At 42.0% G+C, this 71497-nt stretch overlaps 5 protein-coding genes across 5 annotated transcripts in view; 2 read left to right on the top strand and 3 right to left on the bottom strand.

The window, feature by feature from the left end:
* Positions 1–552, bottom strand: part of psmg4 (proteasome (prosome, macropain) assembly chaperone 4) — a 1978-nt gene extending 1426 nt beyond the window's left edge. The window contains exon 1 of the mRNA XM_034530873.1: positions 268–552. Coding sequence (XP_034386764.1) covers positions 268–444 — 177 coding nt within the window. The 5' untranslated portion in view covers positions 445–552. The remainder of the gene's footprint in view (positions 1–267) is intronic.
* A 963-nt stretch (positions 553–1515) lies between these two features.
* bphl (biphenyl hydrolase like) lies at positions 1516–5227 on the bottom strand. The gene is made up of 7 exons (XM_034529935.1): positions 4972–5227; positions 3485–3588; positions 3217–3383; positions 2446–2599; positions 2207–2338; positions 1777–1900; positions 1516–1657 (listed from the first exon to the last, which is right to left on the bottom strand). The coding sequence occupies exons 1-7, from the start codon at positions 5094–5096 to the stop codon at positions 1564–1566; spliced, it is 900 nt and encodes a 299-aa protein (XP_034385826.1). The 5' UTR covers positions 5097–5227; the 3' UTR covers positions 1516–1563.
* A 2408-nt stretch (positions 5228–7635) lies between these two features.
* On the top strand, positions 7636–15045 carry LOC117729155 (dual specificity protein phosphatase 22-B-like). The gene is made up of 7 exons (XM_034529936.1): positions 7636–7755; positions 7884–7917; positions 9646–9728; positions 11995–12044; positions 12442–12516; positions 13082–13253; positions 14515–15045. The coding sequence occupies exons 1-7, from the start codon at positions 7705–7707 to the stop codon at positions 14659–14661; spliced, it is 612 nt and encodes a 203-aa protein (XP_034385827.1). The 5' UTR covers positions 7636–7704; the 3' UTR covers positions 14662–15045.
* Positions 15046–16663: 1618 nt separating this feature from the next.
* LOC117729153 (interferon regulatory factor 4-like) lies at positions 16664–23936 on the top strand. Its single transcript, XM_034529934.1, has 8 exons — positions 16664–17155; positions 17503–17689; positions 18015–18091; positions 18987–19119; positions 19200–19301; positions 20020–20397; positions 21293–21405; positions 22725–23936. The coding sequence occupies exons 1-8, from the start codon at positions 16958–16960 to the stop codon at positions 22884–22886; spliced, it is 1350 nt and encodes a 449-aa protein (XP_034385825.1). The 5' UTR covers positions 16664–16957; the 3' UTR covers positions 22887–23936.
* A 2972-nt stretch (positions 23937–26908) lies between these two features.
* exoc2 (exocyst complex component 2) lies at positions 26909–65195 on the bottom strand. Its single transcript, XM_034529933.1, has 28 exons — positions 65138–65195; positions 55248–55425; positions 53263–53439; positions 51915–52041; positions 49604–49717; positions 48346–48470; positions 42929–43009; positions 41302–41447; positions 40257–40338; positions 40048–40150; positions 39042–39160; positions 35059–35172; positions 34594–34718; positions 34138–34206; positions 33892–34049; positions 33662–33783; positions 33056–33117; positions 32619–32699; positions 32171–32230; positions 31696–31751; positions 31529–31598; positions 30657–30773; positions 29995–30136; positions 28537–28592; positions 28266–28388; positions 27978–28039; positions 27571–27630; positions 26909–27456 (listed from the first exon to the last, which is right to left on the bottom strand). The coding sequence occupies exons 2-28, from the start codon at positions 55363–55365 to the stop codon at positions 27363–27365; spliced, it is 2763 nt and encodes a 920-aa protein (XP_034385824.1). The 5' UTR covers positions 55366–55425; positions 65138–65195; the 3' UTR covers positions 26909–27362.
* Between the last annotated feature and the right edge of the window lie 6302 nt (positions 65196–71497).

Genomic DNA, 71497 nt, shown 5'->3' with positions numbered 1-71497 from the left:
AAAATATTTTATTTTCTAACCTCGTTTTACTGTATAAAACTACTGTACACCTATTGATTACTTTAATTATAGATTAACTGGTTAATCGACTAATGTTGACATTACATCCTGTTTTGTGTGCAAAAATCCTAATTTGTAAACAGTCTATGGTTAAAACCTTTACCTCTGAGATGTAGTTAGTGCAGAAGTATGAAGTAGCAGGAACATTAAATACTGAAGTAAATACCACTTCAAATGTGTACTTAAATACAGTACTTGTGTACTCACATGTCTGCTGCTCATCGAGACCGCCAGGTTGGTCAGAACCGGACTCGAGCCGACCCACAGGAAGAACCCTCCGCTGAACTTCATCACGTGGAAGTTTACGACCTGCTCCAAAATCCTCTCCGAGAAATTGTGCACCGTAATGGCTTCAAAAGCCTCTCCGTTTTGTGTGCTGTTCATTTTTTTTTGTGCGTGTGTAACTTCAGCAAACTGCGACAACGGACGTACACAGAGAAGCCTGCGACGAGCAACCGCTTGAGCTCGTGCTAGCAGCGTCTAACAGAAACAATCAGCTACTTCCTGGTGAAAGAAAAATGGCAGCCCAAAGCAATCGATCGCCAATCCGCAGACGTGAACATGTGCATCCATTGTAAGGCCTGCAACTGATGTTGACCATAAAACCACCAAACTAGTGGAAAAAGCACCCAGAACATTTAACACTTTGTAGAAATACTTTTAAAGTCGTAGGCCTACATTTAAAATGTTACTTAAGTAAAAGTACAAAAGTATTAACATTAACATGTACCAAAAGTGAAAGTACTCGTTAAGCACAATGGCCCATTTCAGAATAGTATATATCATATTATTGGATTATATTTATTTAAAGTTGCATTTGGTAAATGTGGAACACATTTCAACTACTTTATATACTGCTGGGTAGCTTAATCGATAAATATATGGCCTACATCATTAGTTGATTTATATGTTGTATTAATATTCTGAATCTGCAAAGTAATCAGTAACTTAAATCAAATAAATGTAGAGTATAAAGTCACAGAAAATGGAACTGATGGTACAAGATCTACACTTCAGTTTTGCGAGGCGACATCGATTGATACAGCTGTATAGTTTAGATTTGCATTAATCTTTGTTTTCTAACATTATATTAGCCACAATTACAACAAATATAATGAAGTTACACAATAAGAGAAACAACTAATTTACTTGAAAAAAAATCAACTTTGACTCTTAAAGTAACACATAACAATTGATGTCAAGTAGAATTTAGACAGTCTTTTAATATTATTATTTGCAGTCACCCCAGTTATTCTCCACCACAGGATCAGTTAATGAACTGAATGATTCATTTACATTACATGTCATTTAGCTGACGCTTTTATCCAAAGTGACTTACAATCATGTTACATTTATACACTGTAGACACAGCTACAGGGAACAATGCAGGGTTAAGTGTCTTGCTCAATGGACACATCGACTAGGGCGGGGATTGAACCGCAAACCCCCTGCTTGAAAGACGGGCATGCTAACCACTGACCCACAGTCGCCCCACCCAATTTATTAATTGTCTTCCAGAAAGTCTTCCACCAGTTTGTTGAATTCATCAGCGTACCTCAGGTGGATGTTGTGTTTACCCTCCGGCATCAGGTGCAATCTAATTTGGGACAGCAAAAAGAGGATATACACACTTTGTCCTAAATTTGAGGTAATTGTCATATTGTTGAGATTTAAACGTGTGTGTGTGTGTGTGTGTGTGTGTGTGTGTGTTCTCACCTTGATCCCTTGATGTGTTTGAGGAGGCACTGTGGGTGGAAGCTGGGCACCATGGGGTCCTTCTCTCCATGGATGATGAAGGTTGGACAGCTGATTAGAGGCAGAAGCTCCAGGCAGATACTCCCTGACCAGAGGACATTTAGGTTAACAGTTTGGCTTTTATCTTTTCATCTGAAATGTATTGTATATATTCTCCATAGGTTCCTTGTGTATAAAATAAATATCCTCCATCCTAAATTCCACAACCTGTGTGTTTCCTACTACACACCCACAACTGCAAACTCACCGTGATTACACATCATCAATAACAGCTTCCTCTATAATTGCATTATGACCACAAAGAATTCGATCCCTGGACTTGATCGTTTCTGATGGTTTCCAGTTGTGACTTCACTTGTGTAATGAATCGTAAACAACACAGAGTCAGTACCTTCTGGTCTTTTTGCAAACTGAGCGATCCCGTCCCCCCAGGCCTCCCAGGTTTCAGCGAAGGCTTCTGCTCCATACAACTCCTCCATGGGCTTCCTCATCTTCGCACTCCACTTGGAGACGTCTCGGACCGCTACGCAGAGACCCGAGCACGCACGAGGACACGCATCACACACACACAGTTATGAAGGAGCACACTCGGCACAGTTGACCCAGTTTGAGACTACACTGGCAGATTACCATTGTAAAGCGTGAGGTCCTGCTGGGAAACAAAGGCATTGGCTCCCCATACGACCAGCTTGCTAATCACGTGGGGGTGCCTCGCTGCTGCAATCATGGCGGTGATTCCTCCGTCACTCCACCCCAGCAGAGAGAACTTGCCGAAGCCTAATGCCTGTCAATAAAATGAGAGATACGATATTGCCTCATGTGCAACAAATGCACTAAACAAGGGACATACAGACTGGAATTTGCGTTGATTCTTCTCATCACACAATTAGGGGATGTAAGCACATATTCGCTAGACACTGAATTATAGTATATATACGGTAATACAAAATGTGTGTGCAAACCTGATAGCATGGATTAATAAACGGTGTGCTTGTTTTAGCCATTTGGATTATCATCAGTGTCAGGAACAGAGTGGGAGAGCTTCCTGTTTATGGCAGCCACTCAGTGTACAGAGCAGAGGAGGTATTTTAGGCTATCATTTGTGCTTTAACATGTAAAGAGTAATCTTGCTACAGAAACATGCTTTGACTTACTATTAAGTGCATCAAGAAGGACATTATAGTGTGTTCATTGAAACCGTTTTTCATACTACGCTTTCATTTAGCTGGTGTGACAATTTAGAACTTCCTTTCAAACTTTTATTCTGAATGCCAGACATCTATTGCAGCGACAACTGGGCATACACTTCATCAACCCATGCTCTCACATTCACACACCCCTGTGTCTCTTAGTAAACTGGTAATAATGATCACCCATGGCTGATCAACAGACTGACAAGACCTTCATCAGATCCACCGCGTCCTTTGCATCCCTCTCAAAGAAGTCAGGGGGGAAGTCTCTGGCCGGGGGGCGGGATTGTCCGTAACCACGGGGATCCCAACCAACGACAGTATAACGCTCCTTATTCAGAGACTTCAGCTGAGGTCCAAAATCAGTCCGAGAGCACCCTGTGGTAGAAGAGACAACAACAACAAAAAGAAGAGCTATACTGTATGTGCGATAGAAATCGTGCCAGAAGCTCTGAGAAGAGGTGTGTGGTTGTTTTTACCCAGAGCACCAGGAAGCAACAGCACAGCGTGTTTCCCTCTGCCTGTCTGCTCGTAGTACAGATTCACTCCATTAACACGCCGCCTGCCCGAGGCCACCGAAGAGCTGCAGGGGAACAGACAAGCAGGCCGTGGCAGTAACGATCCCCGTGATGGATACGAGTCCTGAACAAGCTCCGTCTGCTGGAAAACGCTCGCTTTTGTTTCCGACAGTCACAGCAAAAACAAATATGACCACAAAAAAGAAAATCTACAGCCATCATAGCATGTCAACCCTGTGTTGTTCTTGTGTTTCATCCGAGTTCAGAAAGGTTTGATCAGTGGCTGCGATTCACGCTCAACATCCATCAATGACAGCTTTAAACATTCTTGTAATTTTGACTGAATCTTGACAACATGGGCGTGTTGTTGTTCTCCGTAGTCGGCTGTGCATCGTTACAGCTACGTCGCCTCCTTGTTTCTCAGTGTGCACCTCCGGGGTCATTGGGACTCGCCGATAAACATGACTCATGCTGTGAGGGAGGACCACTGACCGGAACATGCCAGCAAGGATACTTTAAGAAAACTGCAACGCTGCGGTGAAGTTCACGACTTTTGTTTGATAAAGTCTCACCGAATGAGGGAAAAGTCGCACGGGAAAACCGAGAAGGAGTCTTGTGGCCAATATTAATAATATTGTGTCCAAATGTCCTGATGGATGAGAGATCCTGTCGGGTTTTGGCGGGACATCTTCCACAAATTTGACGCAGAGTTCTGATCGACAGGGTTGTTATTTGGTCAAATTTACTTTTAATCAATATTTTTACAGCAATATTAACATTGAAGAAAAGAGCCATTTATAAGATATACGTATATGACAGGCATGATTTTATTCTAGATCATAGAAAATGTATTTTGTCTTTCTTTTGGAGGGGATATGCATCTCCTCATTTAAGACTATGATCAATCATCACATTTTTAATACAAGAACAAAGCAGTGTTTTTGGATATGTACCCAATTAGAGAGGAGGGTGTTGGCATTTGGTTTCAGTTGTTTCAATGGTCTTCTTCACTTGACTATTTAATAATTAAATTTTTTTTCATGAAAGGATTTTTTTTTCTTCCATTTTGAGAACATACACTCTAACATGGCAGGCTTGTTAAACAAATATACCATATAATAATACTACTAGCACTATAAAGACAGATGAGATCACATCGATGAACAATGGACCCCACAGCGGAATGTGTACTGCGTGTATAGACTCCAACAATTTCCGCAATACTATTTCGTGCACACGGTTTCTGGCGCACTGCCTGGACACACTGCGCCACCTAGTGGCGTTCAATCAAACAACCCTCCAGAGATACTCTGCTAGAAGGACGAACACGTCCACAAAACAGCAGTGCAGGCATTTCCGGTTTTGTTTCCACTGCAGCGCGATGTGGTTAAAGTTCAGGCTTGAACGTGCATATGAACATTCAAAAAAAGCTAAATGAAAACAGTTACCAGTACGGCTGCGTCGCGCTCGTGACTCTCTGGAAGCCGGTTCTGCATTGAAAGAAACGTCCTCGCAGTAAAAACAACGCCATTCCTCCGACGTTCTCCTTTAGGTGGTTAAATATTAAACTCATAAAGAAAGTCTCTTTTTTGTCTGAAGCCCTGCAAGGGGTTTTCAGGGAATACCGGAAGTGGCAGTCGGTTTGGCACAATGATAACGAAAAGTACGGAAAACGAACCGAAAGACAAACATTCACATGCGTCTTATTATATTCGACACACTGAGAGATATTTCAGCAACACATTCTTTTTCAGATCATCATTTCCTGATAATCCTTGACAATGTCAGTAGAGACAGTCAATGGCAGTCATTTAAAGTCATTTATTTTCTTTGAACGAAAGTGTAATGCATCATTTTCGAAAGCAGACTCGTGAAACATATAGTTCAAAGTCATGTTTACAATAGATTATGCAACGATTAGTGAAAGTCATGAAGGTTAGCGTGTTGTCATGCTTGTTGATCAGCACCAGAGAAAAGGCACTAGTGGGAATGTCATTATGTTTACAGATAGGTCATAAAACAAAGTTTTGATTGATACGTTTTTTGGATTATTTTGACTCTTTTCTCTTTCTCTTTTACACATTAAGCTGCCGTAGCCTACCGGTAAAATTGACCACATTATTAATAAAGTTCATTTCATGGCAATCTGCTCAGACATATCACTAAACACACACCTGTGGACCTCAGAGGATCCAAGTCAGAAGGGGTTATCCTCTGAGAACCACGAATGTGTCAACATCTGCGTAGATGTTGAGAAACTCACTGGATAAGTGAAAACTTGAAAAGTCAGGGAACTCAAATCAAGAATATAATCGGCATCAAACTTGGCAGGAATGTTGAAAGTAACTTCTAAGGTAACGCCGAAGCTTCTTCTTTTTAAGAGACTGCTATGAGCATCAACATATCACATCCTTTAGTGTGTATGCAACACACACACACACACACACACACACACACACAGGGAGCTGTTTTCTTTAAAAACAAAGATAATGTTTGATGTGTCTGTATGAATGGGTTTGACCCGCTGCTAGCTATAGATGAGCTGTTGAGACCTAATTCTCTGAGGCAGGCAGGCGTTTTTTGGTAAACGCCTCCACTCTCCTTTGCCTGTCAGTGTGTGTCTGAGCCGTGCCACACACTGAACCGCACACAGGAACACGACACAGAGACGACACAGCCGGGCTAAAAATACCTCGATCGCCGCAGAGCGATGTGTTGAAGATGAAGTAGAATTTACTGGAAATTAAGTGACTGAAGTAGATTCGAGTGGATGTCCACTGAGAGTCAACACAATTCAAATAAATGGGGGATTTCTGGCTTCGAAGACAAAAACAAGCTTATAAGCAATTCGCAGGAATTTAGAAAAAGTCCTGAAGTATCAAGCTGATAACATTAAATGTGGGGATTTGTTGCTTTCCCCTGATTTTTACAAATAGCTAGCATCAATGTTAGCATGGCGGCTGGTCAGTCCACCTCTTTGGTCCGGATTGAAAATAAATCAGAAACTATTTGGATGGATTTCAATTCAATTTGGTTCAGACATTCTTGGTCCCCAGAGGATGAATCATAAACTGACTTGGTTTTCTTTTAGCACCACCAGCTGGTTGACATTTTTCTTTTGGTGCAAAATACAAAACAAATATCAGGTCGATTTGCCACGACATTTGGTTCTTCTGCTGACCGTTTCCACTGGAGACACCAGTCAAAGTCAAAGTGTTCACTTATTTGTGAGCTTATTTGATTTGATCTACAACATTTACAATTTACACTTACAATTTGGTCCAGGAATAAATATACCTGTGTGTCAATGATGTAGCAAGTTCACTTCAACAAGTGTATCTCTGTGAAATAATACGTTTACTGCTAGATATGCAAAAATCTAAGTTAAAGTTTGGAAAGAGCATTGTTTATTAATAATCATTAGTGTAGTAACAAAAAATAAACTCAGTTTGGCCCCGTAAGCAAACATCCCTTCAACTGTCATTGCATTTTGATATAGAAATATTGCTGAATCCTGATTGGTGCGCAACAATGTGTATCTCTTCCCACTCAATTCCAACCAGCAAGAAGAGCACAGACAAAGTGAAAAATATAGGAAAACTTTATGAAAAAGAATATTCATAATACAGTAGTTTTGTGTTCATAGGACCCCATTAAAAAGCATTTAGGCTAAACAGGCACATTTGTAGTTCTAAGACAACTGGCATGTCACATATACCTCAAGAGCGTTATCTAAAATGAGATTTATTGCTTGAGGCATGTATTTTGAGCCTCATTCAGAAGTGCTCCTTTTACGGTAGCTCCTCAGCAGATAGTGATAGCCGGCCTGATCCACTGTTGGATGTGTTCTTCTCTGGCCCTCGATCATCTTTGTCTGGCCGGTATGTGCCTGTCCACAGTCCCATGACCCAACTCCTGGTCTAAATATAAATATCCAAGCAGCACTGCTAAGGTCACATTACGTAATCCCAAGCAGCACATTCTCCATCAGGAAGCACTGGGAGCATGAGCTGTGGACCCGTCAAAGGCTCTATGACACCCTGTGTCATCGGGGGGGGGGGGGGGGGGGGGGGGTTGACAGCTCGTGAAAGGGCTTCACTAGAGGAGGTAAATACTTGGAGCACAATAGGTGACACACAACTTACAAAACCTGGTTAAGAGAAAATTGTTTCCTAAACTTGATGGGATTGTCTCACAACCTATTGGCTGACATGGGTAATGGAATAAATAAGGTACAGTATCAAATCTCCACACGAAAAAGATTAACAACACATCCAATCCTTCATTGACATACTTGCACATGCTTGTACTTTCACAGCCTCTTCTTCCTTCCTTTGACTCAATGTATAACTGTCTTTAGGTGCTGCCTGATCTGTATCTCGGAAATATCAAAGGTAAGATTTGTCGTTTGAGTGAAGAATTAATATATTTTCAGGATTATGTTGTAGAGTGTGTTTCAGTTCCTCATACGGTGGGGCATGTGGTGAGATGCTACGCTGAACTCAGTTTCTATAGAGTGGAGAGGTCACAGTGTAGAGCAGAATGATTTAAGTAGTGTATTTTGGTGTAAAAAAGAGAAGAAAAAGATTACACTGTGTGTGTGTATCTGTGTGTGTGTGTGTGTGTGTGTGTGTGTGTGTGTGTGTGTGTGTGTGTGTGTGTGTGTGTGTGCTTGCGGGGGTTGATGTGTAACAGCCGCTGGAGGAAATAAATTCTTTTTGAGGGCTGCTGAGTGCATGGGGGTTGGTGTGGGAGGGGAGGCCCCGCGGTGTGGGGGTGTCCCTATTGTGGACTGTATTCCACCTTGCCATACAGCAGCAAATGCATCAATAGGTTGCTCTAAAACAACAAAATATCCACGCACACGTTTAATGGTGACTGCACGGAAAAAATATGGATCACTTTCTGTAAAGATGACATGTTGAGATAACCGCTGATGAGAAGGAAATCTGACACCTTTCATGTTATGCAGGCCTTTGATCTACTTTTATCCATTCAGAGCGGCATATTTTAACATTTAATTTAATACATTTTAACTGATAAAATATATTAAACCAGCCGTTTCAAAGATGTAATTGTGTGACATAAAGTTATCTTAAGTCTGGTTAAGATAACTTAAGTTTAGAGTTTTTATTCTATAATTGCTGGATTTAGCTACTGTCTCATCATCTGTAATGACATTGAATGACCAACATGTTAGTTTACCTAAATGGAAATTTACAGATATCAGCTATAGGGAAATATCAATACATGTATTTTTAGCTTTAGCTATCTTACCAGCCAACGTTACCTTGTTGTTGTTGCTCTCTTGCTTTTGCTGATATCTTCTTTTTGTAGTTTCTTCTAATTCGACAGAAAATATAAATTTCTATGGCATGATGGTCAATAAAATGTCGTATAAACATGTAGTGATTGTGTTGTGGCTGTTTTGGGTAGTGTCACTGGTCTGTGCTCAGCAGAGAGACAGTTGTTGGCATCGTGACACCCCATAAACATATTCAGGCTATCTCATGACCAAGCGTACACACTTGTGGACTTGTCTCATTACATGACCTTCAAGTCACTGGCTTACAGTGTAAGTTACACAATCAGATTGTGTTTCTTATGCAACTATCTTAAGCATGTATACTCATATGTATCTATTCTCCGATGTTGCATCAGTTTGCGTTTTGTCTTACAGTTTATACAAACTCTCATGATGTGTGAAATTAATTTGGCTGGCGGGAGGGTTCAGTTAAAACTCCTCTTGGTCTTGTATAAGTGGCGTCGGCATCCTGCAAACATGAGCATGAGAAAAACGTGCTCAAGACACATCTGTCCAAGGTAGAAAACATTTGGCTTCCTTTTAAAGAACAAAATTTGATTAGAACAATTACTGTTTCTTGCTTCTGGGCCAAGCTGTTGGACTGTTTTAGAAACATTGGTTTTCCGGTTTTTCTTTCAGTTCAAAACTAGAGCAACACTTTTAAGGCCACATTTGTTTGGGAGACAGGGGGGGAGGAGGAGGAGGAGGGGGTGGTTGTTGGGTAGAAATGCTTAATTTAGGTTGGGCTTTACGAGGGGTGACTTTTGATTGGACGGGAGGAATAATTGAGATGATTGATTTTCTTTGCCGTCCGCAGATGCACGAGACAGAGAGCTGTTGGCGCAGCGCAACATCACCCACATCCTGTCCATCCATGACACAGCTGCACCCATCCTGGAGGTGAGCGCTCTGTGTCTTGTTAGACCCTGTGACCCTAACATTAATCCAACCATAACATACAAAACCTCCCCGGAACTCAGTGGGGCGGGTTTTCCCCCTCACTGCTCCTGCTACTTGTGTGAAATGTTGGCAGCACACCTGTCTTTTTCTTAATTAATATATTCATTAGGGTGGCAGCCAACATTTTCTTTAATTATCGATTCATTTGTCTATTGATATTTCCAATTAACCGATGCAAGAATAGTGAAAAAACTCAATCAAAGTTCCCCAAAACCTGAGCTGACTTCACTTATTTGAGAAGCAGGAACCAGCTGATTTCCAGCATGTTATGCTTGAAACATGACTTAAACAATTGATCTAATCTCTCTGATCGCAGATATTGATTGACTAATTGATCAATGAACAAATAGTTTCAGCTCTAATCTTCACTGTGCCCATGTTATCATCCAAAGTATCATCTTCAATAATCCTCAGATCGTGGCTGTGTTTTGAAAGGAGAAATAAGAAGAAGAAAATAAGGGGTTCAAAGTAAAGTCAAAGCCTCTAAAATAGACCTTCAATTAGTGTGTAAGGCAGATGTTCTTTTTTTTCTTCAATTTTGCATGGAAAGTCCTTTTGTCTTGTGTCTGTCAGATGACCTGGAATTCACCAGGTTTCACAAAATAAGCAGCAGTCTGCCATCAAGCCATCAAACCAGCGATCTATCAAACTGGGAGTCATTTTTAACACAAGGTGCTTTTAGTTCAGCAGCTTAAAGTCCATACATTTAAAAAAAAAAAAAAAAAAGGGTTCTGGCTTTTCACAGCTGCATTTAGACGTGGCGATTTGTGTAAGAACGGGAGATACATTGTGTTTTTCTTGTGTGCACGTGAGTGTGAGGGAGAGAGAAAAAGGTGATCTACTGTGAGAACCTTGCAGGGTGAACGTAGAAAGTTCCTCTCACTTATTTCCACATGGTAACATGTACAAAGTATCTCAATTACTAAATCTGTGCCTGTAGAAATGAACTTGACTTTAGAGACCATATTCTTTCAGAATAATAGCTGACGAGCCATTTGAATTTGAGTGTGATGTTTTTCTTTGAATGCACTTTTCCTCTCTCTGAATCCTTTTTGAAAATCTTGATCTTCAGTGTCCGCTTTCACAACTTTCATCTTTTCTTGTTGAAAGCGAGCATGAGAAGGGCTCAGAGACGTCTGTACACTTTCTCCATGCTCGTATATATGTTTCATTGAACGCTGAAGAGAAACAGCAACTTGTGTTACAGTATCACTACCCAAACTGGTCAACCACCGGCTTTGGGCCTGAAGTGATGCCTGGCTCGATTGAACTGTGCTGCCCTTCGTTCAGCCGCTCTTTAAAATCACAGCTGCTGCACAAATCTATGATCTCGAATTGTTGGATTGTTGTCGCATTCACACGATGACTCAGGTCTGTTCCACCGGTGCGGCCCAAATGGCCAGATGGGACGGTGTGTTTGCATACCCAACAGTTAAACTGCTGACTGATTGATTTCTTGGAAGACGGCGTGCTGGTTTGTGAGAGAGGAAGGTAGAATTTGCAACCGCCAACTCTCAGAGGTCGAGCGTGCACTTTACTGTACAGTATGTGGCTCTAAACGGACGTGGTCAGTTTTATTGAACTTCTTCTTTTCTTTTTTTTTTTTTACATTTCTGCACTCATCCACAATTTGCATGCACATTGTTTGAGAGTGCACTCGTGCTTTTTTTTTCTTCTTCTCCTGCCCGGGTTGGATGATGGTGCAAAGATACGAGTGGACTTTTCAGCACCTGTTTGCATAACTTGACTTTTTTGTTGTTGTCAACAATTACAGTTTCGGCAATACGATTACATGCTCCTTCAATATGTGCACGTTCGTAAGTTGTTTAAGCATCCGTGTGTGTGAATGATTACTGCGTTAGACTGTGTTTGGTGTGCGTGTGTGCGTGTGTGTGTGTTTGGTGTGCGTGTGTGTGTGTGTTTGGTGTGTGTGTGTGCGAGCTAACCTGTCTAGAGCACATCCAGAGCTCGGTGTGTCCCAGAGGGCTCAGGGGTTTTTGCAGCGGTGCAGTCATAACGGGACGAGGTAGTTTCTGCATGTACCATCAGCTGCCAGGTGCACTGTACAAAAAAAACCACACACACACATACACACACACACACACACACACACACGTATGTCTTGACCTACCACATCAGGGTCAAAGCAGAAAATAGACTGTATTGTGTTGTTTGAGTCTAAACCTCTCCCCCCTTCACCCTCCAGGACATGACGTACCTGTGTATATCAGCTGCTGATCAATCTAGGCAAAACCTGTGAGTATACATGATATACAATACAGCAATATGAGGTTCACTGTTTGAAAGTTGTACAATATTGGATTTGATGCATCTTCCATCGGATGATTTGTTGCAGGTCTAATAAGAATCTAATTTTAATTTGTATTTAAGTGTTGGTATAAAATTAACTTTTTGATGATTTGTTTATATATATGAAAGTATACCTATATGAACGTGTTCTTATTTAAGACATCACTTTGAAAATAATCACACATACAACCATTAATGATTGAGCACTATCAATAAGTCATACAATGTCTTACGGTTGGAGGTTCTTGCAGTCAATATTGCAGTCAATTAATTAATGGATGAAATAGTTCTCAGGGATTTGATTCAATCTTAATTTCATTACCTACCTCCATATTTCTACAAGGATTCAGTACTTCAGAGACAGCATCATGTTCATCCACGAGTCCCGACTGAAAGGAGAGGGCTGCCTTGTCCACTGGTGAGATATTTGTGTATTAATGTACTTGAAAAAACATGCGGAAACAATAATTTGAATCATCAAACAACACTTGAAGGGAATTTCAGTCTTATAAGTGAAAACAATATGTTCCTTTTATGTCTTGTTGTTTTAATTGTACTTAATTACTTACTGCATAGTAGGCCTACTCTCTTTAAATTATGGTCATTTTGTACTTCACATTTCGTTAATGATACAAAACCGGTTTCATTTGCATGTGAGGACGTTGAAAGGAAGAAGCACACATATTCAGATTCAGGACATTTTGGTTAGAATGATGATTATTTGCCTCAAGATGACTATCAACCGCAGGTCTTCATATTGCATTAACCCTATTTTCATTTTGAACCACAACACATGCTGGTTAAAGCTTTCATTGTAAATGTCGTCACCTTTCATCTTTTCTCATATCGATCAAGACAAAATCAAGCATTTAACCAAATCTTTGGGAGGAAAAAAAATAAATGGGTTTCACTTCTTTGTACACAAAAGAAGAGAATCGGCTTAAAAACAACCAGCGTCATGCTGTGAAGCTGTGTGCTCTCAGTGTGGCCGGCGTGTCCCGCAGTGTGACTCTGGTGGTGGCTTACATCATGACGGCCACGGGCCGCGGCTGGGTGGAGTCTCTGGCGGCGGTGAGGGCGGTGAGGCCGTGTGCGGGGCCCAACCTGGGCTTCCTCCGGCAGCTGGAGGAGTTTGAAAACACAGGACTGACCGAAGTGAGTGACGCTGACCTCATCATCGTTAACATTTCATAACCTCAAACACCCATTTTGATCATTCTTATTTTTTTCAGCTTTAGCCATTGAAGGTATTTCTCCAAATACCTCTGTGTATATTAGTTTGAGTTGTTAATGGCAGAGTCCGCCATTCCTACGCGGAATTGAAATTGTGCATCCATGCCGTGTTGGACGACATTGTTGACAGTCGTTTTTTTTTTTTTAATAAAACAATGACATGAAGAATGCTCTTGGCCAATGGTTTGTTTGGTGCTCTTTAAACAGGTATTATTTTGTTGCATTTCCACCAGAAGAGCTGCTAAAAGAGCAACTCGACACCGGCTGACGAGCATTGTTTTCAATGTCCTCTCTGGTTGAGTTTCAAGCCTCTTCCACTTTTTCTTTTTAAAAAAAAAAAAAAAAAAAAAAGATTTGGCCTTTTTGACAGTTATTGAAGGGAAGGCGCAGGCAGGAAGCAGGGGGAGCGAGAGGGGTGTAACATGCAACAAAGCTCCGCGGTCAGAATCAAACTATGTGATACGCGCTGCAACCGTTTGGCTACCAGCGGCGCTTCGGCCTGCCTCCCTTCTGGAAGGTGTAATGCCGCACACTTCCAATGAAACCCAGTTGGTTGTGGTCAGACGTGTACACTATATTTGCACCTGCAACCACACCCGACAGTGATGTCACTGTGTACTGACACGCCCTGTCGTACACTTCTACATCGGTCCCCGGAAACAAGATCGTAAAGTTGCTCTTGAAGGCGTGTCTGCTGCCCCTAGTGGACAATAAATGTGTCCTTTTTGGGCATTTGGCAGTTGTGAGTGTTCACACTCCAAGAAGGGAGCGGGACGAGACGCGACGGTCATTCAAATAAGGGCACACACTTTCGGAGAATATACCTCCAGAGTCATTGATTTGTGTTACACTCTGTTATAGAAAACTAGTCAATCGCTGTGTAAACTCAGATGCTCATCTGCTTGTTGGTTTTGGGAAGGTTACACTAAATGGTCGGGCGCAGACCTCCCCTTTCGGAAAACTGACAAGAGACTATATCTGACAAGCACGCCACTGGCATTCTAACTCCAAATACACACACTTTCCCATACCAACAGCAACCTGGGGGTGTTTCCAAAACAACTAGGGCTAAAGTCCAACTTGAACTAGCCTCCCATTCTGTCCCCCCCCCCTCCAACCCGTCTCAGCTCTGTCATGTATTCATCTGACTCCCTGGTACACTAACTCTGCGCTCCCCCTCCAGTATCGAGCCTGGTGGAAGGACCGGTACGGGAAGAACACGTTCAACGATGATGAGGAGACGGAAAACCTTTTGGCTCTGAAATCTAGCAGCAGCAGCAATACCATAACTCCCAGCATCCCTCCTGCGCTGGGTGCAGGGGGCACCTGAAGAAACGTCTTCTGAGAGTCTTTCCTGAACTCAAGCGGCTGAGGGAGTGACGTACTTCTGCTGGGACCACTAGACCCACTAAGACCAGAGACCAGTTTGCCTTCATCGTCGATCCTGCAGAGAATAGCTCAGCGCTCTGTATCAATATGATGAACGTGAATATCATGTTTGCAGAAAGGAGTCATGTGATTTTTTTATGTCATCATCTCAGTCCCCCTCGTCATGTCGTGTCCTTGCCTCTAACTGTCAAAACAACATGCAAGGGCAGTCAAGCATGAAACCAAGGAAATGTGTACATATACAGTCCAGAGTGTTAACACGCATTGAGCAGCGTTAGTTATGTTATGCTGTATCTTACTTGAAATATGAGTCCATTGCTCAGTGTGCCAGTCATACTGTATCTTCCAGTGAAACAGTACCAGAAGCAATGTGTATTTACTAATCAGTTTTATTCCATAATCCATGTTGTGTTTTGTTTGTATTGTAAAAAAGTGTGTGGTCTAAATAAGACTTCTCAATTATGCCATTAGAAGATGGATCGCAAGTAAAAGCCTCATTTTAAAATCAAGAGTTTGTGGAGTTAATGATTCACAACTACATTTCTGCTCCATATTATACACATGTGAATTTGCTTTTTATTGCATAAAGCCATTCATTCACCATACTTCTTTATCGAGGGGCCTATTTAGAGCATATTCAAATAAAACTATGTCAGTGGTGGATGTTGATGCTTTACTTAAGTAATACAAGACGCGGTCCTAATGCATTAATTAACGTGTAGGCAGAATTGTGTGTAGTTTTGTTGAGGTGGAAACTGCCGGGTAGTTCCATCTAAAAACAACCCGTTACATTTGATGACAAATCTGTGAAATGAATGCAGTGCAGTAAGATGCACAAACCCTCTGAAATGTAATTTCTTAATGTTGGGGTTATTGTTATCAAATATTTAGTCATTTTTGTCCTCTGCTTAGTAACATTTATTAGTTTAATGTATGTCTAACTTTTTTTTCTCGTCATGAACATTTGGGCTGCGTCTCTACATTAAACATGTTTCACAAAGGAAGTTATGAACATACACTTGAGTAAATGTAGAATACTTATAGTTAAATCCCAGTACTGGGGGGGGGGGGGCAAAAGCCAAAAGGCAGTGGAAACTACATATATGTATTGTACTTAAGTAAAAATGTTTAGGTATTTTTCATATTACAATTTTTGGGTATAGCCTATTTTATACTTCACCACTTTTCAGTGGCTTTGTATTTCACTATTCATCTGCAAGATAGTTGATTACTTTACAGATTTTAAATTGATATAAAAAAACAACATTTTAATGCTTAAACTACACTACCATATTTATGATAGGTTAATGTGCCACTTATGGTAATCAAATAATGTATGAGCCTATCCTTTATACAACATGACAGTATAGGCAATACAGCAGAATTAATAATTTAACTACACTTTCAAATTGCCTTTTGTACATTTACATTTTTCTACATTTGTTTCTGTGTCATATGCACATATATGACAGCGTGTATTCTAAATATCAGAAGGCTGTTGTCTGCGGCACCAATCATCGCGCATGTTCTATTTAATATTCTTCTTACACACACAGATGTTGTGATTGCTCTGCACATCACTTCTACACTTACTTTTCGTAAAGCTTTTTTCATTTCACAGAATTGTTTTCGTCTCCATCCCATATGGTTTTCCACGCGTGCGCGGGCGTGTGACACGTTTGACTGACGGCGGCAGGGTTTCCCCCTCGGGGTGTCTTACTGGAGATCGGCCGCTGTGTGCGCGCTGATAAGAGAGAGAGAGAGAGAGAGAGAGAGAGAGAGAGAGAGAGAGAGAGAGAGAGAGAGAGAGAGAGAGAGAGAGAGAGAGAGAGAGAGAGAGAGAGAGAGAGAGAGAGAGAGAGAGAGAGAGAGAGAGAGAGAGAGACAGCAGGTGCGTCCTCCTCAGCATCCCCGGCTCTGTGTCTCCGCCCCCCCCCCCCCGCAGCTCGCGATAGGCTGGAGGATTTAAGCGGCCCCCCGGAGTGATGAGGGCTTTCTGAGACGGCTTCTAAACTTGACGGGTTTCGAGGCCCCTCAGGTAGATCACGCTCCGCACAACGGGGCCAAGTTAGTCCGCGTGGGAGATTCGTTGTGGTTCGTGACTTTCTACTGAATAGACTCGACGAAACTCGCACTACTTTCAAAAGCGCGAGTTGACGCCGCGGGGGTCGTTGCGTGCGTGCGTGCGTGCGTGCGTGCGTGTGTGCGTGTGTGTGTGTGTGTGTGTTGGAGCGGAGATGAACGCAGAGGTGGATTACGGAGGCTCCGGGAGCAGCGGCAACGGGAAGCTGCGCCAGTGGCTCATCGAGCAGGTGGACTGCGGCACGTACCCCGGTCTGGTGTGGGAGAACGACGAGAAGAGCATCTTCCGGATCCCGTGGAAACACGCCGGGAAGCAGGACTACAACCGAGACGAGGACGCCGCGCTGTTCAAGGTAAAACACCCGCAACACCGCGATGATTCACGGCCATGACACACGAACACGTCGCTTCAAAGGATGTTCAAGGTAGACTGAGAATAGACTATATTATCACCACGCTGTTAATTATTAAAGTTTATAGGCAAACTCAATCGATTTTCACATTTTCATCCTTGATTGGTCCATCAAATGTCAGGAAAAATAGCCCTTTTAGCTATTTAAAATAACTAAAACTTGTAAATAATTTTTTTAAACTTCCCTTCTCTTGGGAGGGTCTTAGATACATATTGGAGTTCATAAAGGTTTTTTTTTTTTTTTTTTTGAAATGTTATTTAAAAGTTTGACCGGTGATGTGTCTGCAGGCCTGGGCGCTGTTTAAAGGTAAGTTCCGGGAGGGGATCGACAAGCCGGACCCGCCGACCTGGAAGACTCGCCTCCGCTGCGCCCTCAACAAGAGCAACGACTTCGAGGAGATGGTGGAGAGAAGCCAGCTGGACATCTCTGACCCCTACAAAGTGTACCACATCATCCCCGAGAGCGCCAAGAAAAGTCAGTGCTGCCCTCAAACTTTCAAACCCGGTGCTTTCTGGCACAGTGTACGTTTAATGACAATGCAGATTACTGATTACTGCAGATGTATAATGTGTTACTGTATTCATGATTGTTAGTTTCTGTTGTTTTTTTTTGACACGGTTGGGAATTCTCTTCAGAGATTGCTAAAGGTCACTGACTCCTTACTGTCATACATCTTTGAAAAGTTAAGAAGCCAAACCACCAGTGAAGGTCACGCTGCGTGATGTCAGCAGACGTGGACTTTTTCTGTGCAGTGTTCTGTGTGTGCGCTTACATTTGGTCTTCTCTGTCTCGCATTCAGGACCCAGACAGGACGACAGTCCTCTGAGTCCAATGAGCTACCAGGTGCACTCCCCCTATCCTGCCCTTCAGACCCAGGTGATTGTCATACATTACATTATTACATTACATGTCATTTAGCTGACGCTTTTATCCAAAGCGACTTACAATAAGTGCATTAAACCATGAGTACAAACTCAGAACAACAAGAATCAAGCAAGTACAATTTCTTCAATAACGTTAAACTACAAAGTGCTATCAGTAAGAGACATTTAAGTGCTACTAAAGTGCTACCTTCCCTATTCAAGGTATAGTCGAAATGGAAAAGAGAGGGGGGGGGGGGGAAGCGGGGTTGGATGTGCAACAGAAGCAGTGGATGCTGAAATAACAAGAAAATCAACACACTGAGTCTGATTTGTCTGTTGTCAAAGTTACAAGGATGTGACATTTTTGGTCATGTGAATCCTATAACATAAACATGTCAATTGTTTGTAACTTGTTAGACAGTGTATGTATGTTTATGCCACGGCCAAACCCCACAATTATAGAAATACTTCTGTTGGGAGTTTGGAATTTCCCAGCGTGATGCTATACCATCCAAAATGTTGACTATAGTCACCAAAAATAGAAAAAACACACACACACACACACACACATTAAATAATATTTGTGTTCATCTTAGCACACTACAGTATTTCAAAGTTGTTGACCAGAGCCATACCACTTTCAGGAATATAATTATAATACTTTCCTTTATTTTATATAACTTAATTTACAACATGTTGTACTATTCTTTGTCTAAAAATATAGTCAAATATTTGTTTACATAATGCTCTCCAGTTGCAAGAGTCTAAAGAATAAAATGAAATAAAAGAAATGCAATGAAAAATCATCATAACTACAACTTACAATGTGGAAGCTGGACCATGTGATGCTACAATGCAGTCGGACTAAGTTAATTTTGCGCGTCAATTGTTTGTGTGTCTGTCTGTAGATACCACAGTACGTGCCCACACCAGAGTGTGGCTGGAGAGATTTCTGTCAGGAGCAGGCGTCCCTGCCTGAGCTGCCCTTCACTCACTGCCCCCCCCGCAGCCTGCCATGGCAGGGCCAGTCCATGGAGAATGGTACGGTCCTCAATGTTCACTGGTAAGCGTTCCTAAGCGGTTCCTTCCTGTCCTCATGTTGAGCTCCTGTGTGTGTGCAGGGTATCAACTCAGAGCCTCCATTTACTCGTATGGTCCTGCTGACAGTCAGCCCTCGCCTTTCTCACTGGACGCCAGCATCAGATCAGCGGAGGCGCTCTCAGGTAAGCACTGACTCTTCACTTTTTCTCTGTCGCGGGATGGGATGGAGTATACCGATCGGCCTAATGAGGGCGCCATAATTGAAAGTCAACAACTTTTTTTTAAAGATTAGATTAGATTTTAAGATTTTTTTTATTCTTACATTCCTTCCTGGCATCACCCACATGTTTCGAGACCCACTCTAGGCTACCTGCCCCGCACCAGAGCCTGGGATATGTGGTGATCACATGTAGCTGCCTGGCTGCCCCCTAGTGGCCAGACGGGACGTAACGCAGATAAGAAAACTTGGAGGGATGGCATTAAGGAAATATAATAAGTCTGATTGTGTTGGTCATGTGCTGGTCAAACACATGAGACCTATTTTAGAAGTGCCTTCTAGCAATTTAAAAACTGATAACATCTTTAAAGTTTGGTAGGCACTGGAGTCATAATCTGTCTGAACCAGCAACGGTTTGACTGCTTTCGTCGATAGCCGACTAATTGATTATTCCATTAATCATATTCATATTTATTTACAGCCAAACATACTGTAGCTCACAGTTAACCCTGTGATTCAAGCTTAAATCTAGACCCCGATGGCTGTGATGCGTACATAGATCCGTGTCTGAAATATTTACATCAACACACCACACTGCTCGACATCTTTCACTCCGACCCTGAGAAACATGTGCAAAGATTAACGAGACCTTTTTCCCCCGTGACCTTTTCTCTTCCAATCAGACTTCCGCCTGCATGTGTCTGTGTATTTCCGGGACTCTCTGGTGAGGGAGGTGACAACCTCCAGTCCCGAGGGCTGCCACATCACTCCCTGCTCGCCGGAGGAGAAGCACTACCAGCCTCCTGGAGGTCCTGAGGTGGTCCCCCTGCCTGTGGAGAGCCTCTCTGCCCAAAGGAGGACAGAGGAGTGTCCCCCGAGTCCCCCGGCCACCCTGGAGAGGGGGGTGCTACTGTGGATGGGCCCAGATGGACTCTACGCTCGCAGACTGTGTCAGGGCAGAGTGTACTGGCAGGGAGGACTGTCCCAGTATGGAGACAAGCCTAACAAACTGGAGAGAGAGGTCACCTGTAAACTCCTCCACACACAGGACTACCTGACAGGTGAGACACAAGAAAAGGGCTGCAAGTCATTTTATAATCGTTACAAAAGTTGGAGATTTGTTTGTTTTGATCGTCTATGAGCTATAAGTCTGTGAAATGTCAAAAAGTCTTGATGCCATGGCAGTTTGCTATAACCCAAGTTGACGGCTACAATTAAACTTACTGCCGTTCTGAAAGTAGTTTCAGATGCCTCAAAGACTCTTCCACACATCTGGATGAAAAGTTTTGACACATGCTGTTTTATTTAAACACACGCAAAATATGAAGACGTTATTTTGTGTATGAAAATATCGTAAAGAAACACGTAAAGAATTAAAAGCAACTGTTTCGATTTTCAAGAAATTGTACAGATTGAGGAAAGAGGTCCTAGAAAGACGTGCGTTTAAAAAAAAAAAAAAAATGCTACTGAATAGAAAGAAGAGTATTTGAGGTTTCTGGAAATTCCTTCACAAAAGGTGTTGTCCATTAACCTTTTGAATCTTTCAATGTGTATTTTGCGTAAAATCAGATTCGTAGCGCTGTGACTCTTAATGATGAGTCAAATGTAAAGTTTGTGTCCGTATTTGAGAAAAACTACAGCTCATTTACGGTAAGTCACATTTTGGATAAAAAGGCGATGTAAGAACAAAACTTGAGACAAACAAATCCCCCCCCCCCCCCCCGGTCACATCACTCCTTCAGCGCCCGCATGCTAAGCCAGCTGTGTAAGAGTCTGACGGCTGATCGTATTTGCATACGTGGTGTGAGCAGGACTTTCCATTCGAATCACTCCAAAGGTCATGCCACTTCGACAGAAATTCTCCTGAATTCATTTGAATCGGCCACGTCCGCATGCTTTTTTACAGATTTTAAAGCTCACAACGATGTGATCTCATCCGTTATCTCTGACTTTCAGAAATCCAGAGCTACGGGCTCCACGGCCGGCCGCTGCCTCGGTTCCAGGTCCTCTTGCACTTTGGAGACGAGTGTCTGGACCTGCAGAGGCCAAGACGGACCCTCACAGTCCAGGTGACGGTCCACACTGTAACACTGTAGCTGCTCGACACACACATATATGAGTACGGTTTACCTGCCGCATATCTCCTCACCTCAGATCATTTAAATGGGGTGTGAAAAGTAGGGATGAAAGTCTGTAAGAACCTCTTCGTAGTCAGAATGTTTCTGAACGAGTCTTCAGATTCGGCATCAGTCCGGTTCCAGACCTCTGAATCACAGACCGCATTTGTGAATGTTCTCTTCAGTGATTTAAAGTGAAAATAAAAGGGACAATTCAGTCCGATTATGAGGATAATTGAACACACCGCTTTGGACTTCGACTTGGGAAGATCAGAAACACAGCGTTTGTTGGTCGGAGAAGACAAACATCGCAATTAAATCAAAAATTAGCATCATGCATCATGCATCATAATGCCAATTTAAGAGTTGTTATATCTGTAGGTGACTGACCACCAGCACCATAGAACCACACAGTGCTTTCTGTGGGAATTTTTGGACGGCGGTTTTCTAGCAGTGTTCTTAATCCCACCTTCAAACATTTGATTGGCTTTGTTGTTTTTGCATTAAACACACGACCAAATCATCTGATAAAAAAAAAATCTGAGATGTGGATTATTGGTTATTCAGTGGCCTGAACTATTATTCAGGCTATTATAAGTTATAACACACGATAGGTTAACCTTCCATAGATTCCCTTTCAGTTCTCCTCTTTAAAAAGCGGAAAGAGTAGATTCAGAAATGTTGACGAAACGAAAATACGAGTCCTTTTCTCGTTTCTGCCAGTTTGGATTTAATCTAAAAAATTAACGATCAAAACCTACACGGACAGTAAAGGTTTAATAGATGGTAAGCATTGAATACAGAAATTAGCCACATGTGAAGATTATGAGACAGCAATTGCCCTGCTGTTAGTTAGTAGTATATACATTTTTTAATAACTTGTGACTGTAAATTTAGATTGTATGGACCAAGTCGAGAGTAGGGATGGGCATTTCAAGCAAAAATACTATTTTCTGAAAAATATTATATACATACATGTGTATATACATACATGTGTATATATATATATATATATATATATATATATATATATATATATATATATATATATATATGATTATATTGTTTTGCATCACTTCTCTTACAGTGTCTGTCATGTGTTATTTTTACAGTTTCAAATCTTACTTTTCACTTTTTTTATATACAAAAACTGACTTTTTAGGGTTTCAAATATTAGTTTTGCAATTTTGATCGCGATCTGCGCTCCTAGAAATGGCCCGCGGGACAGTTTACAGCATTTAACTGACCTGTGTGACCTTCCGGGCTCTCAGGTGGAGCCACTGTTTGCCAGGCAGCTCCTGTACTACGCCCAGCAGATGGGCGGCCACTACTTCCGCAGCTACGAGCACCCGGGAGTCACGGACTACATAAACACCTCTGAGGACTACCAGAGGACCATCACACATCACCACAGCAGCAGCCTGCAGGAGTGATCACACGAGGCTCAAGAGACTGTTGAAAACCTCAAGACGCTGCAGTGACCTTTGACACCGGAGACGAGATAACTGAGACAAGAGGACAAAACGTGGACAGTGTTATACATGAAGACTATGGACACCTAGTGACAGTGACTGTGTGCCCTGGAGGGTTCTGTGTGTGTGTGTGTGTGTGTGTGTGTGTCGGCGTGTGTGGCTGGAACTAGAATTGCAGTGCTACTTCTTTCTCTCCTTACCATATTTTCGTGCCACCATTTTTTATGGCTCCATACTTTCTATGCAAAGAAAACTGACAGCTTAGGCGATTGTACAGAAGAAAACTGTGTGGTTGAATTTGAATGCCTTAAGGTGATTCTGGGAAATACGCTTATTCCCTTTTTTGCTGAGTTCGATGTGAAGATTGATACCCCTCTGTCTGTATAGTAAACATGAAGCTGGCGTTAGCTTAGCTTAGCACAAAGACTGGACACAGCCAGATGCTAGCCTGGCGTATACAGGCACCTCTGTAGTTCACCATTTAACGTTTAATGTGATATTTTGTTTGTTTAATGTGCCATTTTATGGGTGTCATTCCATTGTTCCACCTCGATTAATCTGTAACTAGTTATATAGAAACTTTGACGGTACTGGAATTCAGTTTTTTTAACCTCTGGAATTAGCTAGGCTAATCGTTGCCCCCATTTCCAGTCTTTATGCTAAGCTAATTGTTTTCTGGAAGTTGCTTTATATTTGCTGTACAGACGTGAGGATGGTATCGATTTCTTCATGTAACGCTTCTTCTCAATGTTTTTTGTTGTTGCTAGGAGACACACTATCAACGCCATTTAAGTTATGAATGAAGTCTTGTGCTATGTTTGTGTGAGAAACTCAGGGAGCTGGTTTTAGATAAGCTTTTTCAACAAAATGTTGCATCAATTACATGAAATATTTTTCAAATTGAATTGTCATAATACCAAATATGAGGAGTGGATATATGAGCTTATTTTTTTGGCCTTGAAGGAGCACATTTCTGTTGTAAAAAACAATAAATGGCTGAAGTGCAAAGACGACCTGTGTTCATAACTGCGTGAGCTCCTCGGCTAACGTCAGTACCACGTGTGCTGTCTCTGAACAGGAAGTGTGGTTCAGATGCAGGATGAGGCTGGTTAATCAAACACTTCGCTATCACAAACAAATGTGATGACATCAGGAGGGGAGGAGGGGAGGCGCGAGCAGAGGAAGAGGTTGGCCACGCTTTCCGTGCCACGCTGCTGAGATAGTCTTCCTATAGATGAGTCGGTTTCCACTTCTATGGAAAGGCATCACAAAAACCCACAAGTCCACGTGTCACTGCCACGAAATTACTGACAGGAAGATCCTTGGAAGTCACCCGTTACACTTTCACTGAAAACACGTTTGTGTACATTTCCAAAGGGCTTGTTTTGGTCCTATAACCTTTAGTTTAAAGTCAGGCACAGCAAGTCGGAAGTTAACTTCATCCATTCAGAATTTATTCATATCATTTTTTTTTGCAATCATTTTACCTGGGAAGAATATCAAAATCAAGGGTATCAAAATGATGCCTGAAAAATTGTACCAATATATCAGCCATTAGTTGGATGTCATGATACTGATAAAATATGTTCACAATTAATGCCGGACAGCAAATTTGCATTTTTCAGCACTCTGTAAACATTTAATAAATGGTTTATAACAAATTAACATGAACAAGATGTAAGTTAATAACTATAACTCCTGCAATGGGCAACCATAAGTGGAGGCGGATGTCAAACAAATGAAAATATAGCGGAATACAGCCGTAAGAATATTAAAAGGTCTTGATAAAAGTTGTAATTGTTATAACACTTAGTATATCTGCTTATGACTACATTATAGTGTGATATAAATGTTAATATAGTGTTAATAAAGCCGCAATGTTTAAGATCTGACCATAATTATAAAATCTCAAACTTGTACCGGCTCTCAGGGTTTCAGTTTGGCCGAATCTTGTGTATTCGTGCCCTTCTGTTAGTTAGTAGTTGGCTACTTTTTAGATTTGTATAACTGTACATTTAGCTTGTGTGGACCCAGGAGAAGAGGAGCATGGGACCAGTTTGGACACATTGTCCCTAAAGTCTTTAATGACATAGGGCATGAAAGCCACACATTTCCAGTGCGAGTTCTGTGTTTGCTTCTCGACGATCTTGTTCACTGTGTGAATACAACTGTTCAAAAAACAATAAACAGTCAGCCTGAGCGCAATCGAAATTTCCTCTGATGTGTCAACATTTCTCCAATCCTTTCAATCCCCCCACCCACCACGGAGAAAAGTCAGATCAAAGTCTAAATGTGTTTTGCAGGTCTCGTCACCTGAATGGAACAGAGTGCTGGTGAATACAACATTTGATTTGAGAAGAACTCCCCCTTCTTACCTCTGTTACTGTAAACAGAGAGCGGTTCAGGCTTTGAACTTATTTTGTGAATGAATCCGTGGGAGGGCACAGAGCTAAGTTTAGAAGCCAGAGAACCAAAACAACTGCTGCCTGCCCTGCTTGGCTTTCCCCTGAACAGAGATGAGAAACCAAGACACAGAAAAGGTCTGAGGGCCACGACGCAGACAATAACAGAACGTTGTAGCCAAAAAGGTAACTCAAATGCACAGAAGGGTGGGGTGGGAGTGGGGGGGGCTTGTACATTCAAAAGCAAAGATTGAATGAGTCAACAGACCTTGTCCTACAATAACCTCATGTCCTTGTCAAACTTTCTCATGCGAGTTGTGGGCGTCTCCTCTGACTGAGCGACGAGACCCACCACAAGCGTACTGCTCGCTTTGTCCCTACACCCACAGCCATATTCACACTTTCTGCCGTCACCATCTCTCTGGCATCCAACTATACAGCTTGTTCTGTTCCGTTTGCTTCCCTGAATAACGGCCTGTGCCCCACCCCACACACACCCTGCACTCACCCCACACTCACCCCTTACACACCCTGTGTCAGACAGTGTGAGTGAACTGGGGAGCTGGAGCTCCACAGATGAATGACTTAAACCCGCTGGTTTGAACCGGTGCGCGCACTCACCAACGGTCTGCAAATATGCACCATATGCAAAAATATGACATATGGATTTGTGTGTGGGTGTGTGTGAGAAGACGTGATAAGTGATCCATTTTGAATGCAATTTCTTTGAATTTGTAATGATAACCAAAAGACAACAGAATGTACTCGAACAACGAGATACTTAAGATATCTCATTGTAATGATCTCCACCAAGAATATTAGGTCCTCTCAGTTAGTAAGCAGGATATTGATGATTTATTACTTACAGTATGTGAGGAATTTTGGTGGGAATTTAGGCTTTGGCCCAGAGAACAAGTGATTGTTTTGTTGGAGTGGAGAGCGACCATGTGGCCTTCTTTAAAGCGCTTTATATTTAGACTCATTGGTCTTGAATAGTGACATGCAAAAGCAAAACTTGCCCTTTCATAAGATCTTATTCTCCTAAAATCATAGTGGCCATCATCCAATCCTTATTATCGTCTACTAAAACATAGAAAGTATGGAGCCGTATGATATATTTTAGGGCTGCCCCCTCTTAGTCGAATTGCGTTGGTCTTCGTAGACTACCATTTCTTTAGTCAAGTAAGTGTTTCTTGTTCTTTTTTAATGCTGATTATCTCATCTCCAAGAAACTTAAGAACACATCTTTGGTAAACATTCTTTGTGGGGAAATTCAGTTTTACAGATCTATAGATTAAATCGACCAATCATTTAGTCAACTAAATCAATTGTTAGTTTCCTAACAATGTCTTAGTTCGGGGACAGCCCTAATATATTGTGTGCTGTGAACGCAGCAGAAGAAACTCCAACCATTTCTGTCCAGTGCAGCAAGTCTCAGACAGTTTAGTTCAAATATGAACTGTGAAACTGAAAAGTGCTCAGAGCAATGGAAAGACTGGACACTTACAGTTTTATGAAAACTACGCAATCGTGATCTGCTGATGTGCGAGACAGCCATAAGCACCTGAACAAACACGCGAGTAAGAGTTCTCACTTTATTGGGCAGTAGCGATGGCACAGTACAAAGCATTAACACATACTTTAAACCCTGGTTAGGACAAATATTTCAGTCAGAGACAGGAGAGTACAGCCTACATCCCACATGTGAGCCAGAACCTTCTGGAAACAGGCCAGTTAGCCCCTTGCTACACTGCCTGTCAGCTACGTGAGTGGCCGTGTGTGATTAGCATAACCAACATGGCTGGGACTGTCCTACACAGTAACAATGAAAGCAACTCATTGTGTGTCTTAAGAGATTAGATGAACAGACTTTGATGTCCAATCTGGGGAAGCAGAAGTGGAAAGTGACTCTGAAAACAGCGATGAGTTCACAAGCGAAGCGATAAATGAAAAGACATGGTTAACGTTCCTTAGCTGATTGCACCTAGATACGAAACAAAGGGTGCCGCATAGTTGGAGGTCGACTGGGTTGAGTTCATCTCTTAACAGGCTGGATGCAGCAGGGCTGGAAGCAGGTGAGCTGGAGCTGCATGCTGCTTTTAAACGTGTTCAACAACTCTTCCAGCAACCTGGTCGGGTAAAAAAACAAAAAAAAACATAAATTGGGTGAAATTATTATTTAAAAAGAAAAATACCGAAAGAAAACAAGATAGATTTGTTCTAGTAACCAGAATGACACTCACTTCTTATCGGCCCCGTTGTGGAGCTGTGGAAGGGCATCTAAAGCGAGGTTGAAGCTGGCACTACAACGGAAACTTTCTGTTAAAACCTCATATAAAAAAAACTAAACAAACACATTTATTAAAACTGGAAAACAGAAAATACAGTCGAAGCACGCACGCTGACCTCCACACATGACCACACCCACCCACCCCCACACACACACACACACACACACACACACACACACACACAAACACACACACAGCTTTCACTTCCTTTCCAGAACCCACCAAGTAACATAAATAGGGACTGTGGAGAGGGATGTGCGACTGCTAAGATTTATGTTTGTGACAGTGGCTGCCATAAATCACTGGGCACATATGGGAGTTCCCGTCTGCGACACTTTGAGTGTGTGTGCTGCACTTACCTGCTTTCAGAATTGAGGTATGTGGCCACGACGTCTCTCAGAGCACAGAGTTCAAGACGAGCCTGAGGGCGATGCAGGGTGGGGGTGGGGGTGTTATGGGCAACAGAGCAGATTAAATCAAATGAACATCTTCAACTGTCAGCAGTTGGCAGCTTAAACTGAATTATGGCACGATCAGAAACGACAGGTAAATCCCCCAGCAAGCGTGAGGGGTCGCCTTATGAGTCAGGGTCTTACTATGACTGATTAACTGCTCTATAACGGCGTGAGTACGTGTCATGTGACTACCTGCAGGGCTCCATTCTTGCTGAAGGAGGACACGCATTGCATAAGACGACACATCTCATCCGCAACCGACTCAACAATCTGAGACAAAACCCGAGGTACCAGGTCCTTAGACACCGTGAAGACCTGATGGAGATAAACATGGTGATGCACTCGTTAGATAGATGCCGAGGAGACAAAAAAAAAAAACATTCTGGCAAATGCAGAGTTTGATAAAGAGACACTTCCAGAGAACGAGAAGAGGTCATGGTGTGTGAGAAAGAAGTGTGTGTACCTCAGCATGAACTGTGATGATGCTGACCAGCGCTTCCTTCAGGTAGTTTCTTACACCTGAGGGAGAAGAAGGCACAGCATGAGCAAGAAACCAGGGACACTGGAAGATGGGATGCTAGCAGAGCTCAACAAATAGTATTTCAAAGTGTCTTCTGTTGTTACGCACACGGCCTTTTCTCACTTTAGGTGAATGCACCTTATCGCGAAAGAAAGGACATTAAAGGAAGTAACACTTTTGGTATTGATACCAAAACTCAGGAGTTGTGTTGGCACTAATATAGACAATTTGCACAAGGGACCTTTTTATAGCCATGTCAAAGTCACTGGATGAACTAGGAGTTCATAACCTTTGATTATTCATGATGAAGGTTTGATCCAGGGAGAAGAAATGTGGTTCACACTGAAGGCAATTAATGCAAAGGCCTAGGTCTTAGGAGGCATGTCGTCATGTTTTATTTAACTAGTTAGAAATCTAGTCTGTGTATACAACAGTAAATGGTGAATGTAAGTAAGTGCATGTGCTGTGAAATCTTCATAATATTCATGATTAATAATAGATTACAGAGACATTTGTGCTCGAAATGTTAGCAAGCGAGAGGCCTTCATTATTAATTTGTCTTTATTGCTTCATGATTCATCATCCACAAAAAAAAAAAAGAATATTAACACGCTGCACACAAAGCTCATGCCTGAAGCTGGAGGTGTATTGTTTTGGACTTGACACTGTGCTGTGAGGAGAACAATAGACAGGAGACTGAAGGTACTGAAACTGGATTGTTCAGCCTTGCAGCACAACGCACACCATCATGTGTCCCACACAAAAAGTACAACAAGTGAAAGTATCATATCCTAGAACTGTGGTATAGTCTCCACAACGTTCCTCTTTCACACGCAGCCCAAACACACCAACATCACGCCGGCAGGCCCAAACCAGAGCGAGGACCAACGTCCTACTGCAATGCTGCCTTTTAAAACCAAGTCATGAGCTGCTGCCCATCTGAAAACGCACCCAGAGCTCTAACAAGCACTCCCGACAAGTTGAGAAGTGGCCTCACATCCTGTGTTAAGGTAAACCACATATACGCATTTAAGTTTTAAGTTTCCGGGTTTGGTGCATCTGTTGTATAAAAAGTCAAACTAATCTCATGCACACCCATCGCTGCACACCCTCAGCTAAATCCAAGGGCCCTGAAATGTTTAGGGGGGGGACTAACAGAGTGATGTCAGCGGTGTTTACAGTAAGTACTTTACACATGACACATTGAGAACCACAACGACACACATCAGGCCAGAGTTCTCATCCAGCAGGACTAATTTGGGATATTACCGGGGTCAGTTAGTGGTGGGCTGCGGGTGATTTCCCCCGTCGTCTCAGACATACGTTCCAGGTTTTATCATCGCGACACACAAGAGGAGCGTACAGACAGAGGACTCCCAGTGAGGCAGTGCGGTACGGTACCTGTCGGCGTCTGGCAGTCTCTCCATTCAAAGTATCCAGCGTAGATGCCGGGCTCCAGGGAGCCCGAGATCGGGTCGGCCCGTCTCTCGATGTAGGCCTCAAAGAGTTTTCTGTCCAGCTCTCGCACAGCGTCCAGACTCACCTGGAACGTAAAGGACGCACAATGTTACGACAACAAAACAGAGAAACAATATTATTTTTCTGAGTCTTTGGGGAATTTGACTTTCTTCCAGTGTTATTGGTGCAGCTGTGCCATACAGAAAGGGAACTGTCTGCTAGATGCATGATGGGGGAATTCTTATTTTTTCAGTTTGAAATAAGATTGAAATCTACACAAACTGCCATCCATATCTTGCTCTCTAAATACCGACAAGTCTGAATCGATCTTTCTTTTTTACTGGAAAGCTAACCAAATACTTCTTTGCTTTGTGAATCAGCCATTAGTCATTGTGAGTGTGTGTGTGTGTGTGTGTGTGTGTGTGAAGAAGAGAAAGGAGTCAAAATGTGGAACTGAGCATCCAAGACAGTGACCTTTAGTAAAGAGTCATAGCTTCAGCATCTCTCTGATCAGCTTTGTTGTTAATGAAAACAGAACACACTTCTAATCAGCCATATGAGTCAGATATATAAACGTTGGGTATAAACTTGAGGGGTGAACTGACCCGTGTGATCTTCTCGGTGCCTGTGAGGCTGTGCTTCTCAAAGTGATTGGCCAGGTTCAGGAAAGTGCGTCTCTCCAGGTATTGGCAGTTACTGAGGATGATCAAAAGACGCTGCTCCTATACACACAAAAATACTTGTTTATACTTTTATACTTGCAACGACTCTCATAGACGTAATGCAAATTCACCACAGATCCCTAATCCCCTAAAATGTTGTCTTTTTTAAAAGTGTCCCTACTTTTCCAACTCCTTAAAATGTCTTCATGTTTCTGAACTGTCCTCATTTTCAAGGTCTTAGACTCACTGACAAACAACTACAACACACAATAATGCACACAAATAATCGCACACACACACACACACACACACTGACAGGAGGGGACCCTGACGAAATGGTTGGCGCACAAATTATGTTGTCATTGTCAGCAATATATATTTCACACTCAATGTGACCAAGATTGCATACCTGAAAATATGAGACTTCAGTGGGTGGCTATAACTTGATATATAACTAGGCATCTAGTTGGCCAACTAAACAGTAGAATTAATATCAAGAGTGTCACCAGTCTGAACATGGGTCAGCTGCACTCAAGTGAGTCTCGCTAACGAACCCCCGCGACACATATTTAGGCTGGGGAACCCCGTCCGCACCTTGCTCCATTTCCCTTTACAAGAAGCACTCTACGCCATGCTCTTCCTCTTCCTCCTCTAAACCCCCTTCACTAACATCTCAAACAAGTTACAGGAAATGAGGACGTATGTGCTTCTTGTCCACAACCAGGAAACAGCCTGATAACATGTTGTGGGCTTTCAGGTGTATGAAGCCCAAACAGTTTGAAAGGAAACAATGAAAAAAAAAACTTCACGCTTACAGATGTTGGATTGAAGCCCTCGTGAACTCCAGTGAAACGAACTGGAGAGGACAGATCCACTGAAATGTTGCTGCACACACACACACACACACACACACACGGAATGTGTGGTCAGAGTCAAGCACACTGTAATCAAATATATGAAAAAATGTCATCCAAATACTTACTGAGATGCATCAACGTCACTTTTAGTGCTCAGCTGCTCCAAGCAGTTTATGAAAACCTGCGTTGAACACATGAACATAATATCTTACTCTACATGTCAGACTGAGTGCTATCAGTTTACTGAACAATGCTCTACGATGTAAATAGAAATAGAGTAATAAAGTCACGCTGCAGTCATGTTTTTGAAAAGTAGCAAAACAGTCACATTGTGAGACTTTGGTCCTAAATCTTGGACAGTGTCATCATTTTTGACGGACAAAATGGAGAATGCAGAATATCAGTCATTTTAAAAGGTGCTCCTTGCAAATTGTTATACTTTCTTTGTTACCCGTAGTCTATCTTGAGAGATCTTGTTTTTCTGAATTTATATCCATTCATTAATCTATTGAGTTAAATACTGCTTTCCGTGCCTTTTGTGTGTCGTAATACCACAATAGAACCATATCTGTCATATGGCTGCAGGCTGACAGGTCTTACCTTCATGATGTTCATACTGAGCTCTGTGGCCTGGTCCTGGACCTGGTCTATCTGCAGCACCTAAGGAGAAGACAGTGAAGCGCATCAGAAGAGTCCTATGATACTATTCACTCGATGTTTGTGAGCAACCACTAAAAACTCTCAGGGTTCATTTGCAGTGAACATGTTCTGAAGCACAGTTGGGACTGCAGCGAATACCATTTAATTACACATTGCATTATGTGTAATTAAAACCATTAAATATGGTTTAGTTCAGATATTTATCCTCTGCTTTGACCCATCCTAAGACTAGCAGTGTGCAGCAGCTGGGTAGCTCCCACGTGTCTCAGACCGATTACATTTAGCCTCCTTAGATAACCAATAAGTTAGCTGAGGAGGCTAAAGTTGTGTTTATGATCGTCATATGACTACTTCTAGGCATGGATGATTGCAGCTGACTCTCTCTCACATTGATTTCTCCAGGTTTGATCTCCAGGGGCTCTTTGAATGACTGCAGCATCTGGACCATGCACTGTTCAAACTGTGAAGGCTGCAGAAAACATGACGAAGAGAGAGCACATAGATTACAAAAACTGCCTTTTGAAAATGTGGCTACAATATTTAACACATTATGGGTTATAAAAGTGTAAATAACAAAAAGCATATTATAATGTATCTTTAATTGTCAGCGGGATTGATTTACTTTACACAAAATACATACAAATGTTACTAAAAGAATATTTCCATCTTGTTTTTGAACAGAACATGGACAACAGTAACTTCCCTGCCGACTACAAAACATAAACGACAATTCAACGTGCAATAGATACTGGTGTGTATCTTTGAGTGTGTACCTGACATGTGATTGACACTTTGACCACAATGATCTACATAAGACACCCTTACCAGGCTGGTGATTCCCTCATTATCCACGACCCAGTCCTCCTTCTCAGCCAGCCTCTTGACATCTGAGTGTACAAAAAGCACAAATATGAATCGAAAGGGCAATGTGTATCCAGTGTATGTGCGTTTGTATATGTGTGGTGTGTGTGTGTGTGTATATATATATATATATATACACACACACACACACCACACATATATATATATATATATATATATATATATATATATATACACACACACACACACATATACAAACGTGTATAACGTATAAATGTGTACTTTCCCACAGGATCATTACAAATGAAAATATCAACATAATTAAGGGTTTCTGAGGGCAAACCACCACATGATATAAAATCAAACTCTTTCTGACGCGACCACAGTGTGAGGGAAAGTTAAGAGAAAAGCCAGTCACTCTTCTCAAAATGACCATGCCTAACCACAAGTGAAACCGTGCATGTCGGGTTTTAGTCTCATAACACTTTCTCCATTACTACCCTGGAAGTTGTTCTAGGTAACATGTGACAGCTGAGGACACTGACCGCCAAATACTCAATGGAGGAATGCATCAAAATAGATATGCAGATACACAAAGGCCTCGCTCACCTTCTGTAGTGTGCAGCAGAGACACCATGAGGCAGTGCACTCTTAGCTCCAGCAGCAGATCCTGGATCACCTGCTGCAAGTCATTTGGGATCTCCAGAGCAGACAGAGCCTCATGACAAGCCCTGGACGAGAGACAGGAGGCCGAGGTCATTATATGGTCTGGCAGACATGAAGTTTTTAAATTCCAACGTGTCAGAACTGCACAGAACCAATGAGACAGAAGTTCAAACCTGACGGTGTGTATAACTTGTGTAAGCCAGGCTCCGGTGAGCTCCGTCTTGTTCTCCCAGCCTCCGTAAAAACTCAGCTCCCCCTGTGGGAGCGTGGTGGGGAGAAGAGCCCCCCGAACCAGCTTCACCAGCCGATTGATCATCTCTTCGATCATTTTCTATAAAACAACAAGGTTAGGTGGCATTTGTTGTAAAACTGTGGCGAGTAAGAATCTCAAAGTAACATGTTCGAACAACGAAGCATACTTTAAAATCATTCTGTCTCTGTCTGGCATTTTTCTTGGATTTTTCCACCTGACCAGATTTCTCTCCAGTCTGCAAAAAGAAAGAAAAACAAGACACACTCATGTTTAAAATGATCTGCAAATTGAAACAAGTTATCCATTTGACAATAATGTTTTAAATACATTTAAACCCTTTTTTTTTTTTTTTGCCTTAATTCCAATGTTGAGACACAAAACTGCAGGGGATAAAGCCAATTATGACGAGCAACAACAGGTCCCCTGTCAGAAATGATGGTTGGAAATTACACTTCAATGACTTTATCACCAGTGTTCACCATTCAAGACTCTGAAAAATCTCAGAGAAGGATATCAAACTATTTGAATGGCTAGTTTTGTGATTAGGGTGAACCCATCCATTGTGCGTTACAGACAGTATCATTTTTTTTCTTGTCACTGAAGACGCTCCTCCCGTGTTTACCTCACTGAAAAGACTCCCATTAACATAAGAGATCCAAAGCTTCCAGAAGTTGGGCAACTGGCCGATTACCACATCCGACAGCTTCTCCACAAACTGCACCTGCTGCGGGGTTTCAAAGCGCCAGGCTAAAAGAAAGAACAACACACATACCGATTAACACAAACCCACTATAATATTCATATATGCTGGACTACGAGTTGATGGGAGATTTATGAACCGACTTGAAAATGTTACAGTGCTTCTGTATTTTAAAGAATCTAATTATCTTTAACTTCCAGGCACTCGGCTCCTGTTGTACTTTTACTATACCGTCTGAGGTAAGGAGGTAAGTGTATATAATGTGATTCCCCTAAGCACTGTGCAGGGCAAAAAGTGTGACACACACAAACAAACAAATGCACACTCAGACAGGGAAGCCCCTCCTGAGCACTGAGCGTGTGGGTGAGCTGTGACTGCGGTACGCACTGCTGGGTCGTGGTGTTCGCAGGCTGCCCCCTCTCTTCAGAGACGCGGTGTGGCTCAGCCTGCCGAGGGCCGACGGACGGGTATCCCCCTCCTGGTCCAGAGCTCCGACACTCACTGACAGACATAGTCAAAGGGGGAAAGGGGTGAGTGGGGTGGGGATGGATGAGGAATGAACTCAGAGGGAAAAGAAACACATACTTCAGATATCAAATAATCCATTTTCATAATTCCACATTCCAAAATAATCTCAGCAGGCTTTCACACCAAACAATCCTCCCTCGCCCCTCACAGCCTTTCTTTATTTGTGTTCTGATCCATCTCGGCCGTGGCCCGCAGCTGGGAGAATGTACCCTTGTTTCCAGGGCGAGGAAACAGACCAGTGGGCTTTGTGAGCACTGGGGTGAAGTGGGTTTACAGCGGCCCCACTGGGCTCGGTTACGTCTCATCCTTAAGACCAGAGCTCCACTAGATGGCAACAGGGTGCTTTGCAGCAGCGCCGAATGAAGAAAATCACTCTGCAGCCACACACACACGCGCGCATACCTCGGCGAGTAAGATAACTTTAGTTCAGTGAACCTACGAGATAACTGCAGGATAACAGAAGAAGTGGCGAAAGTTGACAATCGGGAACGAAAGAGAAACACGGCCGTGCCGAGAGGGGACAGAACCTACTACGCCGAAAATGAAAGACAAGTTCGTGCAACGCTGCAATACGCCTACATGTAGTTTGTCTAAACGAAGGGAGACAGATGGCCACATTTCCAAAACATGTGTCTGACACACACAGAGAAAAGTCTACTGGTGAGTCACAGGCCGAATGCAGTGTTTAAAACAAGTACTGAGAAATCCCCAACAAAGGAGCAACTGCGGTTAAGCCAGCCATCCAGTCTAGAAGAAGTAAGGAAATTCTCGATTGAGTCAGATTATCTGTAAACACACAAAGCTTTCTCACTCACTCACTCACACACTCACACACTGCATTGACCCACAGCCCATATGGAGCTGAGCAGAGTGCGTCTCTGTGATGTTTTCCTCTCTTTTTACGGGGATGAGAGCCACTGTTGATCCAGGTGTCGGGCGAAGCCCCGGCGTCCTCAGAATGCACAAGTGTCTGTGTGCGTGAGACAGTTTAGGTGTGCGTGGCTGCTTAAGTGCTCAAACTATTCATGAGTTCGTTTCTCGCTAACAGTCTGAAGGTTGAAATATAGGAAGCATTGTGTACGCGTGTCGAAGACGCTGAAACAATGTGCCTCCGCTCACTTCCTCATCAGATCTGATGCGTCTCTGCATGAGTTCCTGTTCCCCAAGGGGTCACTGACCCTGACCACACACACACGATTTTCACCAATAAAAGTACAAATATATTTTGACCCACATTTTTTTTGTACCAAGTGACACAACACTTGTTAAGCTTCCTGCTGTACACCACCAACCAATGTATAATAATGTATAGTAAACAAAGTTCTTTTGAGGCGCTGACAGTAGAGAAGATGCGACCAAAAGTAAAGACGGCACAAAGTGAAAGTGGGCTCCAGAATCCCTCCCAGACAGTAAAAAAAAGCAGCAAAATCGCATTAACTTCAGCTTGTTTTTTTTTTTAACCTTTCTTTTAAGTGTTTTACCAGCTTTTTAGGATTAAACAGATAAAACAGACAAAAAGAATACAAATAAACTGATGAACTTTAAAAAACAACCTCCTGCACCGATACACATGCAAACACTTGATAAACATGCTAGTTGAAGTGTAATAATGAACATGTTTCCCCTAGAGTGGTACTGACTGAGTCCAAAATCAAAACCGCATGTTTTCCAGTCGAATGTAGAATCCCTGTAATTGTTCACTGACAAACCCATTTTCCTACGAACAAAATGTCCTGCTAATTGTATTGATATTGGCAGAAGAAGCGCTGTTCAGGAAATAAGAATACTGCAGTTTATAATTGAATCGGGCAGAGTCGTATTACAGCACCGGGGCATGATGGGAGTGTTTAGACATACGGAAGCAACTTGCTCTGCTATGCTTCCTCACAAGAAAACTGGAACTTCAGGCTTTTGTTTCAACAGAGACGGATGGGTCCATTTCACATTTATGGCAATTAATAGTGCAATTCACTGAATCCCAACTCCACCAGAACGGCCTCTGACCTCATATTCTGGACTCACAGGAGACAGAGGAAATTACATCCGTTGCTGCAGACTTAGCTGATCCATCACAAAAAGCTAATCCCTGGCACGTGTGGTGCCGACAATAGCTTAAAAAGATGTCTTTTAAATAAACTGGTAAGGAAGAGGAGGCTGCTAGCAGACGGCAGAATGTGAGGTACCGGTAAGGGGAGAATCTGTCTATTTGAAAAGAGGGGTGAGGGTGGTAGAGAGAGAGAGAGAGAGAGAGAGAGAGAGAGAGAGGGGGGGGGGGGGGGAGTGGGGTCAGGGAGATGGGGTGGATGTGGTTTTCTGATGGCGGCTGTTAAAGGTCTGCCTGGGTGGAGGGATGTTTCAAGAGGCACGGGTTTCGTACTTGGGCGAGAGGTGAGCAGAGAAGACCGGGGATGGTAAATAACTACCAGGTGTGTGTGCGTGTGTGTATGTGTGAGGGGAAGAGGTGGGGTTAGAGGGGCTGCCTGTGTGACAGCAGAGGGGACAGGAGACAGCTGGCTGTGGCAAACAACGAGAGTAGATCCGACAGAAAAACAGAGGGATGGTGCGCACCTTTCTGTTGGTATGTATGCGATCGTCATTGTCGAGACGAAGACCCAAAATGACAGCGTTGGTCAATTGTTTAAACACTTCTGGGCACCTTTGTTAAACGGTGCAGCTCAGGGAACAGTCAAGTTTGGTTTCTTTTTAACAAGATGGTGATCTTTCTCTAAACTTAACCAAGTAGCTTTAGTCTCCTTAACTTAAACAGAGCTTCACGATAGATGTGGCGGATCAGGAAAGACTCATGAGTCTTGTTTGGAAAACTTTCTTTTTTCGGTATGAGGACTTGTTGTGCACAGTGAATGTGTCTATGTATGCGGTGTCAGAATTGTATTGTATATAGAAGAGTGTTTAGATATAAGGTTTCTCTTGAATCACTTTAAGTTTATTTCATGTCTCACACTGTTATATTAAAGTAAATAAACTAACTGTAAATGCAGACCTTTGCAAACCAGCAATTTTCAGAATAGTTGGGTTGCAATTGATTTGCATGCAATTTTAGATTCACTCCCTGCCACATGTTGCTCAGCTGTGGAATGCATGTGTGGACTGAAAAGGGGCCATCCCTGACTTGGTGATCAAGATGATGTTTAACTGTTGAGAGGCAGAGAGCACACCAACCCCCAGATCCATCAAGCCTGAGCCCCGGAAACCACTGTTACCTTTAGCATTAGACATGTTTATGTTCCAGCTGCACTATGTGAAGCAGCCACCCACTCACAATGTATTTGTATGGGTGCCTTTGTGTGAGTATGGGTGTCGGAGTGTGGATGTGTGTCTAAGCGTGGCTGGCGAATCGCTGTTCTTCCCGAGCGGACGGTTTCACATTCACATCTTTTTCTGCTGGTTGATTTAAAAGAGGAACAGCTTAATTGGGGTTAATTGTTCCAATCCATCTGTGAAACTGTGTGTGTGTGTGTGTGTGTGTGTGTGTGTGTGTGTGTGTGTGTGTGTGTGTGTGCGAGAGAGTGTGTGTGTGCAGCAACATGTCAAACGCTGAAACCCAAATCCAAAGCTCCCTCACTTTCATCTTATTCATACATTCATAAAAAAATAAACATGCGGGCCTCGAGCAGAGCAAGGCGAAGGCGGTGACGGAGAGGGGAATGCAAGCAGAGAGCTGGTACCACAGAGAGGCAGCTGGCCTTCCCTCTGCTACCTTCAGACTCACATGACATCCACCGGCCGCTTGATTGGAAATGCTAAATAGGGGTTTTACACGTCACGTGTGAAGCGAGTCATGTCATGACGTGTGTGTGTGTGCGTGCGTGTGTGCGTGTCACCTCTCTGGCCGTTGATGAACTCATCTCTGCAGTTTTGCATCAGCTGCAGGATCCACTTGTGCTGCGCATAGATGCACTGCCATGCTGGGTCGCCTGGAGCGTGCAGGTCCGACAGGTACCTATACGCGTGCACAAACACACGGGTGTGAACAAAAGAAGACAAAAGCCCCACATCTCTTCTGGAGAGGTGCTGGCTTGCTGGTGCAGCAGACACCAGAGACCAGAGCAAAACACCAATCATCACTTCCCCCTCGTCCCATAATGATCACTCTCTTAGGAGTTTATTTCCTGGGCATCACTCAGTGACCTGAGGGTTGTCAGACGATGCACTCTTTTGAGCTGTGACCTGGCTCCCTCTACTGTTGTCCTATGGCCTACCTACTCATTTGTTTCTCATTAGGTGGCATCTTTCAAAAGATTGCGCAAGACTCACAGGCACAAAACACACACATGCATGCAGCTCCCACCATCCACGGCAAGAGTAAACAGGAGCTGAGTGGGCGTTCAGAGCCGGGCCTAATGCAGCAGGATGAAAGATGTTGCCGTGTGGTTGAGAACTGGTCTCTGGAATCCTGACAGGTCGGTCTCAACAATAATAAATCGGGAGAGACCGCAAGTATGAATGGGCAGAGGGATAGGGGGGGGAAGGGAAAGAAAGGCAGAGAAGAGGGGAAAATAGAAACAGAAACAAGATGACGGGACAACAAAAAGCTGAGAGGATTAGAGAACTGGCAGACAGAAGAAAGTGAATGGAAGAGGAGAAAGATCTGGTGGACCGATGGCACAGATAAGACAAATGTCATTACTTTATATATTTCCTGTATGCAGAGATTGTGTGAAGACTGAGATATGTGAAAATGGGATAGAGATACAAAATAAAAATAAAATAAGTGCTTTACATGAATGTAATGAACCTGTTATGTAAAATCAAATCAACGAGTATGAAACATATAAACATGACGACTGGGAGCAACACAGACAGATGGTATGAAATCTGTGAGCAGACCTGATGTATCTCTTCTGGTCGTGCAGTGTCGACGGGGTCTGGAGCAGTTTCTCCAACAAGAGACTCCTCAGAGCTCCGATCCTCATCTCAACCTCAACATACACTAAAACAAACAGGAACACCATTGTATTCAATATAGAGAACATATATGTATTTGTTTAAGTTTACTTTATTTAATTCATTTATTGAGGAAAAAAAATTGGGTTTACCTTTTTTGAAAACTGGGACTTCAGTATTGCCAAAGAGAGATTTGGCCTTCTCATAGTCATTGATCACCACATCATAATCACCCTGATAGAGAAAAGTTAGTTCAATTAATCAACTCAACAATCTGTCTCAAATTGTGTGTTTGAGCCTCTCGAGCTCCACCCTCCTGATGATGGCAACCCAAGCTGCGCCTTCAAACTACATACTTACCGGTGATGGATCTAGATATGGACACGCTAAATCCAGAAGAACTTTAAAGTAACTATTAATAATCAAAAGAACGACTTCACAAGAATCACATAGAGTCGAATGCGCCTTTTCTTGTAGGGCTGTGGGAGTTCTCATAGCAGCTTGAGACAAAGACGGCTTTAAAAAGAAGCTGTCATCTTAAACTTATTAAATAATTGTTTAAACATAAACTGCACATTGTGAGTTTCGCAACGCTGCTATAACTACCAATTATATCTGTGTTACAGGCAACAGATACATTTATATTAAAAAAAAAAGAAAAAAAAAAAAAAAAAAAAGGTAAGGCCAGTTATCCATAAAAGGCCAACAAATCAGTCAAGTGAATTGAGGTGAATATGGTGGTGGACTTGTAATGGCATTGGAAGCTTTTCTTGGGAGAAATCAGGTTTTATGACAATTGCTCTGCTGGGTTTTAGGACCAAGGAATATTAATCCACGGGACTCAAGCATGTTTCTCTGTAATTTTAGAGGACAATGTCCTGTTGTGAAAGCTAAATGAACTCCAGATTAGTTTCATCAACACCAAGACGAAAACAATAGCCTCATAAATAACCGGAACTAAACACTCTCTTCGAAGGGAAGTTCTGAGAGTGCAGACTGTAAAACACATTTTCACCTCCTCCATCAGCTGAAGGCGTTCCACTCTTGATGAATAATCCAACATCTCACGACACCACAGCTCAAATGAGAGCATTTACACGCTTACTGTATTTATTTCGCATTCGGCACTTAATAACTGATACATAAGCTGTTCTTTCGATCGTTATTTAGCACATGCGTGCACTGTGTGGATAGTACCTTTTGGATATTGCGTTCAATGTTGAGTGGCAGGTTGAAGAGAAACTTGAAACGTTGCAGGACGTTGAGTGCATTGCGTGTGGAGTCAGCTTTGTCTTTCCGCCCCAAGACCTCCTGGAAAAGAGTATCTGCAGTATCACTCGCTCCTACGAGACACACGGCGAGAGAAAGTGTGAGTGAGAGCAAATGAGAAACTGGGATACTATGAAAATAAATGTTGGTACCACATTTCCCCTTTAACGGCGGTCTCTGGTTTTCTTCCTGCTCTGTACGCTATCTGACACAGTAGAGTCAGAGCTGCTAAGTAGAAAGTGACAGCTATCTCTTATTCAGACAGCTGAGCGGAACGCTTCCACGGCTAAAGGGCTTCGTGGGTGGCCTCGGATATGCCGTCGCATAGAAGGGGGGAAAAAAAAAAAAACCTAGCTCTTCTAATCAAAACAAAAAAACCACCCCCACCCAAAACAAAAACCCCTGAAGGAAAAACAGCATGGGACTGAATAGAGGAAAAATTAAAATTTTTCTCTCGCCAATATGAGTTGTCATGAACACATTCTTACTTTGTGATTGGCGCTGCGTGTCTGACGTACAGAATGACTTTTCGGGGGGTGAGCGGTGGCCTGGACCCACTGGGCCATGGGCCCACTAGTCTGGGGCTGTGGGGATGAAAGCTACGTCCGGCTTGGTGGTTTGTTTACTCTGGACTCCGGGAAAAGGACCTGCTTATTGACCCTCCATTAGAGCAGTCACATTATCATGTATGAGATGAGAGGGTGGGAACACAAGATCTGCTGAGGGATCGGCTTGTTAAAAAGGGGAAGATCTAAAAAAGGCGACTGAACATACACACGGGGTACATGTGTTCTGTTAATGGACGGCATATCAGCGTCAGATACGCTTGGCAGCACAGAGCGTAAGACTGTCTCGTCTCATTATCACTTTGACCCTTTTGCTCTTTGAGTTTTATTTGAATGTGTTAAAATCGATCAAAGGACATACTGGAAAAAAATAAGTCAAAGCAATGTGCAGGGAGAGAATTATAAACCTCAAAGAGAGCTCTTCATTCGAAAAACAGAGTTTAAGAAAGGCGTTTTAAGAGTGGGACTTTGTTCTTGACCTTGCGATGAGGATCCGATTAAATGAGTTGAGATTATTTAGTTACAAGCAAAAGTTAAATATTGAAAACTGATCAGTGCATCTGTGATGAATGAATGACCTGGAAGGTTTCCCTCTCTGAATTGTATCGTATGGAGAGACTTTTTAGGAAAACATTAACATTAAAACATTTTTAGGAAAACATTAACTCGTAGGATGAAAAGTAAAGCTAAATCAAAGAATGATAAAGGGTGTACAGAAACAGAATAATGTACTATGCTAACTTCACCAATAGATTTAGTGCCTTTTTTTATTGACGAATTCAATGTGTTCTTATTATTGAGATTGCAAAAAATGTGCGTGCAAATGCCAATACAATACACATGATATTGCTTTCAATGCATTAAATTACACGTCTTTATGTGCTGAGAGGATGTGATTGGGGGAACATTTTCCAAAAACTAAACCCGCACATTTGCAAAGCATTTGCATTGTTCTCCTGGGGCCGCCCTCTGCATGAAAAGATGCTTACTGTTGAGGATGTTTTCTAGTCGCTGGGTCATGGATCCCTCCACTCTCTCTGTGCCATCAGACTCCAGCCTCTGGTGGATCGCTGCAAGACACAAGTCAGTATTAACTGTAAAGGACTGCGATGGACAATACACTGTGAAATCCACCTAAATAACAATCAGAGAAATATTAAATAATAGCATGGATGTTTTGAGTTGGGAAGAAATGTGAGAAAAGCAAGAGCGGAGAAAACGGTTTTTCTACACTGAAAATTAACCAACGTGCAATCCCCAGAGAAAGGAACATTTTCAATTTCAGGAACCGAAGGTAAAACAATAAACAGGCCCTAACCCAGTGGTAGATGGGAGATAACCTCGCCGGTTCTCCGCCCACAAATGCTGCATTCAAACAACCCCCCCCCCCCCTTCTTGTGCCTGTTCCCACGCAGCAGCCGATGTGACCTTGCCCCAGTGGTGACTGTACTGGATCAATTCACCTATCCAAAGCCATTAACAGCACAGTTGTGTGGTCTTGGGACATTTGGAGCCCTTTGACCTGGAGGTAATGTGAATCTAAAATGTTTCAACTCTCGGAAAAATAACATTTGGGAGAGCAGAGCTGGAGGTCTGGATGCCAAAAATGACTGTTGCTGAGAGGGGGTTGGACGAACTCTGATGGCTTGTATCCATCACTTAGCATGAAGAGCTTTACGCGGGAGAGGGAATTTCGAAAAGAGGGAATGAGGGGAGAAAAAAGAGAGAGAGAGAGAGAGTAAAAGAGGCAGAGCGAGCGGTGCGGCTGCCCCAGTGAATAAATAAATGGTGTGCCGTCGCGGGCAGCTGGGTGCTGAGAGCTGCAGTGTGGGTTTATTGACAGAGAGGAGAGGGAGAGGAGGCTTAGGAGACCTTCTCTCACATACTTGGGGAGCGACTGAAATATGTAACAGGCAGACATCTCAAGAATGAAGCTAAGAGACCGAAAAAAACCAGTAAAACTCATTTCTGTTCTCTCCACTTCCCTGTCTTCCTCCTTCTCCCACAACTACAAATCCTCGTTGTTAGCAGAGCTTGGAGAGAGCCGAGGGAGCGGGGAGGCAAAGTGAAGGGGGCGAGTTCTGTAAATAAATATGTGGGTCCATTCTAACAGACGGAAGCCTCAAGGCAGAGACTGAGGTATTCCGAAAACGCACTGTTCAAACATGCCTTTGCCTAATCAGTACGGACGTCGCTGGCCCTCTCATGGACCTCTCGCTGCTCGCCGGCCGGCAGAAAATGCAGCCGGATCGAGGTTAGGACAAAGGCACGTAGACGTGGAAGTGTATATGGGAGAGCAGGATTGATAGGGCTGGACACACAGGAAGACTAAGTCACACACACACACACACACACACACACACACACACACGGAAGGTCTGCTTCACGTCTCCCCCCCCTCGCCCGCCCGCCCTGCTGCCAGCTGTGTGTCCTCCGCATCTGTCACACAGTGAAGGGCTGATGACGTCACGGCTAACCTAAACATCAGGTCAGAGTCCGGATAACACACGCAACCAGGACCTGAGGAAGAGCTGCAGCTCCCGCTTCACTTCCTGGAACCATTTGAGGGAAGAGAAAATGAATACGATTAAAAATACAGTGTCCCTGGATTCTAAAGCTGGAGATGTTTTGACTCCTGCCGGGGCAGGGGGCTCGGAGAATAGGCCCTGGGAATCTGGCATTTTTGGAACACGGTAGCCGTTCCGTTTCCTGCATCACTGGGAGACTTCCTGTTCACACAACAATGAAAAACCTCAAATTTCAACATTTCTGTAGAAACAACCCCGGACTCCCTGACAGACTGTCAGTCAGTCAATCAGCCGGAGCAGCTCAGTCTCCAGAGGCTCAACTTGTCACCGAGGCTCCACTCAAACAGTCGCCATGCCAAAACCTTTCACCAGTCTGCGGTGGTTCACATGGAGAGTTTACAGCACCACTTGTTCCTTCACTGCAAAGCAAAAAAATCACTTCTTCGAACAACTAAAATATTGTATTCAAACTATAAATCTGCCAATGGGGTAACCTAAAACACTTCAAACGAGAAAGAACGACTTGATATATGAAAATTAAACATATAGGTGCTTGAAACCACATTATTTAATTAAATGACCATTTGGCCTCACAACATACTTTCAACTTTCCTCCCCCAGTATGCTGGGCCTCATCATCCGACGTAAAATAAGTTTAAAGAGCTAACCTGTGTCTTCATGTGAACCCCGTCTGACCCCGAGACCCTGTGTTAGTGATGCTGTGTTACCTCTCTGGCTGAAAGCCTCAGATACAATATAATGTAAATATGCCTAGGTTTAGGGTTCAATTCAAACTGATGCAAAATACACGCAGTCCTGATTATGATACGCTGGTAACATTTTGTCTTCATTTAAGTTCAGAGTTGTCCATCCACCTTTGTACACGCTGTGATATTTAACAGCATATCATTTTTTAACTCTTCTCTCGTTCCTTCTGTATTTGTTTCTTTAAGTTTTGGTTTGCTTAAAAGCTGTTACACGAGATATGGACTAAATATTTTTAACTATTTCCTAAATCAGCAGAAACACTGACATTCATAATGACACCGACATTGGCTTGGTCAATCTGGTCGATGACGCGTCTGCTTAATGAGTTCAGTATCGGGCCCCATATCTATCTGCTGGTTGTGACCGGATCCTTTGCTTCAATAACAAAAAGGTATCCGTTAATAATGCCATTTGGATAAACGTTTCTGCTAAAAGCAGAGATGTCGATCTGGAAAGCAGCTCATTCCTTATACCGTGCACATCCTTTGAGGCCATGCAACTTGATAATGCACTTCTAAAACGGCCCTTTGGAAGCTCAGATATTACAAGCGCAGCATAAAACGCTGGCTGGAGCTCCCAGTCTGGTTTCTCCATTTGCAAAAAGGTCAACATCAGCTTACTAATCCAAACAGCACTGGCATTAACACGATTTGTGGCTTAAAAGTTCATAGTGCATTGAAGAGATGGAGGATTTTGTTTTGCCATTTCTGTTGGAGATGATTAACTTTAGTGGAGAGCAATTAAGAAGCAATTAGTGGGGACAAGAAGGAGAGGGAGGGAGAGCAACCCCACGGATATTAAAGTCCTGCTATTTGCTCTAAATATTTTCTATCCGCTTCATTTCTTTTCCCAGATTTGGCTTCCCCTCCTCGTTTTCCACCTTGCCGGCAGCAGTACACTTGGGTTAAAAAGTTACTCCAGACTTCTATTAAAGTCATCAATAAAAATCTCACATGCGAGCAGAAGTGAAAATAAACAAAAGAGGAGACTAGAATGTCTTGATGGTGATTGAGAGGGCTGGAAGCACGACAGCAACGTCTGACGGCAAATCCTGAACAAGGAGAACACACAAGCACCCTGTTAGATCCTTTTCTTTTCTTCTTTTTTTTTAACCACAGCTAATTTCTCTTAAATTTTCACAGCTACATCTCAGGTGAGAATCATTTGGATCGACTTGGAACAACAGAGACCTGCCAAACGCCGCCGAGGGACAAAGAAAGGAGTAACAGTTGCTCAGACAGCTGTGCTAACTGGGCCCGGCAGTGAGCTGTTGCAGAGCTGTCTCGAGCTGGCTGGCGGCATGTCGGCCGGTATGTCGGTTTGGCTGATCATACCTAGCATGCCGAATATCTGCACTTGAGCTATCCTTTCTGGGCTACCACTTCATCGTTTAATGACTGGGAGCCAAATGGTGGCCGAGAAAGGATGTTTTACTGCTGTAATAAATCGTGATGGGGAAATTACATTTGTATGATATTCTATCTTTTTAAATGGTACAGAAGTGCACCTGTTCCATTATGATGATGTTGTATTTTGTGGCCTTGTTGTTTATGAGCTAGCGAGTTTGTAATTGTTACAGACAATCAGTAAGCCCAGTTTATCCTACCAGAGCGTCTAATGGTTTCTGTACATTATGTGAGGTTGCCACAATTCTACTTGAAATGATATAACAGAATTAAAAAGACCTCTTGATTATTGTTTGTCATGTTAGTTGGTTATCTGGTTTCAAAATGATCTATTGTATTCTTAGAAGCGTTAATCAAAAACGCATATAGACCGATGTTCTATACTGACGTCTTCACTATATCTCTGCACATTGCATATTGTGTTTATATTTCATACTGAGAACCTCTGCATATTCCTTGGATAATTTTGCGCAGTTTTGCACAAAATGTGTATTATTATTATCAGAATTATTATTTATATATAATACACATTTTTAGAGTATTTTTTATAATGTTATTGTAATTTTGTTATATATAGCGTCATTTATTGTAATTCTTTCTATTCATTTTAATTCAATTTTCTATGTATGTAAAAACCCACTTGGCAAGAAACGGAGTCTAATTCTGAAATAAATTCGACAATACATTTAAAATTAGTTCATAATCCAAACAAATAGGTGTTGCAAAGCAAATGGGGCGTCTCATAATCATCTTGTATTCAGGCCCATTCAGTGAATCCTGTCCTGTGACACAGGTCAAAAGCATCATTATGCCCTCTCGGTTCACAGGTCACTTCAGTCCATCCACAGTGTATTGCTTCCTCCGCCTGGAGAGACTGTACATTTCCTTTTGGGCAGTGGGCACACAGTAGGCACGCTCAGTGTGAACGTGAGAATGACTGTGCATTGTTCCCATTGGTCATATTGGGTCTGTTATCAGCACTATCAGTCCTAATACTCTGGCCTGCATTGTGTTGGGCTGCTCCGTTTATTTAGATTCAGCCACTAACAATGAAAACATTGCCTCTCTCCCAACCGGGGCACAAACATACAGAAAGCAATAATAACAATGATGGAGGCAGAAAAGTGTACGTATAAATAGTAAGGGGAAGTAACTGAGCGGCTATGGCGGGAGGAGAGAGTAAACAGACAAAATTATGAATGATGAAGCGAACAATTGATTTGAAGTACCTGGCAGAGCGACAGCAGTCAGTCTCTGCTACCTTGAAATCGTCTTGGCATCTGGAAATTAATTTAGCCAAGTGTGTGTGTGTGTGTGTGTGTGTGTGTGTGTGTGTGTGTGTGTGTGTCCGTCCATTTCCAGGCTCTAGGGAGACTAAAGCGAGACTGTGTGTGACAGGTGAGAGCTAATTTCCTTTTGATGAAGGTGAATTAACCGTGTTGTGGTTGGCTGGTGAAACTGTAATATGAAGTGGAGGGTTTTCACACAGCGTCCAAATGAGCCTCTTTAATCAACCGCTGCTAAACCGCATGTGAAGGGAGGGAAAGTAAAACCTGACACACACACGCACACAACACTTGCACGCTTTCCAAAAAATCAAAAGCTCTTTTCTGAGCAGAGGAGAAGAGTGATGATATGTGTGTATTAATTGTAGGCCATTTGGTGCCATTCCATAGCACACAAACATGTGTTAATCCTTCTTACCTGCCAGAGCATCCTGGGCCTCAAAGAACGTACTAAGGCCTCCTTTCACATAGGCCAGGCTCCCCTCGTTCTTCTTCGTAGCCTGTTTCTTCAGATTATTGGCTGCAATCTTCAACTGCTCAAAACTGAGGAAACAAAAAATCATTATACTAAGGCCTGTGACAATATTTGTCTCGCCAATCAATTAATTTGGTCTTTAAAATGTCACAACATTTTTTTTTAAGTAGTTCAAGACGATTAAAAATGAATTGCTCCGACTTTTTGTGTTAAACGAAGAAAAGCAGCAAATCGTCATATTTTTTAATTCATGCATCTCAGAAACACAATCACGCACAAACATTGGGCCAATGTGAGTCTGTGTGTCTGTGTGTCTGTGTGAGTGTCCTGAGTGAGGCTTCCTCCGCAGGAAGAAACAGTCACCCAGCAAGGTCCAAACAGAGGCCCTTGGTCACGCTGGCTCTTGGGGTCTGGGTTACTGGAAGGCTAAGCTGGGGGAGAGGAAGCCAGGAGAGTCCAAAATAACTCTCCTCTGCCCTGACATGACAGTCAACGGGACTCTGGGCTTTTGGGTCAGCGTGCTGCCTTGTGTACATACTTAACTGTTTTCTGAAGGGCCAAATGTGGCGACACAGACATGACACGATAACCTCAAAATGAAAGCCATCAAACCAAAGCATGACACATCCTCTGTATGTTTTTCCCCCGTGCATTTAACTAATTTTCTTTTATGTCTTGTCACAGTATCTAAAATAGGGGCTGCAACTAAGGATTAGTGTCCTAATTAATTCATCTATTGATTATTGTCTCCATTAGGTCTTCAAATTTCTTGTTTCGTCTGACCAACAGTCCAAAAACTAATATTTACAATTTACTATCACAGAAAGGTAAAAGAAACATAAAACATCTACATATGAGTCTTTAACTAATGAATTACCTGTCGATTGACTAATCAATTAATCGACTAACTCCTCTGCTCAGCTTAAAAAGTAATGTCTCTTTGGCAACACAAGAATGTTCCTGTCGCTGAGCTCACCTGCGAGAAAGGAGTTTGACTGGAACTCATTTCTAGCACAGTGAACCGGACTCAGAGTGCCAGACTCCCACTTACATGAAATTAATCCTACACCTCCATTAGAAATATGTTGTGCTGTAAATAAAAACCCATGAGTGCTTCTTTCAAAAAAAGTCTTTTTTTCCCATTTCCTTTTAAGAGTTATGAGGGGTGGTAGCTTATAATTGATGATAGAAAATGACCTACCTGGAGCCCATGTGGTTTTCTATGAGGTACCAGGTGGCAGAGAAGTTCTCACTGGTAAAGTCTCCACTCATTCCTGGAAATGTCAGCTCTATGTCTTTCTGTGGGAGTTTGCCTCTGAAAGAAGACCAATAATGAAAGATGAACAAAGAAGAAAGGCATGGACAATTGTATATTGTATTAATAGATCTACAGTGTACAGTAAAAAAATAATCTCAAAAATAAATGACAAATAAATTAATGACAAATTGTGAGTGAGAAGGGATTGGCAATATAATTGTGATGTTGGGGTCAGTCTTTCCAGCAGGGGGCAGTGTGCAGCCAAAAAGTACCCAGGCTGGGAGAGCTTGGCGTGGGAAGTGCAGTGTGTGATGCCTGGGTGCCCCTGGAGGACCCAGCACTCATTAGGGAAGCTTGATCTCTGCTAATGACCCGTGGCCTACACAAACCAACCCCACCCCCACCCCCACCACCACCACCACCACCACCACCACCCACTGTGCTGTTAAACAGAAAAGAAAAAAACGTCACCCGGAGAATAATTAAGGCCCACGGTCTATGAAACAAAAGAAAACATACACTTGGTGACGTGTGCACACAAAAACAAATGTAAAGAAAACCAGAAGCACTGCGTTGTGAGTGCAAACGCATACACACTCATTCATGTATGTGACAAAATATAATTTTTGCAGAGTTTTGCCAATGGTTAAATCATTATATCACAACAGAGTGAAAGTGCATATGGACATACAATATTTTAGCCAATGAATATTATTAGGATGAGTGAAATTGCAAGCTGCAAATGTATAAAGTATCTGTATCATTAGAGTTCATTTGAGTTTATATGTTGTAGGTGATTTGAACTCTTCCATTATTGTCCATGTGATGAAATTCAAGCTATTGCTAATTGCAAAATGAAGTGAGTCCCATACAACTATTGCTCTCTAATCTTACATGTAATGATCATTGGAATCCTCTTCAAAAAGTGTTAGCATGAAAGTAAACAACTTCATACGATTGTTCACTTGCCTCTATAAGCTCTCTGCCATGTTCAGTGTTGTGCTATTAAAGCTTCTGCAGTCATCAGGGGTTGAACAACATTTTTATACAAGCATTATACCTCTGACAGAGACTGTGGCATGTATACCAAATTACCAGATGAGGCAGTTTCCTCTCCAGTCCTGGATTGGTAATATTTATCTAATAGAAAAATGTAAGACTAAGTGTATGTGTTAAGTCCTCAACTATGACTTGAGTGGGTTGCACTGTTTAAACCTAAGGAATGTCTTCGCTAGAAAAGCCCTTAGTCACGTGTAAATCATCAACAATATAAACAGAAGTTACTGCTGCTTTGTCTGTCACAAGCAATATATTAAACTTGCTCGCAAAGGTCAGTATTACTTGCTTATATTGTTAGTATTTATTCAAGTTCAGAATGAGGGGGAAATCGACTCTCACTACCTAACAGACGTCCTCCTCCTCCTTTACCTTGGGTCACTATTCTCTTAAATTTTGTAGTTTAGCATGTGGAAATATTTAGCTACAACTTAGCTCTGCGTACAGACTAGTTCTGATGATGTAACCTCTTTTAATCTAGTGACTTATTAACCACTTATATTATATCCAGGCCAAGTATGACGTTACAAACAGCCGGTGCAAACATCTACAGCTGAATTACCATCCGGTGACATCACTGTACAAAGATGCGCACAAGAGTGAAGTGAACAAACATCATCCCCCGATTAAATATGTTCAGGAGTATTTGATTCTAAAACCCTCACAAAGAGAATCATATAGGCTTTTTATGCTCGGTGTTTAACGCAACCCTTGGAGACGAGTGAATGGTACAGCCTGTTTATGGGGGTCTCCTCTCTGGCCACGAGCGGTCACTTGCCCCCGGCCCCTCTAAACCAAACAAACACTAACCCAGAAATGCCAGAACCTGACATCCCAAACTATACATTACAACTGCTGCACTCCCTGTCCGGCGCGTGGGCGGCAGCACCACACTGCCTGCTCCTAGGCGGTAGACAAACATGTGTGTGGGTCGCTGCCTTAGTTCTCTCCAAATCCCTCTCTGTCGCTGTACTCTCTGCTTTATACACAATTATTCTGTTTCCACTCCCTGTGAGCGGCGGTTAGAGGCTGTTCAACCATTGCTGTGTTGGCATAATATTTCAAACGCCTGCATATGGGGAGAGTTTGTTTCTGTTTAGGGATGTAAACCATGACTCAATGACTAGGGCGCGTGTGTTTATGGCGGCGCGATTGTGCTGAGTTTGTGTGCGTGCACTCGTGTGTTCTCTGGCTGTACTTGTCTATCTCGATGCCCAGTGGATTGCTGGGTCGCAGGGAGAGGGGGGAGATGCCTTTGTTGCGGTCGGTCCTCATGTCGTAGTAGTTCATCTCATCCACCCACACAGCAGACTGGTCCAGTATACCTGCAGGACAGGAGGGGTGAGACGCGCGTTAATGAACACCACATCACAGACGTGCACTCAAACGTAAAGCTTTTTGACATATTTTGTATCTATTTAATGGTTCAACTTTGGTTCTCCGTACTGTAATTAAACAAGTGCAATTTCTGTCCACTCTTCTCTGTCCATACATACATATACATATGGAATAGTGTTTACTGTTACATGTCTGTACAGTGGGTCCTTTAAAGTGGCCGAGTAAGCTCAACGAACGGTAGAAACTAAATGCAAATAAGCGAAACCAAAGGAAATGAAGATACCATCTCTTCTCATTTTGACAACACACGCATTTGCATTTAGGAAAACCTGGAAATAAATAAAAACAAGCAATTTGAGAATACAATCACCAATCAAACACATCCACGGGATAAAGAAATGTCCTCCGAAAACAGGAGTGTTTCAAGACTTACAGAGAAACAGGAGTTTGGGGACACACAAGTCGTAAGGGAAAGGCTAATGCCGTGTACAGTCAGCGGTTCCAGTAATACTGGAATCAGGTTCATACTTAAATAAACATTCTTAGCTCATTCGACTTCAGCAAATCACATCAAACGACCTGTTTTTTGCCGAATGGGTTTTAGAAATTCGCTTGCATTTCATCCATTTTCAGCATTTTTTTTTTCAATTTGTTGCCAAATACATTCATACTATTGAGCTCGTGTTTGGTTTATTTCATGTGTTTTTGGAGAAAACGTGAGCGCACTGTAGGATCTCTCAGCTGTCGCTCTTCCTGGGGGTTATGCCAATTCTTTAATTCTGATAAGATTTGTGAACCAAAAAAAAAAAAACATATCCCAATCATGGTTGCAAGCAGAGATGGTGTCAGACAGGTTGCAAAGCCCTCTAGGACAAACTTTGAAATCAGGGCATAATAAACCTTTTCAGCAGCTATTTTGATAATCAAATAAGTGTTTGTCTTCATTGTTTATCAAGCCAAAAACGCTGCTACAGCCGCTTTAATGTGAGGATTTACTAAATTGTTGGTTTGAAAAAATTGAGATCTTCTCTGGGAACTTGTGTAATGCACTTTTCATTATTTTCTGACATGTTACAGACTAAACAGTTTATCAACTGAAAAATATAATAAAAATGGTTTATTCGCTAACTAAAATAGTCATTAGCTGCAGCCCTAGTTTGTCTAGGCTAGCAACAAAATAAATAGATTTTTAGTCTCGAGAGTCTCACCGATCCTCTCTGGTCTGAGCAGTTTGAATGAGACCGTGGAGGTGCCGAGACCTCCAGACTTCGTAGTAACGATGATCTCTCCCTTGTCGTCTTTGGCAGGACCCACGCGGCACACTATCTTGCTGGCTGACATCCACTCGGCTGTCAGCAGGCAGTTATGGCCGCAGATCGAAAGACCTGGGACGGAAGAGAGGGGGGAAGAGGTGAAATGAGTGAGAGATACAGCCACACAGTGACAGCACAAATAAATAACATGTAGCGCCGACACACACACCGACACTCCATAACAAGAGGAGCTCACTCAGACAGATTTGGCGTCTATCAGCAAGTTTAGTCAAACTGTCACCAGGGGGTCAAAGTTCAAGTTGGGGTCACGATGGGTGCGGGTGGCCGTGACCTTCCTTCCTCTCACTCAGCTCCCTTAAGTTAACGTGTGTCACTTCAGTGCTAAGTGGCCCATTACTGGCACAATGTGCACTCTGCCCCTACATCTGTCGTCCTCTTTTCAAACCCTCTTGAAAACTATTTGGACACTAGAGGACCGACGTAGGGATTACTTTGACAGTTCCAGTTGGGGAGATTGAAAAAAAACTTCACGTGTGTATAATCTAACATGATAAAAAAGTCTGTGAAAGCTAATTAACAAATAGCCCATAAAACCGTGAATAATATGCCAATTAGAGCCCCATTTCCTGCCTCTGTTCTCTACTGGCCACTTGGTTTGAATACATATGCACTCGCAGACATTTGTGCATATCTAATTGTCTAATTCCAGGCCCCTAGGGACATTCATGGTCAGAAATAGACCCGTATCACTGGCCAGACCACGGCTTTCCAAGCATGGAGCGGTGTGTTAGTTCTCTGCCCCCCCCCCCACCTTCCTCATTGGCGAACATTAGGGAAAATATCGGCACAGAAAAAGGTTGACGTTCAAAACACATAATGAGAACAAGATGGAGGTAATCTATCTGTGTGGCTCATGACAATAAAAAATAAAAAGACACATCAACAACTCTATTTCCCATTATTACATGTTAATAATCTCTTGAGTTTCTCAAACTAGGCATAGAGTATCCTAAATATTTACAGAAACTAAAAAGTAGCTGCAGAGAGAGTTGGCAGAATTGCCACAGAAGAAGAGAAATTGAATTACATAACAATATAATATCTTAGTATTAAATTTGAGTTTTTTGTTTGCTCTACTAAAGTGGTTGGACCTTTTTGTAAAAAAAAAAAAACCAAAAGATATATCTAAATACACAATGAAATTGATTTAAGATTTAAGATTTTAAATTAATAGTTAATTTTTACTATGTAAAAAATTGTATCTACAAAAATGTCTTGACATTTAACTTGCCGTATTTTTTCAACTCGACTTATTAAATTGGCATGAAAATGAAACCTAAATAGTGAAAACGTGATGAAATTCTTCTTCCAGAAGGGAAACAGAATCAGGCGTCCTGACCATTTACATATCATATAAACAAAAATAAACTTTACACCAGCCTGTTTAAAAAAGGGGCCGCTGTGGTTTGTTGATGGATAAGTTAATAAAATCGGTTAATACGACTCAAGTTACAAGCAATATGACAAAAATAAAGCTGCTATATTTGCTCAACATCAGTGTCCCACTTTTTCGACTATCACAGCGATAGAAACAATGAAAATGATCACTAAAGAATGAACATTTACGATAAAACCAATAAAGGTGAATTACATAATGTGTTGATATATAATATGTGTGTGTGCTGATCTTAGAAACATCTAAATACTGTGATTTATCTTGGCGTATTTATCTATATACCTACATAGATATTTTATTAAGAAAGACGAAAGAAAAGATGTCAAGGGTAGGATGGTGAAAGATGAATATGGATGCCTTCATTCCCCATTAAAAAAATATATATATTTTAGCAAAGAGAAATACAACAATTTCAATCAAGACAGAGCTGCGTGTGTGGTTCGTCATGTTATAAATGTATTACCGATGAGGTCGGCTGGGCCCGTGCCCAGGTTTTCTCCACGGATGGTGACTTTGGTCCAGGCCGCACCCTCCTTGGGCGAGATGCCCGTGACCAGCGGGGGCTGACGGGCACGAGACATGGTGGCCTGAGGCAGACTGGAACAGACCGGAACAGACCGGAACACCGGGTCGATCAGCACCTGGACATGGAAAGACGTATGCAAGAGGGGATGGTGAGTAACACAAAACAAAACAAACAAACAAAAACACACCGACAATTCACACATATGAACATCTTATAATAAAATAGTCAATAATAAAATGTTCAGAGTATAAAAAATAAAAAATAGAGGCATAGGGAATGTTATCCTTAGCAAGAACTCTGGAAGCTTATGAATATATCACATACTAGCTAAATATTAGTGTAAAGATAGACAGAGCAACAGCCAACTGTACTAGCTTCTGCAGTAAACAATACCCACCAGATCTTAAAAAGGGTATACAAATAATCGTTATGTCAACATGTAACACTTGCTGGTGAACAACACTCTCCTGATAATTATATATACAGTAAAAAAAACAAAACACAGATATTCGGTTTTTTTCCCATATTTTAGTGAGCAAGATCGGAGCAGCATTTGGCTGGCGGCTAGTGTCAATTGCCCTGTAGGTCTCCGGACAATGTCGGCATTGCAGCAGTTATCTCTCAGATAATAGGAAAAATAGAGAAGGGAGCCAAGAATGAAGGAGCAGACAGAGAGCAGGGAGGAAAGCAAGAATGTAAACCTCACAGCGAAGGATAAATAAACCTGGCCTCCCCAATCATTCCGCATAAGCCCACACAATACAGTGCAGATTATGGTACCAACGAAGAAGCACCCATGCAAATCAGTTCATGTTGGGGCTGAGCAAAAAGGGAACAATTCCAAAAAAAAAAAAATGTAAAAAAAAAAATGAAGGGATGTATTTCAGCAGTGCAGATGTTTGCTAATAAATCACTGCCAGGTCTCAAAAGGGGCAGACCAATCTCGACTCTCGGTTTGAGCGAGTCTTCCGCCCTCTTGCTCCGAAGCCAAAACACGTTCTCCGCAAACAATGCAGGAGTTCACACGGACCGGACCTGAACACAAGTTCAGCCCTTTGTACAGTTATATGGTCACTAATTAGGTGTAGGCGTACAACTGAGGTTTAAAAAAAGACTTCAAAGTGCCAACAGGAGCGCCAATATCAAAATAAATCAAAACCAACAGAGCACGACATTGATTAGTCTACTTAGAGACTTTCCTGTCAGCCCCTCCAGCAACCACAGCCGTAAACCAGGGCTGCAGTTTACGATTGTTTTTTTTCTGACATTATTATAGTAATCAGATAGTTTATAAAATGTTGTAAAATCACATGCAAATCACTAGTTTGGTCAGTCTAAAAATCAAACATATTGTGGTTTAAAATGATATAAAACAGAGAAAAGCAGATGATCCTCACATTTGAGAAGCTGGGGAAAGCGATGTTTGGCATTGTGGCTTAATAAATTAATAAATTACTTAAATAATTAAGTCTGCACTGGATCTGTAACACCGGGTTCGAGACCTCATGGGGTCGCCTGATATGCAGAAGCGGTTACAAGAAGAAAGCACGTTTTTTATTGACACATTTTAAATGAAAAAAGACTTGTATGCTTTAATTATATATGCTGCATGACCCTTCAACGATATGAATCTGAGACAATTAGTACAAATTCATTGGGAACTATTTTGAAAATAGTCATTAATGATAATTAACAGGATTGCACATTGATGCAACTTGGCATTCAAAGAAGTTGCATTCATAGTGAAGCCCACTGACGTGAGGGTGCAGCGCCACATGCAGACACAACGATCTCATTATTGGTAAACGCACTGCATTCATGCAACACCTTTCCACCTTAGCGGACAAAGCCGTTTACAATTTGCCTCTCAATCACACATTTACACACGCATTGATATACCAATGGGACTAATTCTCTTGTGTTTTTATTGACATGGTCATAGAGGTGTTAATTCAATTCTATATTTTGGCATTGAGGTTTGTGATGGTGCCGTACTGACCTCAGTATATTCAGATATGTTTATATTAAATGCTTATTGTTATAGGAGGTAAATAAAAGACAAAAAACGCCTGTGAATATAATACAGTCCAGCACAACCTTTAACTGTGACCTCAGTAATCAAATGAGTTCCATTAAATGCAATTTGCTTTACACATTTGCAACAATGTCCCCAAGAATTATAAACTCCATAAAGCAGAGCAGAGATAGTACAGGCATACCTAATATTGTTAGTGTAGCACTACAGGTGGTCACAGTGTAGAGTCCCATCTTATTTTCTAAATGTTCATTTAAACATGTCTGTCTTTTTTTTTTAAAGGTTCCAATGGCTGGCGCATACCTTCATTATAAAAATATTAATTGGGGTCCGTCAAAAAAAGTTTTTAACCTCTATGGATTCATTAGTCAGTTACCAAAAATATTATTTCCCATCGATTTACTTTGATAAATTGTTTTGTAACTTACAATGTGTCATATGAAAACCTCCGGACACTGAAGTCCCACCAGCCAAACAATTTACGTCAGTTGCTGAAACTGAATATGTGGCTCATGGCACAGAGTAAATGTCACAAGACTTCTGAAAAAGTGGAATCGTAAGTAGAGAAAGGTATGGCACAACAAAAAACACAGAAGCATTAAAAGCTGCAGTGGGACAGCAGCACATGTATTGACCTAAAAACCTCTTTTGGGTTCCTACCACCCCCCTCCTCCTCCATCGCCCTGACATCCCAGAGTTAACGAGAAAGCTCCAACGGGATTTAACTCATGTTGTTGCTTCTGCCCTGTGCTTGTCAGAGGAAATGGAGGGGCTATGGATCTGACATGAAGAAGATAAGAGGTTAACAGGGCTGAAACAAGACCTTGGTAGATGCTTCATCAATCTCACATGTTTGAAGTGGGAGCGGTGAGGGCCAGAGGACTGGGATCTTTATTTTGTACAATTCTGATTCTGCTTCAAGAAGTGTTTCTAGATTACCCCGCCAACCCCACCACACACCCCCTCATCTGACAAATACACGTGCACAAACACACGCACACGCACACACACACACACACTGGGCAGAATGACAGCTCAGCTAGGTTGCGTGCGAGGGGCCCGAGCTGGTGTTGTGTGGTCTGTGTGTATGTGCGAGTATGTGGAAGGATCTGCGGAGAGGTCTGGGCAGTTTGTGTGTGTGTGTGTGTGTGTGTGTGTGTGTGTGTGTGTGTGTGTGTGTGTGTGTGTGTGTGTGTGTGTGTGTGTGGTCTGGGTGTGTGGTCTCTGGCGCGGGCCTGGGGAGAGCCTGCTGACGGCTGGGATGAGAAAAGAGCCGCTGTGTTTACTTTACTCTGGGGGCTGTGCATGGACACGGGAACACTGCCCAGACCCCTCTCTACAACTGCAGCGTGTACGCACGCACGCACACGCAACAAGTCGCGCAGAAATTAAGCGCACTCTTGCACAAGTCGAATGTCCCACACCACCACAAATACTCTGTAAACTTTGTACAGACCGGGGACAAACTGAGTGAATTTTTCCTTAAAGAAGCATGAGGAGGAAAACAAAATAAAAGGTTTCTGAAGCTCCAACTGGAAACTTGTGCCGTAGGCGGCATTTTCCACAAGAGGAACGAACGCATTAACCTCTAGGTTGCATCAGAGGATCCCCACAACAATAAACCCCACTTTCTTCCAACATGTGTCAAGTCATGTCATACTGTGAAGGCTACATTTAATCAATGACAACACACAACTAGATTTAGCCCATTTTCTCTCACTCGACTTCTCTTCCAACCATGATGCCGTTAGCCCCCCAGCCCCATCCCCAACCTCTCGATCTGGTAATAGGGCTAAAAAGGCAGGTTTGTTTTCCTTGGAGGCTGATTTACAAACACCCGGGTTGGCTCTAATCTGTGAAAGTCTGAGGCTTGGGATCTTCTTGCAGCGTTGCTTACGAATGGCATCCCTCCCTTGGCCTTTTGCTTGAGTGTGCAGACGCATAAAAAATACTTTATTGAAATCTCTGAAAAAAAATAAAAAATAAACATTTCATTTTAACGTGCCACATGCTGTAAAACCCCAGAAAAGTGTGCTCAATGGTCTGGGCTAGATGGCAGCAAATCATTTCTTTTTAAAAAGGAAGTCTGAGTTCCCTGGGTGAACCATTGTAGCGAGACCGAGATGCGGCGTATACTAACAATAATTGTAAATTAATTTGTAAATTATTCCTAGTGAACTTGATAGTAACTGTGGTTACTAGAAGGTCTCGAGAGACAACGTCTGCACACAAAAGGAAAAGACTCCTGGAAACCCAGTTCATAATCACAACTGTTATTATCCAGCTGGTGATGATACGATGCTTTGCGTTTCAGGTACACGTTCTGAAGCACCAAACCGAGTGTTCCTAATTTACTGGTAAACTGCCTGACCCATCACACCAGTTTGTTCATCAAAGTGATGAAAGAATAACTGGCCTGCAGGGAAGAGCGTTTACAGTAAACAAGGCAACTACATTTTCCATACAGGAGAAAATAGTTTAATTGGTTGTAAATTGGGATGAATAGTATTGTTCAGTATATGCTATCAATTTAAAAATAATAGATTAAAGTCAACTCAATTTTACACTGAGAAAAAAGTCTTTAAGTCACATATGAAATAGGGTCATTATATTGCTGTTTCAGTAATTACAGAGAAAGGTTTACAAAAGTAAGATAAAAACATTAATTTCGCATGGGTTTTAATTACAATAGGCTTGGAATAAAGAAGGTAAGATTCCACTGAAAGTATATTAACAATAGCATACAATGATCTGGATTGAAAACAATAGGTTGATTCATTATGATAAATTATTTGTTACAGTTTCTGGGTTTAGACATCTGATACACTTTGGTCTCTGAGAAATTGTGATGGAAATGTTTCACCATATCTGACATTTCGTATTCCAATACTTTATAAATAAATGTAAAATAAATGTAGCAGAAACGCTAACATTTTGTTAACATGAGTTGCAAATCTTAAATGATCACTCAAGCAATCACCAATCAAATCAGGGAGCTTTGTCGCATCTCACACACACACACACACACACACACACACACGCACGCACACGCGCACACACACACACACACACGCGCACACACACACACACACACACACACACACACACGCACACGCGCACACACACACACGCGCACACACACACACACACACACACACACACACACACACACTTCTTTCTCTCACCCTTTCTTGACTTTGTCCGCTCTGTGCTATTCAATAAAGGGAAAGAGAAAATGGTTTACCTAAGACAAACATCTGGTCTGGGAAACATGACAAACTCTGCAGCACCACGATCATGGAAAGTCATCATACCTGCCGCATGACTATCTCAATAAGGCGTTCATGCCTTCCATCGTATGCTGCTCTGAGCTCAAAGGTTACTCACATATGGCAGTGATTGGCAGCTGTGTGTGTGTGTGAGAGAGTGTGATGGGTTGAGGGGGCACAAAGAGACCCATTTAGATAGATCATCATCCCTTCACACGCACACGCACACGCGCACACACACACACACACACACACACACACACACACACACACACACACACACACACACACACAGCGGGTTAAACACCGCCCGGCCCAAGTGGACTGGTCTAATCACACAGACCGGTTGAAGCTTTGAACAATCCTCCACAGTGTTCGCTCGCGCCCTGGCCGCCACATGCCTCTAAGATGTGGAGAGGGCAATGTAGCCAAATTGACCATAATGTGTGTCGACTGTATCGTGTGTCATGTAAATGGATCATATTAACGTGAACCGTGCAAGTTCAGTTTGAAAACAGATGCTGCGACCACTGTCCAGTCATCATTCTGCAATGAGTCAGCACCTCCCGTACATGCAGACGCGGTCACGGAGAGTCCTTCGTGACTTAGGAAAAGAACAGAGTGCTCAGATGTGGGCGTCTGGCTCGCTATCCGACCATCATGTCGTCTGCCCACAAGCGTTGTTATCTTTAGTGCTGTCCGTTTGTTTGTTTGTTTGTTTGTTTGTCAGTCAGTCAGTCACAAGTGCTTTTCAGAGCCAGGCCCAACGAAGTGAAGTCCCCAATTTCCCACAAACAAATCCTGGAATAACAAACAGAAATATGGAGTATCGGCTTGCAAATGCAAGAAGATGTTTTCAGAGGATTAGGAGACTGGAGACAGGCGGCTTTGCCCAGTGACATGGCGAAATGGAGAGATCTGAACCTTCGTGAGCCCGGCTATAACACTGCTGCTTTACATAAAAAAACACCAGCGTGAGAACCATCTTCACAGTCACATATTATGATGAATTTTACAAACATTGCTCACTCTACAAATCAACCCTTTTATTTAGGATTAAATAATTAACATTTTCAACATGAATTATTCTATTTATTTTTTCCCCATTCATTTATTGTGTAAATGGCTGCAAATAATCTATTGTAGTTATATTGTGGATTGATAATGAATTGTTTGTTCAATTAGAAAATATTGCCAAATGCCCATCACAATTTCTGAGAACCCGAGCTGAGGTTTTCAAACGGTTTGTTATGTCTGGCCAACAGTTCAGAACGGACAATTATTTAATTTGTTGGGGGGGGAAAAATGTATAGATTTTCAAACTTTTTGGCACTGAATAGCAAAATGATATTAAATAGGGAACATTTTAAGAAGAAAAAAAAGAAAAGTAGCCAAATAGACGGGTCACATCTTAAAGGGTGATTCAATTTATAATATAACATTTTTAAAAAGCAGCACACTTGAGAAGTTTGAAGCAATAAATGTTAATAAATCAACGTTGATAACGGCTCTGAAATTTTAAATTATACAATCAATTAGGGCAAATATAAATATTTTACTAACGGTATTAAAATAATCTTTTGGTCTGTCAAATTTAAGAAAATAGTTCAAATGTCTGTAGTAGGGAAGAATGTAATGTATAAACTGACTAACAGTCTAAAACCCTAAGTATTCAGTTTAATATCCCATAACACATAGTCAGAAACCAAGGGTAAAAAAATGCTTAAAAGCGTAATCAATTATAGATTAATTTGGTGCCACTCTAAATAAGCCGACTCCATTAGTATTGAGTTTGTCTCTGAGCTGTGCGGTCTGCTATGATCTGTTTTACCAGCCCAACGCTCCTCTTTCTGTCTGTCCAGGTCTGACTGGAAAACCAGTGGCCCAGCAAGCCTCTCAGCGGGGAGGAGGCTACCAGGTGGGACAGACTGCGGAGAGCAGGCAGGGGTGAGAGAGAAGTGCCGCTTCACAAACAAGGCTCGGCCTGACCCCCGTCGCCCGACTCACCCCGGGGTCTGCGGAGCAGCGGCACTGAGGAAAAGCTTCGAAAAACACAACCCACCGCATTCCACCAAAACAAACAAGCAGGGCCACCCAATTTTTCAATTAGAGCCCCAAGAGGGGGGCAGGAAATGGATCAGTGTAGCGTTGCCCCCGGCATCCCCCGGCCAAGCAGTGCTGACTTTGGGGAGGAGAAGGAGATGCACAGAGCTGTGTAGCCTCTCACTGAAAGGCGGAGGACCAGTTAGCATGGATGTCGACGCAAATGATGGAGGAGCTCAATGACAACGTATTCCTGTGACGTGGCGCCTGCCTGCAACCGACCTGACAATCAATTACTCTCACATATAATCAATCAGTCGAACAAACACACATGGTTCCCCCTTAAAAATGAAAATGTAAAAGAAGGTATGGTAGAACAATATTTGACAAAAGAACACAAGTGTAGAGATTATAGAAGCTTAGACTGTGTTCTGTTTGAAAACACTTCACTTAATGAGGCTCAGCTGAGAGAAGTGTTGATATTACAACAGTGAGGACAGTATCTACTTAACCCCTTGAGACCTACTAAAAAACAACAGTGAGTTCAGCCACAGCTAAAACAGGGCTTTCTTGATTTCAGACTAAAATCTTTTCTAAAACAAAATAAGCTGAGCATACGTTTTCACTCCTTACTGCAACTGTTTTTGTTCTTTCTTTTCTACTCGCAATTATCAGAACTAAATGACGGACTGTGCTGGAACTGAAAGATCCCACAATGCCTTTTGAGAAGATGTGTTGTTTTTTTTGTGTTATGTACGACAGCAAACTGAACATCTTTGGGTTTTAGACCGTTGTTTAAATAAAACAAGCAACCACATCTTCTTGGTTTTGTGGGAAATTATAAACAGGCATTTTTCAATATTTTGACATTCTATAAACATTCTTTATCAATCGAGAAATTTAGAAAGTAATCAGCGGATAAATAATAATTAGTCGCAGACCTATTCCATATTTCAGAATACATAAGAGAAGCGGCAACACCAACTCGTGAAGATCCTTCCTAAAGACTAGAGCTGATCTACAGTTTGCAATACAAACAACACATTTTGATCATATTTGAGAAACACATAACTTGGTTCAATACAAATGACTTATCTTTGTCTGAGAAAAAGGCATGGCAGTAAGACAAGGTTGAAAACGTGGGCATTCGATATAAACCAAAACTTTGTCATCTACAATCGATGAGATGGTGATGAATTCAACTCATTAACAGTATTCCAATGTTTATTCTCATCAAAGCGTCTTCCAATCAATGGAAGGCGGCTTTTCTGAGTCATATGAGGTCATTTGATGTGATCATTTCTTTCTTTTGGCTCATTCCCATCTGTAAATGAAATATTTTTCCAAGTATAAGCAAGGTGTTAAGTCCAATACATTCTCTTTGTTTTTATAAAGCCCTTATAGGCAATCATTATTTCTGTGTTAAAAGGCAGTTAATTAATCTGTTTACACTAAAATAGATTGCCCAGTGTTTATAGAAGTTGGAAGAGAAATCATGCCACCTGGCAATGAGTAACCCCTGCAGGTTCTCTCTTACACACACACTCCAGTCCTTAACCGATTTGTGCTGCTTCAAGTTATCACAATCACACTGTTGTAATTGCTCCACTTGATGTGAGAAATGAATCCAGTGCTTGTTGGAGGACAGGATGGAGGTTTCTGAGGCAGAAAAAAAAGATACTGTTCTGTTTTGATTTGATATATTGCAGGAAAAGCCTTCCTATATATATTTTTTTTTAAATAAGTAAATGCAAAAAGTTAAAGCTATACCTATTGTCCCGAGTATTTGAGACCTCGTTTTATGTAAAGTCAAGTTGCTGCTGAGTCAAGTGTCATGTTATGTGCTATGAGCATCACAGACAATTGTCTTAATATTACATTGACTGTATGAATTGACTTATTGCAATATACTGTATATAAAAAAAGAAGAGTGGTATATCAATAGTAGGTTTACACAGTAGAACCGTTATAAAACCAGTGACCACAGCTAAATAGGACAATAAGTACCGCTCGATGAGGCACGAACACGCCGAGTTTACTAGAAGAACTTAACGGCGATCATAAAGCGTGAAGACATGCCCCTTCTTCACGAACAGCCCAACATTGCCTTTAAAGTGGCCGATACCTCAACGGAGTATGGTTCAGTTAACCACACTGCCGATGAGACGGTGCAAGATGACAACAGCAGCCGCATCTGTCATCTTAGATGCCCGGTGCAACATACTAAACAGCCCATCGGGGATTTTAGGGTAAAGGAAATCCGCTTTGTTGACGAATTGGACATCTGACGTTAGCTTAGCCAGCTGTGTTCGCTAGCAAGCTATTCGTTTTGCCTGAAGGGTTACGTTAGCAGTGGTTGTCATATGTCTTCGTCGTAATCCTACACAACCGCATATATTATCATCTTTCCTCCCATAAGTATGCGCGACTCTACTTGGAGCACTTAAGAGATAAATAGGTTCGATAAAATGATAACTTACAGTTTGCAACGGGTTGGCTGCAGCGGCCGTTTCCTGTATCCTGTGAACACTTCCGGCTTTCCGGTCTCAGCCACAGCCTTCAAAATAAAACAATGTTACAGTAAATTGAAATACATTGTCTAGTATTGATTCAGACACATTCCACTTCTCCTGAAAAATACTATATATACAGTTATATTATATGTGTGCATATTCTGTGTTTCATTTGACTTATCTACCGTTTCTGAAAGAAAAAGGTTATGTGGACCATGTGATCCCATGTATTTAAGAAAAAGTCAATTAAACATTGCATGTGATGCAGAAAGAAAGTCAATTAAACATTTCATGTGCTGCAAAAAGCCTACCAGTGGTGGAAAGTAACTGATTACATTAAAGTACAGTTGTGTGGCATCTGTAGCCTACTTTACTTGAATATTTCTATTTGTATGTTGCTTTATACTTCTAAGTCAAAACATTTTGGTTGTATTTTTTTCTGCTTAAGTAAAGGATCTGTATACATCTACCACTGCAGTCTTACACCCTACTGTTACTTAATACTAACTACCTTGACAGACCATGCACAGATCCATCATCTGGCTAAATAATAATTTTTTTTCAATTGTCTTTGACATACCAACTGTTTGGTGGTTTGGTCGTTCTGCGACTTTGTCTTGAAGGCCCTTTTTAGGAAGTAATGAGGAAACTGTTGTTCTGTAACAACATCTAATGAGCCGTGTGATCTAATGGTCATCTGGTTTGTGCTCAGAGTGGATGTAAGATTAAATGCAGCAGAAACAGCATTATTAGCCTGCATGCTCCTCGGAAGTGTTGGATGTCCTTTGTGTGAGAATTCTGAGGCCCAGTGGGAGCTTTGCCTCTTTCCTCATCTCTCTTTTCACGGTGCATCACTGAGGTATTTCCACTTGTTCTGGGAAAGGCGCAGCATCATTAGAATTGCAACAGAGACCACCCAGGCACACACTAGAACACTGATACCATGACATTTATCTCACCAAATTGTGCAGGGCAGAAAGAATTTATGTGATAAGGCAAGGCCCAATCCCCGGGGAACCAATATTGTCCAATTATACGGGGTAATCTGATAATTGAGGGATCAAACTTTGACTCGGGAGTTTGCACAGATGCTCATGCAACACAGGGGCTGTTTGTCTATGTAAACATCAACTTACAGCAATGACGGTGGAAGATTTTGATCTCACTCTCGGTGGTACAGCCTTTGCTGTTGAATAAGAACATCAGTCGCATACCAACTGGTGAATCCACAAATCCCTGGATGATTTGGCACATTATATGGGTTATGTTTCACAATAGTAATGCAATACCTATTAAATGTAACATATTGAAGGAGAATATTTATGTTTATCTACATTATTTTTGCAATATTTTATAAAGGCCAGTTTGGGCATTTTACAGTACAGATGAGCAAAACACATTAATGCACAGCCTTGTCTTTTGTCATTAACATTAGAAAAATACTTTCATTATCTTTCTAAGATGAGACAATTGTTTCCACTCTGTTTGTTAAATATGAAGGTGGAGTCAGGAGATGGTTAGCTTAGCTGAGCAGCAAGACTGGAAACAGGCAGAACCAGTTAGCCTTGCTCTATCCAAAGGTCACAACATTCTCAAAATGAACATATTGTAACTCCTGTTGTATTTCTTTCTTTCTTATTTGGTTGATCTGCAAAAAAAAAGATGTAAAAACAAATTGTTGTTTAGCTAAGGGTAATGTGCTGCACAGTTTCTTAATTGGCGTGATCAGTTGTTTCTCCACTGTTTCTAGTCGTTCAGCTAAGCTAACCAGCTGATTGCTGTTGCCTCATATGACATAGACAGATATGAGAGCAGTGTCTTGGCAAGAATTCATATAAGCGTGTTAAAAAAAAAAGTCAAACGTTTCCTTGAAACAACTATAACTACGGCCGACAATATTCTCATGTCGCGAGGCAAACGTGATCGCATGTTGTGTTTTTAAATAGCACAGGCTCTCGGAGCAGGTGTCCCAGGTGTGCACCTAAGGGACACTGCTGGTGCCTTGATCCTTGCTGTGACCCCAACCCTCTGCAATCTACATCCCGTAATGGCACATGCTGCGCTGGCACCATTGCTCATCCCTGAACCCTATTGTTCATTGTTTGTCCTCTCCAGTTTTTTCCCATGGGCCCCTGGCCAGTGAGAGGAAAAGGTCACTGTAAATATTGCACTAAAATCCTCCCTCCCTCCCATAGAGCTCCTGAAGATGGAACAGGCGACCAGTGGGTGAGCACTTCCTTCCTGCGCAGGGCATTTCAACTGTAAGACATCAAACAAGTATGAATCCCTCAATGTCAAAGCTCGCTGCAGTGAGATCATATGCTCCGTGTTGACATTAATAACCATGGGCAGGTCTAAGCTCTTTGTGAAGAACATCAGATTGCATGATATCTACATATATGTGGCTCCATCACAAAGGTGAAATATATTAAGAAAACTGGACTGCACATACTATGTTTTCAACACATATCCCACATATCCCATATCTGCTATTCAGTCAGTCTCTGTAACTGTTAAATGAGTAATATTATCATATTAATGACTAAGCATGAATCTAATCTCTGTCTGTATTTTCAATCTCACAAAATACACACAATATGGATTCCAAAGAATATTAAGAGAGGCTTAGCAACCCCTGACCCATGTGTGGCTAATCACAAGCCTGTAGCACTGCTGTTAATATAAGACAGGGAGATTTTAAATAAACCCCCTGATATTTGGGTTTGTTTTGCTTCTGCGTGGCGCTCCATCTCCCGCTGCTCCCCTTTCCCGGAGGAGTCCAGTTCCCTGGCTCACAATTTGGGCTCCGGAAATTCAGGCCTGTGCCAAGCTTAGCTTGGAACAGCAGATGAACACAATGAAAGAGGGAGAGTTAAGGGGAACAGAGAGCCTTTCACTCTGAGTGCTGACATATTGCTTGACACAGAGGCTGGATAACACGACCAATGAAGGGATGGAGAGATCAAGTGTGTGTGGCGGGGGGATGGTTTTACAACAAGGTGGGGAAAAATCATCTGATATACCTCTGATGATTATCTTATTTTATCGTATGCGATCTCTCCCATGACCTTAAGGCTTAGTTCAACCAAATTACCCCAACACAAGTTCTCACTGGCCTGCAGTGGTATTTGGCCAGCCATGATGTTTCAGTTTCATTTGATGTTTCAACAAAAACACGTTGCCACTCTGTTGGTTGTGTAAGGCTTTACTTGTAGGCGGAGCTATGTTTGAGCTAAATGCTAACTTCGGCATGCTAACATGCTCACGATGACAATGTTATAGGCTACGGACGATAAGCAGGTAATTCTTAAAACTTTCATTGTCATAGTTTAGAGAGTTGACGTGTAAACATTAGCTAATTAGCACTAAACACATCATTCCCAAAAGCAGAGGCTGATGAATAAATAAACCATTTTGATTTTATGATATTATATCTATTTTTAAAGTTAAGGGGTCACCAAAGTGATTATGATACATACTTAGAGTGACATGAATGTCTGTACCAAATGTCATGGGACACTATCCAATGGTTGTCAAGACATTTCACTTCAGAGCAAAACCGGCAACCTCATGGTGGCGCTATAGTGGAGAAGTCAGGGAATCAACAATGCCATAGACACTGAGATATATCATTCTGGGCTAAAGTGAGGTATGGGCCATAAAGTCGACACAGACAACCATTGATCCATGCCATTTGTTTTGTTAAAAACTCAACAGCAAGCAAGTAGTTCCAATGAAAACTATTTATAGAGAGGTCTGTGGACCAGAACCATATACATATCAATGAGGACTGCATGACACATGTCCAATGAATTATCTTTGGAAATGTGGGGTCTCTACAATTGCACAGTGGACCGGGTGAATATTTTACCCTTTCACTCAATGTTTTCATATTATCAGTGGCTTAAAGGACTTAATGTGAAAGGAGTCACCCAGGCTCCTAAAGGCTTGCCTTCAAGACAAACTCAACTAATTAAAAAACATATTAAAAAGACAAAAGGATATTTTGTATTTCTTTGCCTGGATTACAGTATGTGCAGTATAGGGATCTGGAACTGCATTTATTCTGTGGGGAGATTAGTTATCAGAGACAAGATGATCAAACATGTGAAGAAAGCATATTATGAAAGTTATGACGCTTCAATTACCAGTCAAACATTTCTTTGGGGAGGAGGGGTTGAAGTTGGGGGAATTTAAACTCAGTTTAATGGCCTCAGTAGTTCTAAAATCTTTGTTATGGCCCTGTTGGGACTATCAACACATACAGGAAAAAAACATGTTTTCTGTTCTATTTTCCTTGTTTTGTGTGTGTCATTTGAGTGAACTGGGCCTTCAAGTTTTAAGAAGGGAAAGACTGGAGAATTCCTGCAGTTAAGTGTAAGAATCTGAATAAAAAGAGTGGGTGTGAGAGGGTATAAAGGGTCATTTTCCCAAATATGTTCAGGCGTTTACCACCCAGGTTAACATAACATGTTCTTTGCCTTCTCATAACACCACTCCTTCGGCCCCCTAGGCCAGACAACAGGCTACTGTGTCTCCGGAGGCACAGACAGGATCAGCTCTGAGAACTGTGGAGGAGCACTCTCTGGGAAAAGTCTAGAAAGTCAAATGAAAAATCCACATAGAGAGTAGAGACAGAATGATTTCCTCTGACACGTATTGTCTTCTAAAACAGGTCGTTGTGGAGAAGCTGCTCATATTTTACTGTTGCATGTTCATCCCCCTCGTTGAATGAGTGACATAACTTTCCACAGGGGCCAGCTGACGCCGTCGATGCATGCTGCGATGTGACAGGTCGGAGTGTGTTCATAACTGTTTGTGTTTATGAACAGGTGGACCTGGTTACAGCTCGGGGTTAGTTTTGTGCCAAATGGGCCCGAGCCAATCGCAATCAAGAGGAGAGGATAAAATCATACACTCGGGTTATGATTTCAGTCGTCACTGGTCAGATGTTTAGATTTTTTTTATTGGCCTGATATATAAATATGGGTCATTTTCGTTTGTAAGATGATATCCTTTTAAAAAAACAAACATTCCCACTCTATCTACAGCCCTTAACCATCAAATGATAGCTTATTATACGAAAATACTTATCTTTTTGTAAAGATAAGTGCCTTTAATTTCATGCCAACCTCAATGTCTTAAATGCTTTAAAAAGGTTATTATATTGTGTTTTTATAGTAAATTCTATCTGCAAAGATAGTACACCATATTTCCCAACACATTTTGTTTTTGTCAAATGCTATTTAAATGCTGCCAGAGGGGGAAAGACATGTATGAAGGACTTTTCATAAAATGATATGAAGCATTATATTAGAAACCTAAAGTAAACAAATATAGTATAGTTGGAAAAGAGTGAAATGATTTTGACTCAAACTTGAATTATATCTAATTTCCCACTGTGTGAAAGGAAGAGAGGGTCTTAAGTTGAATGAGCCCTCTAATGCTACACAGGGGGTTTCTATCCCATGGATCAGCCTGTAAGGATTTAACACACTCTGGAGGAACTCAATTGGCCTCAGTGAATATTAACTGGACTTAATGTGCAGCCTATTGGCTTGCAAATGATTTAATATTATGGCTTAATTTCCTTTGTTAAATCAATGACAGTAAGGATGCAGGCCTTGGTGGGAAGCTTTACTCTGTCTTCGGGATTTTCCCTCTTTTTGAGCCATCCAATACATTTCAAGAAAATAAAACTCATTGTGGCTTCAGACCAGAAGGGGGCGCCCAAGAACGTAATTTATGAACTTGGCCTCTCCTCCGAGGTCTTTGCAGAGGTGGAGAGATAAAGATGTACAGTAGACGAGACATGCACAGGAAGTTGTGTTTTCATTCAAAGTGAATGTGAGATTGGTGATTGGAGGGTTAATGTGACACAATATGTTGAACACCTGACAGCATAAAGCAGGTGAAACATGCTTGAAACATTCCCTATAATCACCATTTAGTTTTGCTGTCAGAGTTGTTTGAAATGTTTAGTGCCGAAACAATTCTTCAGTTTAGCATGATACCAAACCACCTTCCACTGATGAATATAAATATGGTTCTACGAAACCGTTTTGTTTTCTATTGATCAAAGAAGTCAATGTTCTGAAATGTTAGAATTCGTCAAAACAGTCTTAAATTGTCAACATTTACATTTTTTCTAGGACCTATAATGAAAGACCAAATAAATTAAATAAAAATGTCTGAGCAGACATACAACACAATTATTATTATTATTATTATTATTATTATTATTATTATTATTATTATTATTATGATTATTATTATTATTTTTCTTCTTCTTACGTTATTTATAAATAATGTAGCAAGCAAGAGTGC

The sequence above is a fragment of the Cyclopterus lumpus genome, chromosome 4, assembly GCF_009769545.1.
Source record: "Cyclopterus lumpus isolate fCycLum1 chromosome 4, fCycLum1.pri, whole genome shotgun sequence".
NCBI classification, from domain to species: domain Eukaryota; kingdom Metazoa; phylum Chordata; class Actinopteri; order Perciformes; family Cyclopteridae; genus Cyclopterus; species Cyclopterus lumpus.
Note: the sequence above shows the minus strand (reverse complement) of the source record. Positions and strands in the feature narration are given on the sequence as shown.

Bases quoted from the DNA above. Each gene is read 5' to 3' on its own strand.
- bphl (XM_034529935.1), bottom strand. From the start codon at position 5,096: ATGAGTTTAATATTTAACCACCTAAAGGAGAACGTCGGAGGAATGGCG. The intron at 3,589-4,971 runs GTAACTGTTTTC...GTTCCCCTGCAG, and splicing joins AGCGCGACGCAGCCGTACTG to CTCTTCGGTGGCCTCGGGCA. The intron at 2,600-3,216 runs GTCTTGTCAGTC...TTTTATTGACAG, and splicing joins ACGCGGTGGATCTGATGAAG to GCATTAGGCTTCGGCAAGTT.
- LOC117729155 (XM_034529936.1), top strand. From the start codon at position 7,705: ATGGGATTGTCTCACAACCTATTGGCTGACATGGGTAATGGAATAAAT. The intron at 7,756-7,883 runs GTACAGTATCAA...AACTGTCTTTAG, and splicing joins TGGGTAATGGAATAAATAAG to GTGCTGCCTGATCTGTATCT. The intron at 13,254-14,514 runs GTGAGTGACGCT...CTCCCCCTCCAG, and splicing joins AAAACACAGGACTGACCGAA to TATCGAGCCTGGTGGAAGGA.
- LOC117729153 (XM_034529934.1), top strand. From the start codon at position 16,958: ATGAACGCAGAGGTGGATTACGGAGGCTCCGGGAGCAGCGGCAACGGG. The intron at 18,092-18,986 runs GTGATTGTCATA...GTCTGTCTGTAG, and splicing joins ATCCTGCCCTTCAGACCCAG to ATACCACAGTACGTGCCCAC. The intron at 19,302-20,019 runs GTAAGCACTGAC...TCTTCCAATCAG, and splicing joins ATCAGCGGAGGCGCTCTCAG to ACTTCCGCCTGCATGTGTCT.
- exoc2 (XM_034529933.1), bottom strand. From the start codon at position 55,365: ATGTCTCGTGCCCGTCAGCCCCCGCTGGTCACGGGCATCTCGCCCAAG. The intron at 30,774-31,528 runs GTAAGCGTGAAG...TTGTGTGTATAG, and splicing joins AGGGCTTCAATCCAACATCT to GAGCAGCGTCTTTTGATCAT. The intron at 28,389-28,536 runs GTACACACACTT...TATCTCCATCAG, and splicing joins TCATCACAGTTCATGCTGAG to GTCTTCACGGTGTCTAAGGA.